Raw genomic sequence first — 72089 nt, forward strand, 5'->3', positions numbered from 1 at the left:
TTGGGCATCCCAGCCTGTGCTCTCTGGCGTTGGCGTTGATGCCGTTATTCTTGTCTTCCCATTATTGCCCAGCATTCTGCTGGTATTGGCGTCATCTGTTCTTGGGCGTGCGGCGCTAGCTCTCGGAATCTTGTCCACTGGAAACGAGATAAGGCATCAGCAATGTTATTATCAGCCCCTGAAATGTGCTTCGCTTTGAGTACAACGTTTCCTTGTAGTGTGACTATTGTGATGGCTTGTATTACTTTTAGTACTAAAGGGCATTTAAATGACCTTTTGTTTATGGAGCCCACTACAGCCATTTTATCACACCAGATCAAAAGTTCCGTGTTCGCTAGTCGCCTGCCCCAGATGTGTAATGTTAGCCAGATGGGGAATATTTCTAGTAGGGTGATGTTTCTTGTCCACCCCGCTGCTTGCCATGAATTAGGCCAGTGTCCTGCCACTCATTCGGAGTCTAGTATGGCTCCAAACCCCTTGCTCCCAGCTGCGTCGGTGTATAGGACCCTGTTTGAACAGGTATTTAATGGCGTTCGCCAAAGTAAAGACCCGTTGAAATCTCTGAGGAATTTTCCCCATGTTTACAGGTCCTCTTTCACCTCTCTGCCTAGCCGGATATGCAAGTGTGGTTTGGTGAGTGATTTGATTTTGAACTCCAGGCTTCTGGAAAATATCCTCCCTTGAGGTATTATTTTGGATGCGAAATTGAGGCTGCCTGCAAAGGATTGTATTTCCTTTACAGTCCCCTTTTCTCTCATTATCAGGTTTTGTATTTTAGCCAGGAGTTCTGCTATTTTTGTTTTGGGTATTCTGCAGAGCCCTTTTGCTGAGTCTATTTCGAAGCCCAGGAAAATTATGTTTGTGTCTGGTTTGGTGGTTTTTTCCCTCGCTAGGGGAATTCCCCACTGTGCGGCCATATGCTCCAGATTTGCTAAAGCCCGGCCGCATTCCTCGGAGTTTGGTGGCCCTATGACCATGAAATCGTCTAGGTAATGTACTATTTTTGTCCCTGGTCTCTGCTTTAGGAAAGCCCATTGAAAAAAGGAACTGAATTGCTCAAATAGAGCACAGGATACTGCGCACCCCATGGGGAGGAATCTATCTACGTAGAATTTGTTGTTAAAAGTGAAACCTAGCCACTGCTGCGACTCTGGGGGGACTGGCAGGAGTCTGAAAGCAGATTCGATGTCCAGCTTAGCCATCAAGGCGTTTCTGCCGCACTCTTGTATGAGCCTTACCGCCTCTTGGAAATGCGTGTAAGATACAGCGGATTCTGTGTGTGGGATGCCGTCGTTTAAAGACTGGCCTTTAGGGTAGGATTTGTGGTGGATTAGTCTCATTTTTCCGGGTTCTTTTTTGGGGACCAGGCCTAGTGGAGATATTAAATAGTTCTTTAGGGGCATGGCGTCCCAGGGACCTGCTACGCTGCCCATTTGCAGTTCTTTCTTGATTTTGGTTTCTACTATCTGGGGGTTGTCCCTTGTTGACTTTAGGTTCATTGGGATGGATTGTGACCCAGTGCCCTTAAATGGGATGAAAAAACCCTTTGGTGAAACCCTGCGATATTATCCTGCTGGTTTCCTTGTCTGGGTAGCTGTTTAGGGCATCCCTAAAATTGCCCAGGTTGATGGGCGTTCGTCCTGGTTCTAAAACTGTGATATCATTCTTTCTTGGCTGGTAGTCTGGTGCAGTTGCTTGCTGCATGGTCGCCGTGCCAGTTTGTGCAGGCGTGTTTGTACCAGCATTCTTTGCCCCATGTACACTGGTTTTTCCCAAAATATCTGCATGGGATGTTGGATTTGACAGCCTGCTGTTTGTTCTGTCTGTGGGCATTATTTTTAGCCGCCCCAGGCTGGTTCCTCCGAAAGGGCTGCTCCCCTTTTTTGGATTTATCATTGTCCTGGAATTTGCTTACTTGCACATTTTTGCTATTTTTGGAAGAAGAATCCATGGTATCTTCTTCCTGGGGAGGTTCGGCGTTGAGGGTGTATAAATCGTTCTGGACTTCATCCCACTCAATGGCCGGCCTTTCTGACATGCTCCTCCTAAATCTGATGTCGTATGCAAGCCATGTCTTCCCCTTCTGTGTTACTTTTACTTCCCTTATTTTATCAACGTATGCCCAGATCTTCCTACCATCCATGGGTAAATTTTCTTCATATATTGTTGCTAAAATGGCAAAGGCCTGTAACCAGTTGTCCCAGTTTTGTTCGACCTGGGCGTTTCTGGCAATAGCTTTTTCTTCTATTTTTTTGGGATCTCTGAAAGCGTCTTTCCCTTTGCGCTGTGCTTCTATTAGGGAAAAGATTTCTATAAATTCTTTGGCCCATATGGCTTCTTTGATTGTGGTATCAATGTTCCATGCCAGTCATCTTTTGTATCTATTTAATATCTCTGTTTGGAAAGATTTCATTTTTTGTTCTAATTGTGCATTACAGATTGTTATAATGTCAGTTGCATTGCTGCCGGGTGTCCCTGACGCGCCCGTGTTGTCTGTGCCTGCCGTTGTCCATGCTTTTAGGGCACCTGTTGGATCAGTTGCTGGAGTTGTGGAGGCTGATGTATTTATAGCTGTGGGCGCTATTGGCAACTGCTGTACATGTTGTGGCGGAATTGCTATCGGTAGTGTTACGGGTGGGTTGACAACCGTTATAGTAGATTCTATTGCGATGGAGGGGTTTGAGGCCCAAGGTTCTCAGTGGGCGGCGTCTGTTTCCCCCTTATTTCTACCATTAGTTGCTGTAATTCCGCTACATTCTCGCATAGTTTTGACAATTTGTTGGTACCTTTTCTGGCGTCTTCGGATATTTTTCTCCTTTTTAATGGTGCAGAAACCTCCTCCTGGCTGGGTAGGCTGGTAATTCCTTCCCTAGGTAGGCCGTACATGTTTTCTCTAACCCAATGCCCATCCGTAGTGCTCTGCCACTTCAATGGCTGCTAGCAACTGTGTTGATTTGGGCTTCTGCGCCGGTGTTGGGGGTGCCCGTGTTTTCCGTTTGGGCCCCATGTTTTTCTATGCCTGCTATAGGAAAAAGAAAAAGGGTTTTATCACAGAGTTAAACCGTTGTTATCGTCGAGTTCTTTGTGCCTGTTCTATTTGTTGCCCGTGCTGGGTAACTGTTGACTGGTGCCTTCTTGCCCGAGTTTCAGAAAATTGGGCGGCCCCCAGGCTTGATTTACTGGATTTAAATAATTGGTTTCGCTGTGAGGTCGCCCTGCAAAATTACAGAAATTATTTTAAATCTACAGTCTTTGGGCCCGCCGAGATTGGAACTGTGTTCGCCAGCTCTGCGTGGCTGTCAAGCAAAGGCGAGCTCCCAAGCTGGCTTGTGACTCTGCCCGAGTTTAAGACTGGCTTGTGTTATCTTGCCCCGTCTGCCTTACAACGCGTGGGTTCCGGTCCACTGTAATAAAATGTATCTCTTCTGGACATAAATGTCTATTTTTCCTCCCTCGTAGCCCCAGCGCGGTGGCTCACCTGTAAAGTGTTGAATCGGAAGCCGTCCGCGCCGTGCTGTTCGAGTGCCGCTTCTCCTTCGTTCGCACTGGTTTTGGGGATGATTCCGCAGCACGCGTCTTTGTTTGTTGTGTTTTGGACACGCTCGCCGCTCGCTTTTCGTTTTATGCCGAAAATGTTGAAGTTGACAGCGTCCGCGCTGGCCGTTCAGTTGCCGCTTCTTCCTTCCTTAAACTTGCATTGCAATTGCTTTGAACAGTACAATATTCAGGAAGGAAAAAGACACTGCGATGTACAGCGAACTTCAAGAATTGCTAAAGAAGCAAGAAGATTTGGAAGACACTGAGTAAACAGTGAACCTCCTGTTTGCTTGGGTCCCCGTTCAGGGTCCACAAACAGATTGTGTTTTCTCTGAGCATGCTGCTCTCATTTATAGGACCCAGGGAGGCCCTGGGTCTTTGTTGTGTATGTGATGGGGGCTGCTGTTGTCGCAGCACCCGGCCGGATAGCCGACTGTCTGACCCCCTGGTGGGGGCAGATCTTTGAACCTGGGCCCTGCCTGATGGTTGTTTTCCTTATGGCGCTTAGCACCTTGCTGTTTGGAGGAAGGGTGCGCTGACTGTTCACACATTACCCTTCCGTGGCTTTTGAGCTGCCGAGACTGCGTGTCTCGGTAGCTGGGGGGAGGAGAGGAGCAGGCGCGGGGAGGCTGGGGCTTCCCCTCTCCCAGCTGCCGATGGTAACAGCAGTTACCCTGCCTCGCTTTTGGGATGCCCATGCAGCATTGCCCAGCATGGTGCTCACAAAGAATGGCGCAGGAGTCAGCACTTGTTCGACTAATGAGCTGGACCTGGCTCATCCCTTTTTTTTACCACCATGTGACCAGGCGCAAGTCCTGGGAGCTACCATGCTCCCAGGAGGGGTGATATGCAACAGTAACCGCAATGGAAATTAGGCCTCACTTCCACATGTGGCCATGTGGTGAATGGCTGCCAGAAGTGAAGGAGTCATACCCATCCACAGGTCCAAACAACATGTTTTACAGTGGTTAGATTGATAAGGTGGCCGACCATTTTGAAGTGAGCAACACTTGCCAATTTTGCAAGATTCATGCTAACACTTAACCAAGCCTGAGCCTCGAGATTTAGATGAGTGGGCACTCTATCCAGAATGTTTTTTGTTTCCTTTTTGGTCACCCTATGCAAACATTTCAGAATATCCTTGGGGCAAAATTAAACTCCTTCCCTGTGGTTCAAGGAGAACAGGGGCAGCTGCCCCCGCTGCCCCCATATACACTGTGCCTATGGTTTGGAGGTTTGCAGTGTTATGACTGATTTTAAACATGCTGATCATCACTCTGCCGCTTAATATCCATCATCCCAGGTGTGGCAGGTATACCTAGACAGTGGGCCAAATCTTGCTGTGTCTAGAGCCCCAATGTGCACCGCACTGATGGTGCTGAAACTTGCTGGTGATTGTGGTCTTTTACAGAAGGTATATGACTTAGCAGTTTGTGTTAGGCCGAAACATTTGGGAAGGGCCAAGCCTGATTTCCATATGAAATTTCTCTTTCTATAATAGCACTGTAGGCTAAAAGGAATAGTGTGGAGGTGTGACCTATGCTACGCAAGTTGTTATGCCTGATTGAAAACCTTCCATTTTCCATACATCACTCTGCACTTTTCCACTGATATGAACAATTGACGCATTTTTACATATTTATGTAATTTATAGTTACTGTCATAGTGGCTTTACTTAGAATCTAACTCCTCCACTGGCAATTGCCTATCAATAAAGCACCTCATGTGTGTCATGATTGCATAATTAATCGAAATGTGAGTAACTGTCTTCTACCTCATGTTTACTCCCCGTTTTGTTCCAACTACTTTCTGCCGCCTCATGTTATGTACGCTGTTCACTGACATTTCTGTCTTGCATGAGCACTGCGCAAGTAACCAATGAATACATCAACGTCTTGCCTATAGCTTGGTGGACGTTCTAACTGTATAGATCGATAGGAACACGACTATTTGTTCACGTTGTAAACTTCTGTTTGTTTTGCTCTTGAAAGATGTTCGAATACTTGAAACATATTTTCGAATGCAAAAACTAAGATCCCGATTAATGGAACAGGAGTGAATGAACAGTTTTCAATAGTAGGGAACCAACATGATTTAACTCCTGAATATTTTAGTGGGGAGATTGTACTGGAAATCCTGCATAAAAAAGCACATCGAGAGCCCCGGGGCTGAATGGTATCTCGAATTACAATTTTAAGGGAGACCCTTCTTTGTGGGAAGAGTTTTCTCTTTATCTTAACATCTTAAAAACAAGAATGTATCCTTTAAATTGGTCAACGGCTTATGTGGTTCCAATTTATAAAAGAGGTGATCGGGCAAGCCCCTTGACCTATCGTCCAATCACCTATTGTAGATGCGTAAAGCTACGTTTTTTCATCTATCCAACTGTCACATCTAGATTCATGGCTGGAGGTGTCAGGGAGAGTGGAAAAATGGCAAACAGGTTTCTGGCAACACATGGGTACTTCCTTGAATGATGCAGTATTGAATTGTTTGCATCGCTTGCCTGGAATGGTAACTATGAAAGTATATTTGTGGCCTCACTTGACCTTACAGCAGCATTCGATGCTGTTGACAGGGGACGATTATGGCAAAAATTGCTATTGTGGGGATCCCCACAGGTTTGTTGAATAATCGCCTTGTACTCAAACACAAACATACAGGTACGATTGAATCTGTTGGGCAATTTATCTCAAAGTATACCAGCTGACAGGGGTGTAAGCAGGGCTGCATGTTTCAAATTATGCTTAGCCGATGTTGATGACCATCTCTCACATGTACCACTTGTCTCCCTGAAAATCTGTGGGTTTGCGTTTTAGATGGCTGGCTTATGCAGATGGCTTCTTTCTGTTGGATGTCACTGCAATCGGCCTACAGAGACTAATCAATGCCTTTGTGAGTTATGTGGAAGATCTGTCCCTGATAAGACCAAGATTATCAAGCTAACTAAATCTAGGAAGAGATGTAAAAAGCACTAGTGTATTGGAAACACAGAAATATCTAAAGTTAGCTCACTGAAGTATTTGGGGTTCCTTTTGAATACAGGTCCTAACTGGTCAAGTTTAAACTGTTGGTTTAACATCCGAGCATCTGATCTGACCAATCAATTAGCCAGAGTTGATACGAAATTTGGTAAATTCACATTCAAACCTGCATTATGCTACTATGAAAAACCAAGATCGCCCCTAAATTGCGATATGGCAGAGAGGTCTATCTGTTTAACATATTAGAGAGACGTGGATAGAGCGGTCGCTGAGGGAGGAACTGTAGGTGCAGGGACAAATCTCCGTGTTGGAGAAGTGTGGTTGTTCTTTGATCCGTGCCGAGGTGTACAGTCATTCAGCTGAGAGGAGAGTATGTCCTTTTGCTCTCCTGCTAAGGAGGTGGCTCCTCATACTAAAACCCTTCTACAGCGCGGTGTGCATCACGTCATGCTTTGTGGATCCATGCCGAGGTGTGCAGTCATTGCAGTCTATATAAGTAGGGCAGTGGGAGCCCAAGGCGACTGCTGAAGAGCTGCTGAAGGGATTGCTCAGATTCATGAACCAACCCGGCAAGAGGTAAGAGCCCTTCCGAGAGACTTGCTGCTCAACTGTTGGTCAACAGTCATGCTACTGGGTGAATAACTGTGGTGGGTTGTCATTCCCCAGGAGCCTTAAGAGTCCCAGTAGCTGGATAAGAGCCTGCTAATGTAACTCTTTGACTGTGGGCATTTTGAACTCTGGCACCAGTGGGTCCACTTAATACAACTTAATACAACACAGCACAATTGACTCACAACTGACCCTTAATTGACATAACAAAGAGGCGTGATACCTCCAACATGACGCGGCCAGGTCCCAAAGGTGGCAGACAAAAGCCAGATAGGAAACGACATCGGGTGTGAAGGGACAAGACTCCCCGCCACCGCAGCCTCCTTTTGAAGCCCAAATCTCAGCCATGGAAGAGCGTTGCAGGAACGGTGCCCTGAAGAGACTAAGCAGGGGAGGACTAACCAGCCGGAAAGGGGGCAAGGTTCTGAAAAACCAATATTTTAGTTTGAGCCGCCGATAGAGGCTCCCCGGCAACAAAGTTTCAAACCTCATCTCTTCATTCCTCACTCTTTTCTGCTTCACCAATGATCCCTCCTGATGGAACGGATGGACCTACTGCTGTGATGAAGCTGAGAACCCTCTCAGCCCCCAGCGAGAACATTATGGATATTATCGTATCCCCTGAGGGAACAACTGTCAATGCACTCAAGGCTATCCTGCCAGAGGAACCAACATGCCCACCGAACAACTCCATTCAGAAGCCTACTGGGGACAGGGGGTCGGTTTCTGAGGAGGTCTCAGTATTTGAGGATGACTACTCCGATCTTGAAGCAGTCTTCAATCAGCCTGACTCGCTAGAACAAGCAATTTTGTCACCATCTGAGATGAGGTGGAACTTGGTGCCCCCAGTTCATGCCTTCTCACCCAGCACACGCCTAGAACGTCAACACTCAGCACTGGAGTCACAGCTGGCTCAGGATATAACGGCCCTAAATTCTACGAGATCCTATCAGCAAAGATTTAGTGACTATACAAGGATTAACACCTCAACACCGGTGATTCCTAGAATAAAGGGCTGTAGATTCCCTGAACCCAGGAGGAACCCCTTTTTCCCACGCCTGGTAACAAGGGAAGAAACCAGAGCGATGACTGGCAGTCCAGAAACAGAAGAAAGTGAAGATGAATGTGTGGTGACTGCTTCTAGATCTCAAGAAGCTCAAACTTCTATTAAATTAACACCACAAGACTCAATGTCAGTATCAGCAGCCTCCACCGACTTGCATCTGAAGAAATAATTGAGGGACATGGGGCATTCTCAGATGCATCAAGCAAGAATGACTGGAGGGATGGACCATGTTAAGTTGCAGAACCTTGTAATGGCAGATCTAACGGTGGTGGCAATGTCACACATGAAGTTGATATTCCTGGTAGCTTTTGCAGGATCGGTGCAAACTAGGCTCGATAAAGAAGCCGAGATGACTGCGCAATGGCAAAAGAGGCTATTTGACTTAACGAGAGGTGAAGTGGCAGAGAAAACAAGACTGATGGCCTCTATCTTCGAACAAATGAAATGGTTGAGGCATCAGAATGGAACAAGCACTTCAAAGCCGATGGAGATTGGGTCCCATGGTGAGAACCTTCACAATCCGCCTTCCCCTAGCTACTCAGGAGAAGCCTTGCAGTCAGAGATCAACACTGGTATAGCCCCACTCCTACCGCATCAAGTGCACAGCACCAGTCAAATGAAGAAAGGAAATCAACCTAAGAATGATCTCAGAAGCAGAGAATACTAGCCTAACCTCAGGACAGGCTCAGGATCCGGGGCTCCCGGTGGAGAACTCAGGGCCTTCCCATGAACCAGACCTTATGGAAGTACCAATACCGAACATTCAAACTACCACCAAGACAGACAAGGACAATTAACTGTATCCCGTCTTTAGAACAAACAATCATTGTGAATTAGGTGGAAAAAAGATGACTTTGACGCAACAACAAAAAGTCGAAAAACCAACAAACCTAAAAAAAAAAATTCAAATGGATCAAGAGCCTTTCTACAGAGCGTTACACTCTCACATCCTCAGACAGATCCGGTGAAGAATCAGAATGGGTCACAGGTTGACTAACATACTCTGATGAAATATCTGCGGAGGATGAAGCAATGGCCAATACAACTTATGACCTGGATGAGAAAGAGGAACTCTGGGTAACTATGTTGCTTGCTAATGGCTTTAAGGAAAACATGGCCCACCCTCCAGTTGATCTAAATATGGGCTTGCACAATCCTACCACCTTTCACACGTTGGAACAAAGAAGAGTCTCATTGCTAGAGAAAATTAATGAGCCTAGCTCTATTCATCCAGATAGGGCCACAGCTCAAAGAGAAACCAAGTTTAACAGAGGAAAGAGCAGCACCTTCATAGCCCAAGAAGCCAGGAACATCCAAGTCTCAATAGAACGTTTGATCCCAGAAAGAGACGGCCTAATTATGAACCTGAAAATGTTTTAAAACTACTCCACTGCTTGCCTATGCTCACATTCATCGGCCCAGATGACATCAAGATTATGGAATTTGTAAAAGAAAGCCGTCTTGACTGGGTGATATTAAACCTCTGTTTGGTGCAAGTGAGAAACTGCCTGGTGGGATTCGAGAGGGAGGTCGACTGGCTACTAAAAAAACTGGAGATTAAACCTCAACCCAGGTCAACCATAGCCGGGAGAAAGTTTGGGTGCCCAACTCTGACCGGGGAGCAACATCTGGATGGTCTCGAACCCCCAGGCAGGATGGAGTAGAGTTCCTGCGGCTAACGACACAAGGGGGTCGAAGAGGCTCCTTGCTGAAAGTGACATTTGGAGGTACAAATGGAGAAGAAAGAAATGTCAAGATGTGCATGGAAACCAAGAGCTCACTAAAGCCCTCGACAGACTGGGGTTGGTTGGCAACGATGCAGGTGCAAGCCGCAGATCTTAACCTCCCTGTTACCTAGGGAGCCCTCTTTCACTTGGCCTCATGGAACATGCAAGGTTTTACACACCTGTTCAAAAAGAGGGGCTGGACGTGGCATCTTATGACATATGTTGTATGCAGGAGACATGGCTGTTACTAAGCCCATGCGCAAAGGTTTTGATATTTGCTTTAATGCTGTTATCCAGAGAGAGAAAGGTGGGAAGGCCCTAGACAGGACTCCTGACATTGGTGAAGAGGGGTGGTCTGTGTACCATTTTGGAGTCGAGGAATCCTAACCCCTTTGTCCAAATAGTGACCTTGTCTTGGGAGAAGGTGGAGGGTCAAGATCCGCTCTTACTAATCATAATGAATTTGTATTGGAACCCTGTCAGGAGGGGGAAGGAAGACTTTGTGGGGGTAGTCACTAATGTGATAGAAGATTTGTGAGTAACAATGAATGACCCTTATATAGTGGTGTGTTGTGATCGTAACATAAAATGCTTGGATAAAGCTGGAATGAAGCTGCCAAAGAGGTTACTGAGTACAAAAGCAGCGCTTTGGGTGTCAGAATTCAAAGAACGAGATGTGGGTATGGTGACCGGTCAAATAAGAGGGAATGTCCCTGGGAAGGGGACATGGTCTCGAGGTAAGCAGATAGCACATCTGGATTACTATTTTATGTCAGGGGGCCTGACTGAATGGCTGAGAAGTTTAGAAATTAAACCGATGCAGACAGCGATCATTACCTCCTTACCTTGACATCCAACGGACGGGATATCATTGGCCCATGCCCAATTACAGATGCAATACATGTCAACCAGGGTAATACTGCGGTATGTCAAAGGTGTTACTATTAAATACAAAATGAGCTTGAAGTCTAACAGTGGGGAGGGAGTAGATTACTCAAGTGTGCTGATGGGCTTCACAGTGAAATCTCACACCGGGGCAAAACAAGAATTTAAGAGGCTGCATTATCTGAGCGAGGAAGTGAGAGAGATGAAGAAAATCCTGAGAGCGGACCTATTGTGCCTAGATCGCTCAAATAAAGGGGACAAAAAGGTTATGAAAAGGAAAAGGAGACAGCAATACAGAAATTACCTACTGGCTACGGAGATGCTACCAAGAAGATGCAGAAGTTATAATGAAGATTTTGTCAAACAAAAACACTAGAGATTTATGGAAGCTGCTTAGTAACAGTGCCACTTTCCAATTGACTACAATGGTCTCCGTTGTACTGGAAAAGGTCTGGATTAACTACTTCACTGATCTCTTGAATAGCTTGGATCATGGGTCCACGCTTAACCTAAGAAAGTGCTCCTACTCATGGTCCATAGAATTTGACAGGGAAGATATACGGATCCTAATAAAAAAGTTGAATCCCTCAAGAGCCGCGGGCCCTGATGGCCTGAATAATAACACTCTAAAAGACAGAATTCTGCTGCACCCTTTTTAATCAGATTCAAGTGGCCAGAAAAATCATCATGGAGAAAGGCATTGATCGTCCCAATATACAAAAGGGGTGATTCGGGTGACCCAAAAATTATAGACCCATTGCCCTCCTAGAGAAGATCTTTGCCTTTTGAAACATCTAAACAAATGGGTGCATGACTCGGGGATCTCTGATACAAGACAAGCAGGTTTTGTTACAGGGGTAGGGACAAGTCTAAATATGTTCATGTTAAATATACTCAATCCAAGTAAGAATGTCAGCCAAAGGACTTCTAACCAAGTCAATCTATACCTTTAGGGGACTAAAGCAAGGTTGCCCTTTGGCACCTGCAATTTTCAATCTGTACTTGTCGGATATGACATCCTGCCAAGAAGGGGTAAAAGCATTCCCCCTAAGTTGTATAACCAACCTATCCTGTGGATGATGTATGGCGATGATTTGGTGGTTATCGATCTAACGCTGACAGGACTACAAAGGAGACTGACTCAGCTAGAGAGCTACTTTCATCAAACGAACTAAGAATGAATGTACCCAAAACTAAAATTCTGGTGCTCTCTGGTGCCCGTGGGAAATGAAAACCGAAATTCACCTGGGTAATCGGCTCTGATAAGATAGACTGTGTAGACTCAAAAACATACTGAGACCACTGTGAGAAAGAAATATATGAGTGAGGTGATGTTGCAATGCAAGATGCTAACTGTGGATGAGTGGTGGGAAATCTTAATAATTGAGGAAAATAATGCAATGATTTTGGCAGCTATGAGGTTTCTGGAGGAAATATTGAATTTGTAATCTATAAGATGAAATTACGTGGGTATTGTTTTTAAGGGGAATTGTGGAGGGGACGAAGAAAGATGTTGTGATTATTTTAAGATGATTTTTTATTCGGGGTGGGATTTCATGAAATGTTATTGTGAAAGGTTTGTAATAAACCAAACATTGAAATAAAAAAAAAAGAGCTTCTCCCCCCTTTTGGAGGGGAACATTTGGAAAAGAGTGTAGGAAGTTCCAAAGTCACTTCCAATAGATGCGATAAGATATGAGCTGAACATAGTCTCACTGGCAGCGAGAGCACATTGGAAGATTCTATCACTAGTGAGAAATATCTTTTGTCCAACGGCAAACTCGCTATTTGTTCACTTGAACAAAATCTATTTAATGCAAGGTTGGGCCCATTTAAAAACTATTTAACAATTAAGTGCTTGCATTTTGAAAAGAATTGTGAGTTCACCAGAGGAAGGTATTCAACATCCTATGAACGTAAAACGCAATCTTTTTCATTATGATTGGATCAACACGTAAGACTATTTGCATTACTTCCCTGCAACATCTACATGGTTGAGCATAAAAAAATTATAAATACTAGCCCCATTTCTGAGCATTTATCCTGACAGAGTTACCCTGTTGAACTTTTTTCGATTTTGTTGGAACATTGTTATGTCAAAACAAATGCTTGTTCGATATGGGGTACTGCCTATGGATCAAGTGTTCCGTTGCTTCTGTAAAAGGGGTTATGAGACAGTAAATCATTGGTTAATAGAGTGCATGGCACTATCACACATCTGCTCTATACACTTAAGGACATTTTTTTAATTGAAATTAGGTGATGAAAAAACATTGATTTGGACTCTGTTTGGCTGGGAAAACAACAGCAACCGTAGTGGCAGTAACAGGATTTATCAGTGCACTGAAATTGGAAAGTTGCCCTTGTGACAATTTAGTCTAAATTTCTATTTTTCGATGAATCTTTTAGGAATCTAAGGATTTTGTATAAGCATGGTGTTTTATTTGAATGTAAAATATTGTATTTGTTTAAAATGCTTATTTTGCTTCCTATTGAATATCTGCTTTTAAAAAGGTTTTAAGAATGTTTAAATGTCTATTGAATTGCAAATTTGCATGTTGTATGTAATTTATTCAAGGTTGAATTTAATCAATCAAAGAATGCATGAAAAATAAATAAAAATAAAAAAGATTCATGGAATAGTGATATGATATGATTTTATATGGTATGGCATTTATAACACGCTTATGCACAAGCGTTTCAAGGTGCAATGAGGCAAGGGAGGGGGAACAGAAGGAAGTCAGAGAAACCGATCTTACTAGGCCAGATGACATTGAGATCACAAAAGTGCAGGGGAGGGGGGAAGGGAAAAGTGCGAGGGGAAGGGGGGGAGTGCAGTGCATGGGATCAACAGCAAACATAAACAAAAACCAATAAAAATAAGGTGCATCCAGCTGGTGGTAAGTGCAAGGGTAAGTGGAGACATCAAGTGTCAAGTGCTGGTAGAGGACTGTATGGCTAGAGAAATAGCCGCCGAGTGCAAGGGTAGCCAGAGGGGCGGTGCAGGTGTGCAACTGGTGGGGAGGGGACCTGGGCCCGAGAACAGAGGGTATCCAGGTGACCAGTGTAGTTTTAGTTTCAGCCAGGAGTTCAGCAGGAGAGAGGAAGAGAGAAAGCAGAAGCAAAGAGGAAAAGGTCTTGAGGTGCTTCCGGAACTGTAGATGGTTCTCCTCAATTTTCAGAGAGGCAGCGAGGCTGTCCCAGAGGGAGGCCCCAGCCGAAGAAAACAATTAGTTGGAATGGATATTTTGATGCCGATGAAAATGAGATTGAAGATCTCATTTGTCATATAGAGAGTACTATGTTACCCAGCCTTCCAAGAGGATCAATGCCTTTAGGGGACACAAGTCAAGACACATGCTGTCCTGACAATACTGAGGGATTTGGGGGATCGTCTAAGGGCTCACTGCCTATGGGTAGGCAGGAGGGTAGAGGCAAGAATGGAAATAAGGTGGAGAGAAAACTGAAGGAACTACTCGGTTTGGAGGAGATTTAGCCATAATATACATGTGGGAAGAGGCTAACACTTATAGAAAGTCAGATGCTGAACTTACATCAATTATTGATGTTAGATAATATAGTGGACACCATCTTGAGTAAATTGGACACTTAAAGAAGGCAACGACCACTTGTCACTTGGACAGCGATTGGACCCCTTAAATAGGCTTGCTTTTGTCCAATCACCTAGGAACATTTGCCTATAACAGTTGGGGTCTCCCACCCCTGCTTTGAATCATCTATGGACTTCATCACTTCCAGAAGAATTCATTTGAACCCTTTTGGGAGAGCAGTCCTTTCCCAGTCCTCCAGTTGCGAGGTGAAGACAGATGTTCCAAAGCAAAGACAAGCTCTGATCCCGAATCATCCCCATGGTGCAATGAGGTTGTCCGGCTGCTGTAGAAATACCTGCCTCCCCATCAGCTACACAGGCATCGAGGACCTCAATGGAGTTAAAGGACTCCTGCAGGTGTTTGCCAGTGTCACCAGTGTTTTGGAGAATAAAAAACAAGGACCTCCCAAATCCCTGAGCACCTGGATTGGGACTCACAGCAATCTGAGAGCCAGATCAGTCAGGAATCCTATGTTTTCACTGTTTAACAGCTTTGAGCACTGTTTCAAACACAGTTCCACAAGTTTGAACCGCAAGAACCCTCCAGTGTTGCTTTTGGCACTTGCCAGATCTTCAAACCTCTTGCACAGCATCAAGAAGCTTGGTTTATTGTTGTTGAACCGCCAAGGTCAGTGCATAGATATTGAAGTTTAACAGCTCTCCCTCGTCTAACTGTGTTCTCAAGAGACAGGTTAGGTTACTTTTGATCCCTTTTCCTCACCAAAAAACATATCCTTTTAGAAACAGTGTGGTTCTTGATTGACCCACCCCCAGATGACCTATAGTGCCATAATGAGTTGTGTTTACTCTGTGGTTGCATACAATTATACTTACTGATGTTCAGCTTGTTGTAGATGCAGTTACAGGGCCTGGTGTCAACAGTGAAACCCTGACTATTACTTGTTGATGTCGCTTTTGGAATCCACAGTGGGCTCACCCATTTCCTTCCACCCCCATTCATTTGATAATGATGTGCCTGCCTTCTGACTTTGTACTTGTTGGGGCCAGTGCATTTCCTTGGGTGCTTGCTGTCACTTCACCAGGCCATGGTCCATCATCTGCGCATCCCAAGGTATATTTACAGAGGTTTACAGTTGTTCTTTGTGCACTTTTGTGTGGTTGGATGTTTGCTTTGCTTACTGCATGGGGGCAATTTGAGACTCCTGGTATGACTGAACGCAGTATCCTGTCCAACATTAGTTGAATATGTGTGCATGTGATGTCATTGTGGGTGAGGTTCCAGTCATGCACAGTGACACATATCCATGCAGTATGGTGATGCGTTTTCCCCATGTGTGCTCTCTGATGTGCCCTAGTGTACCTCTGCCCCTTCTGTGCAAGTGCCTTGTGAGTGAGTGTTGTGCAGTACTTTCATGTTCTTGCCTGCTTCCGGACGATGGGTGGTTGGCGGATGTTCTGCTGGGGGATGGAGCATTCTCTGCTGTATGCACTGCATGGTCAAGTCAGCCAATGTGTTAATGTTTGTCCTTCAGTGTGACATATTAGTCATGAAGCTGGAGAGTGTTTGGACTGTATTTGTGTCATGATATGAATTGCGCTATTGGTCATTGTTGTGGGTACAGCATGCAGACATTTGGTCCTGTGTGACATGTCATGTATGCCATATGTTTGTTGGTGTGGGTGTATGTGTAGACTCTGATGCTGGATCTGGTTGTGCGGATGTGTAAATGGTGGTTTGAGTGCTGCTGTGTGCAATGGAGTTGTTGTTGATCCCTGCTTACTCCATGATCATAACCTAAGGCTTTTTGGGCTGTGCAGTCCCTTTGTGGTGGAATGGATGTATGTATATGTGATGTCCGGTCAAAGGATTGAAAAAAAAGGATCGAATGACATTTTTTTCTAAACCAAAAGGACCGAAAAAAAAGATTGAAATGCTTTCATATTTATTTATTTATATATATATTTAGTTTTTTTTACAAAGGAAAACGGGGGGGGGAGGTTGGGGGGGACGCCTCCCAAAAAAAAGCATTCAAAACTTTTTTTCCGGCACTTTTGGTGTCGAAAAAAAGGCATTCAATCCTTTTATTTTAGATACTTTCACCAATAACCTGTATCTGTCCATTCCTTAGTTGTGCAGTGCAGGGCTGTATGTTTGGGGGTGATCATGTTTGCTATGTGCTGGCATGGGCAGTTGTATTTTTCTATAGGTGTCTCATGCAGGTGAGTGTGTGCAGGTGGGCCTCACACATGCCATCCTTACATCATAGACACTGTCTCATGTGCTGTCACTGTACCTTTCTGGCAGCATGGGTGCTCATGTGAAGAAGGTGTTGACCAGCCGCTCTCTGACTCGCACTGCTGTCATACTGGGCTCCCCCAGATTGGTTGCCGGGCACCTGGCTCTGGCCTGAGGTCAGGTATGAGGGATCCACACTGCGACATTATGCAGAATGCAACCGGCATGTATGATGTCACACACAATATGTGCCTGAATAGGAGGAAACTCAGCAAGTGATCTAGGCATCAGAATTGTGACTTCAGGAGACCTATGGATCATTCAATGATGCCCCTGGTGGCCCTTTGTGCCACATTGTACATTTTCTGTTACGTACTGGCAGACCACCTTTAGGGCGGCATGAGGTAAAGGCACAATGGTTAACCCATATCACCTGCGTGAGGAAGGAGATGAATGGAGTTGGTGCACATCGGGTGTCCCTTCGTGTGTTGTGTTGGATGTGTGATAGTTGGCTTTTTGTGGGCATGCATGCATTGCGATGGTCATGTGGCTGAGCGCATGTGTGTGGATGTGTATGTATTCTGGTACATGGTGGAAGTTCATATACTTACCTATCAGCCATGTGTTCCTGTAGTGTCTGGCTTCCAACTGCACACACAAGCTGGAGTCTCGGAATGTGTGCTGTCATGGACAGAGCTTGGAAAGTTGGCCTACACACCCATGAACAGCTCACTGGCATCCCAGGCCAGTTGTGTACTGACGAAGTACTCGCTGTGCTGGTTCTGGTAGATGGTAGATGTGCGCATTAGCCTGGGAGGCATAGTGCGACATGGGTGCAGCCAATGGCACTGATGACACTGGGGAATTGGTGTACCTTGCAAAAACCATGCACCACCTGACTTTGTTCATCCTGGGTTGACGTCATGTGGACATGGCCTTGGCTGCTCTATATGTTGCATGCCACGACCTGGTGCAGGGCACGTGACTGTGTGGCCTTGAAGATGCTTGAAGGTTTGCCACTGGTCCTCTGGAATGAGCTAGTGGTGAAGAAATTCAGGATAGACAGGAGCTTTACATGTGTCTTGATGACATGTGAATGCATTGTGGTGGGGTGCAAATCACCCTCCCACTCCTTCAACATGTACATGATGACGTGAGGAGGGAACCGATACCTTCGGTAGACCTCTTTGTCGGCCTTGCCGAATAGTCCAACCCAGATGTGGAAGACCAGCTCCCTCCGTCTCCTTCTCAGAGGTATGCCTTCATATATGGGACCTGTGGCGTCCTAATATGTGGGTTTATGTGCATCATCCCTGTATGGGTTGGTTTGTCCTTGTTTGTGTGAGATGTTCTGCAGCTGTGTGTGGGGGGGGGGTTCAGGTGTGTCTTGTTTGCTGATGGTGTGTGTATCCTTAGCAAGGGGGTATTGTTCCTTTACGTGATTGTTGTATTGTTCAACGTATGATGTGGCAGTATGTGTGCTTCATGTTTTCCATGGTGTGTTACATGACATGCATTGGGTTTTGTGTGCATATTTTCCTCGGGTGGCTTCATGGTGATTGTGGGTCTTGTGTATTTTCTGGTAATTATTTGGCAGCAATATTGATTTTTATGTCTTCTTGTGGCTATTTATGTGTTTTCATCTTTGTGCAACTTCTATCTTTGATGAAGTTCCACTTTTTTCTTTACTTCCACTTTTCTATGTTTTTGTCATAAGTACATTTTGTAAATCAGTGTAAGTTACCTCCACGGATGTTATGACTCAACGTGGGCAAACATTGGACTTATGACACATATCCTCCTTAGGGCAGATGTATTATTCTTTTGCGCTAGCGAAAGGCATAGTTCAGGTAAAGTCAAGGCCTCTATGGTGTTTCAGAAAATGACTTTTCCTAATAATTTCTGAATGCTTGCATGAAGAAATCTAAATGTAATCCAGAGTATTCATGCCAGCAGCCAGTGCATCCAAAATTACATATTTCTACATGAAGGCCTCGTTGCATTTTGAACAGCTTTTAACGTGGTGTTTAACCGTAGGAATACAAAATAATTTTTTCAGGCGAAATCTCAAATGTGTCTGCTTTGATTTACTTAATGTTTTGCCGGCTCCTAGCTTTTAGCTTAAATTGGTGCACTGAAAAAAAATTAAAACCGACATGGCCAATTTTAAGATATTAAGGATTGATAATGTATCTATATGTTATGCATGCCCACTAACAACCAAGTTTTCCAGCAAATAAAATATGAAAAATTTGAAAAACACACACCACTAGAGGCTCAGCAACCATGCGCCAAAAATGCACAGCAGCTATAGCAACATCTACGGCAGGTATAGGTTTCCACCCCATATCATCCTAGACCTGGTCAGGGAGTGGGAAGATGACCTTACATCCCCCACCCTTTGCTTCCAAGCATTGAGCCCCTTGGAGAAGGGCTCAATGTCCTGCATTTCTTGGCCACTGGGCTCATTTCAGCGGACTACTGCCATAGTGGGGGGAGTCTCACAGGCCACGCAGTCACGCTGCCTACACCAGGTACTGGCAATCATGACAGCGTGCCCCTCAGTCCGCAAGCACATATACATGCCCAGAACACCCGCAGAAAGGCAGGCCGTTGTCCTGGATTTTTACAGGGTGGCACACTTCCCCAAAGTGCTCGGTGCCATAGATTGCACCCATGTGGCCCTACGTCCACCTACGTCCACCTAGGGCCACTGAGCACATCTACCAAAACGGCAAGCACTGGCATTCCATCAATGTACAGGTGGTATGCGATGCAAAGGGAATCATAACCTCTGTCTATGCAAACTCCCCTGGCTCCACCCATGACAGTTTCATATACAGAATGTCCGCCCTGAGCCAGGCCCTTGAAGCTGGGCAGCATTGCGACACCTGGCTCCTAGGTGAGTACAAATGCCCTTGCACATGCATGCATGTCACACACACACACACACAAATACACAAACCCCAATAATCACAACCATTTACACCTCCCCAGGGGACAGTGTCTACCCTCTGAGCAACCACATGACGCCAATCCGGAACCCCACCACACCACCCCAGGTAAGATACAACGCTGCCCATATTGCAACCAGGGCCATAGTGGAGCGCACATTCAGAGTGCTCAAGTCACGTTTCCGCTCCCTTGACCGCTCTGGCGGGCAGCTACTCTATGCACCCCCAGTAGTGTGCAGGATCATTGCGGCAGCATGTGTCCTGCACAATGTTGCAACACGGCAGGGCGTACTGGTGGACATGGTGGTGCCCTCACATCCCCAACCACATGCACAGGCGCTGCCCATGGGAGGAGACAGGGCACGTGGCGAGGAAGCCCGGACCCAGCTTGTGGCCACATTTTTCACCTAAACTCCCACCCCTGCGGAGTGCACACAGGCCTGGCACATACCAGGTGACAATCGATGATGACAAAGAGACAGTCAACTGTCACAACCTTACCACCTTGAGATAGTTGCCATGGAAGTGCCACATTGTCTGCATCCTAGCTACTTAAACACAAGCTATCCTGTGTGACCAAAAGGCACACATATGACATGACATGATATGGCATTTGTAACGTGCCTATACACAAGTGTTTCAAGGTGCGACGAGACAGGGAGGGGGGGAACAAGGGAAGACAGACAACGATACTACTAGGCCAGGTGTCATTTAGATTGCGCAAGTGCAGGGGTAGGGGGAAGGGAAAAGTGCAAGGGGAAGGGGAGAGGGGGAGTGCAGTACAGGGTAAGTAGAATAAAAAACAAATAAATAGGCCAGCTGGTGGCAACTGCAAAGGTAAGTGCAGACAAGTGCTGGGAAGGGGGGGCTGTAGGGATAGAGAGACAGTCCCGCAGGTAGGGGTTGCCAGGGAGGCAGTGCAAGTGGAGAGTGGGTGGGCCAGGGACCGAGGTCGGTGAGAGTGGCCCAGTTGCAGATCCAGTGCAATTTCAGTGAAGAATCTAGCAAGGGAGAGGGATAGAGAAAGCAGAAGCAAAAAGGAAGGTCTTGAGGTGCTTCCGGAACCGGAGATGGTTCTCTTCAAGTTCCAGGGAGGCAGGAAGGCTGTTCCAGAGGGAGGCCCCTGCCGCGGAGAGAGATCTACCCCCAGCTAGTTGCTTCGAGAAGCAGCTGACCCTGACATGCAAGGTGTGAATCACACACACCTGCAAAACAGGCCATGACCATCACTGTTATGTCACTCAAATCCTCCCAAACCACAACATGACATGGCAAGCAATAGCCATACACCAACACAGTACCAATAAGGTACACATTGCCATGTCAAAAATGTACAGTGGCATCAGACAATGATGCCTGACATGGAATCAGATAAAATGACTGACCAACAACCTCCCACCCAAAATAAGTAATTCCCAAATGCATTACAAAAGTTGTAGACGTAACATAACAATGAATGCCTGTCTACATGCACATTGTGCATTGCAAAATGAACACTGCAGCTTCTGTGTGCTGTTTCCAACTCCTGCAACACACTGCTCAGCGCACAGCGCAGTGAACAGCTATTGTGTGTGATGCACACCCTGAGCATCACATCTAAGTGACAAACCACATCAAAAAGCAAATTAGGCATGTACAGGATCCATAATTGGTCACAGAACATGTGCTGCAGGGACACAGTGGGCACCAGAAGGCAAACAGAGTGTACACGTGGATATCCAAGGGTGGTTGTACATGTAGTGCATCATAGTGCAAGTGTGTGGGTCAGTAAGGACATGCACTCAACATATGCATGTGCAATCAAGTGACCATCAGTGTCCTCTACACATCACATGTGAACATTCACCATGTGTACACCCCAGCATGTCAAACCACAACTATCCCCTCACACCTGAAAGGTAAACACAACACATGAACAGGCATTGATCAGCAGAACCCAACATTTACATAGGATACCACAATTACAATGTCAGGGTTCCCATCACACTTCAGGGCAAGGCAACTATCAACAACAAAACACCGCCCCTCCCTCACAAATGACCATGACCCACTGAACAATTGCACCTGGGTCATGGAGCCTTCAACCCTCAATTTCACCTGGCCACAGGATCACCCTTCCACTTCGCCACCATCTCCCACCTTGTGTGTAAAAAGGTGCCTGCACCCTCAGAGTCCATCCTCATTTGCAAAATCACAAAATCCAAGCCAGAAAAATGAACCAGAACACCCTCCAGTAGATGACTTGACGTAGCAGTACCTCACAAAGGCCAAGTACTACCACAATGATGTAACAACCAAGGTAGCACAGTAAAACAATGTCACAACAGGATGTGAACCATGTGTGGTACATAACATAGAATGATGCACCATGAACGGATGTGTACTGTCACAGGTCCCGTGTACAGGCGCAGGAGTGGCACGAACCAACCACCCACACCGTGGCCCGGGTGCCTGCAAGGTCAAACTCACACAGGCCTCTGAGACCCTGGTGGGGAAGGAGGGTCAGGGATATGCAGTCGGGACAGGTGTTGGCACACTGGATAACTGGAATGAGTGGCAGGAGAGGGGAGGGGGAATGACACATGAAAGTAGGGAATGCACGGAAATGTACTACCTGCATAAACACATACACAATCCGAACAAACTTGGACATCATTGACATGGCCTTCTGTAGTCCAGGCTTAGGAGTGGCACAAACCAACCACCCCCTCTAGGGTTTTGGCGCCTGCAAGTTTGGGGCTTACACAGGCATCCGCAACCCCAGCGGGGAAGAGGGTTAGGGAACGTTGGTTGGATAGGTACGGGAAGCAGGAACACCGGGTAGAGGGTACAGGGTTTAAAATTGGATAGGACTCCGGGTGATTAGGGGAAAAAAAACATACCAAATTGAATTACACATTCATCCATGCATTAGTGCACCCCCAGCAAGCCTATGCAGAGCAGTTTGAAAGAAAAACAACAAGACACTTAGCTCTGGTTTTGAGTGCTGGCCTCCTGCCTGCGCACTCTCAGGTCCGGTTACAGGAGCACTTAAATGCTGCAAAGAGAGCCACAGTTAATAATCTGTGCGTGCCCATAACACAAAAACACACCACCAAATATGCCCCATAGCAACAAACTACTCTACAAACAGACAATCTGGTGTAGATGCTTCGTACCCATATATAACATTACCCCTGTGATGGGTCATACACAGTCAATGCAGTAAGTCAGCTGCCGGTGGGTGCGTGGCAAATGGAACACCAATGTGTCACAATTCACACAACATGCAATGTTCCCTGGGTAAGCAGACAGACCCATATAGCAAGGCATGACTTCAGAACAAGCCGTGTTCCACCATGACCAAAACAAAGTAGGCAGTGCATGTTTCAAAATGTACATGGAAATGAAATGCACTGCACCCGAGTATGTCCCTTGCTGTATGTCCCTGTGAGCTGGCCCTTTCCATGTCTCGGAAGGCTACATGGTTGATACAAGTGCCTCAATGGACCTTGGTGTAGCGGAGGGTATGTGCCACTGCCCCTGCAGGTGCCCCAGACAACCTTACAATCAACAGCTATCAGTCCACCAACACATCTGAGCTGTATTGTGTGCTTCAACACCAATATTCGTCCAAGCTCACCCTCAGTGCTGTTACTAAGCCTGCATGTGCAACTGGCCTGGTGCAAGCTTTGCTGTGTTGTGGCCCCCCTGTGCTGCTCACCTTGGCTGGAGTTCCTTGGAACACGTCAGCAGTTCTAGGATGTAGGTCTGCAATCCCTGTGCCTCTGCTGTGCACACATGTGCATGTGGGCACCAACAAACGTGTCCAGAATTCAGACGTCCAATGGGCCATGTCTGCTGGCAAAGGTGGTCTGGAGGCTCATCCCCCTGCAGAAAGGGCATGAAACACATGATTAATGCTTTAAAATCATCTGTGTGTGTCTCTTCAGGCATCTCATTACTGGACCATGTCAGAGACTTACATCAGAAATCACACCATCAGTCCGTCTTTCACATCCAAAGTGTGGAACACACTATCTACGGCATGAATTGCAACAAGCATGTGTACAGTAAAGATAAGAAACATACTACACAATGCATAGCAAACTCGCTGGTATCGGCTAATTGTCTGGAGACTCGCCTAGATGGTCCAGGTTGACTGCTAAATTCCTGGACGTTGCCCTTAGAAGAGCTAACACTCCTGCCGCAAGTGATCACCCGGCGAGCTTGGAGCAGTAGTGCCTTTGAGTTCACCATAGGCCCAGCACGCTCGACCAAAGTGGTGTCCCAAGTAGGAAGACTGATTTTTGTAAAAACCAAGTGGTTAACACAAATAAAAAAAAAAATGTTTTAAAAACATGCATAGCAATGAATGTACACATTAATCATGAAACACCCCATCTAGCAAAAGCTGAACAGTGGTCAATAACACCGCAATCATCCCCACTAGGGGTGTCAACACAAGTTACACAGCACCAGACATGCCACAGATATGACAGCCAAAGCCCTTGTGTAATAGGCTGTCACACCGAACCATCCTTGCGAGCCCATGGATAAGGGAGGCAGGAGTGGCATATGTGAGTCAAGGACCCCAAGCAGCAAACACATACACAAGACAAGCCTGAAGGGCCCAGCTGGAACAGACAGTGGATGCCTTCAAAAGCCACAAAGCACCGCACCGTCACATGAAAGCACAATAGACAAGCATTTTTAAACTATATTAACTAATTACACTAACTATGAAAAACCTACATTACCTAATTAAACTAACTATCAAACAGAAACTTAACTAACTAAACTAAAAGAACAATCAAAAATGGCCCCGGGGGGGAGGCACCCAGGAGGGGGGAGGTACAGGGTGCTGCTCAACACCCACATGCGATGATGCTGAGCCAAAAAAAAAAAACCTCCATGGGCTCAACGCCTGCACAGCCCGACCTATGTGGGAGATAGATGGTTGTCCGAGTCTGGCTCATCCTGGAAAGGAGGACGTGGCACAGTAGCCTGGCCACGCCTAGCCACAGCTTGCCCCTCGTCGGCAGCAAGTCCGCCGGTCGGGTGAGCCTGGTTCTGTGTGGCGATGTGACGTAGGTCTGCATGCAGAACCTCACGGGATACACGTGCTTCCTCTTGCAAGGTAGCACGTGTAACACAGAGTTCCTCCTGCAAGGCCTGGCTGGACAACCGCTGCACCTCCTGGCAAGCCTGTAGCTCAGCTGAGATGGTACGCTCAATCTGTGCAAACCTCTCCTCTGCCCGCTGCCTCTGGGACATCATAAGGACACCCAGAGTGGATTCGAGGGAAGCATACTCCTCCCTCAGGGCATCCATGTGCGCCTCTGCGTGAGCAGCAATTGCTTGACGCAGAGACGACATTTTCCCCCTGGCGTGCCCTGTCTGAGGCCGCCATGCCCAGCCTGAGCGAGCGGGCCGTGGACCATACCGCCTGCTGCTGGAGAAGCACCTACTTAGCAGGGGGGAGCACAGATCGGGCCACACGCTCCATCCTCTCAGCGATGTTCTCCATTGCTGCCCCCTGCCGTTCTGAATTGGCAGTCATGTCTTGCTCCCACTCAGTATACTGCGGTTGCGCGCGGCGACCGCGTTGCTGGGCTTGACCCCTGCAGGACCCAATGACAGGGTGTCCTCACTGTGTTGGCACCGCCCGCGGCTGCATGACTACATGCCCCCGTCGATGTGATGTCCCAGGCACATCAGTGACTGGTGTGGAGGGTGACCCTGCGCCCTGATCCACCACGGGCGGAGGAACCAAGACTGTCTGATCCCTCAGTGCAGGTGTCGCGGACAGAGGAGTGTCCACATCAGAATCACTCACCCCTGACACATGGACTTGATGCTCATCCAACTCGACATGGACGTCATCAAGGCTGGACTCATGGGCAGCCAGAGACAAGATGGACTGTAGCACTTGGGGGTTTTCGTGGCCTACCATCCCACGACCCCCACTTGTGCCGGGTTGATGTAGTGGTAACAACCCTGTGTCTGGCATGACAACACCATCCTCCGCATCCATTGCATCATCACCTGAAAAATAGAGAGAAAAGAGGTCACTACACATGTCAGAAGCACACAACACACACACACACCGACAACAAACACATCAGGCAGACATGTGACACACAACATATAACCTGGTATGCATGCTGGGTCAACTTTGAATTTCTTCTGTGATAAGACCTGTTGAAAGGTGGCAGTTTCCATGTAAGTGGGTCTAGGCAGTGCAGAAAATGTGCACGCCACTCACTACCGACATGTACAAGGACTCCATGGTGTGTGTCAGGAAATGTGAAGGCAGTGCAAGGTCAAATTCAGGCATCACGTGCACTGTGCATTCAATGTGTAGCATATCTACAAGCCAAGCACCCCTCCACCAAAGTACAAAAGCAGGGATGCCTAGCATGGTATCAAAAGGCTGACCATACACCTGTGTATTGACAGGCAGTGTTGAGTGGCATCAACAGCTTAATGTGATTTAAAGTGAAAACACTGAAAATGAGGATGGGACAGTAAGCAGGACACATGATGAAAACTCTGGAGGCCGCCCACGTGTGAAGAATACACTACAACAGTTGGACAGAGTCATTGGCCATTAAACAGGCTGAGGCCTGTGAGCCACACAGATTGTCAGACCCTAAACATGTGTGCAACGCAGTACTGAGCCACAGTTGACATGGGAAGGCTGATGAGATGCCATGCAATGTATGTCACCCAGGACTTGTATTACAGTGATCATCCAGTCAAGGACACATAGGGGCATGCGTGCAATGCACATGGAGCATGAATGGGCACTCATGTCCCTGCGGGACATCTGACCTATGCACAGTACAAGTGAGATACCCTGCATCAAGTACTAAGGCTGTACCACACGGCATATATCTGGCAGATTGTACGCTGGAAGTTAGCATCTACACAGGACGCATGAACAGGAAAGTACACATTGGCAAGATTGAAGCAGACCAGTGCAAAGGTGGAACTGGGGTGCAGAGTGGCGGAGGAGGGGCAAGGGAGCATGCCTACATGGAGTCCCCGCATGCAGGCAGAGGAGACATGCACGTCAGTCATGCAATGACATTGTGCCTGGGCTGAGAGGAAGGTCACCCCACGCCACATGCAGAAGGGCCAGTGAGCTCGAAGATGGACCGGAGGGGCACACTTGTAACCAGCATGTCAGTAGGGTGCAATAGTGGTGATGCGGACAGTCCCCGTCTGCTCCACATGTCCACCATCCAGCAGAGCAGACATGCATCACGGAAGCATTGCATTACTTACACATCAGAACCATGTACACGTCACATGTAGTGGCAATCATGCACAACACATCCCACAAGTGAAACACACACGTCCTCAACAAACACGCATCAACACTCATTGGACTGGGCATCAAAGTCCAGCATCTCTCACACTCCTTTGACCAATTCAGGTGGTATGAACTCCGCAACGAGTGCCTCATGCGGAGTGAGCTCTTCCTCCTCTGGTGCAGGCCCACCGCCAGTCACCAGAGTCAAGTTGTAATTAGAGGCACGCTTAGCCTTAGTGCTGCGTTTGAGGTCATTCCAACGCTTTTTGCACTCTTGCGCCGTGCGCACCTCATGGCCGAATGAACTGACATGTTCCGTAACATGCTTCCAGTGGGTGTCACGGTGGGCAGCCGTAGTCTGACTATTGGCACCCACTAGCATGTCACGGCTGTGGCCCTGCACGTAGTCCACAAGGAAGTCCAGTTCCTGCTTGCAGAAAGGCTTCTTCCTCAACGTGCAGGAGGTCCTGGCTGTGTGTGGGGTCCCTGTCTGTGCTGCAGGTGCAACCTTCCTCCTCTTGGACTGTGGCGCAGACCCTGGCTGGCTAATGCCGCCCTGACCAGTATGGCCAGTGGGTTCGGTGGATTGAGCCAAGGGAGTGGCATGTGGAGGGACGACCAAAGGCCTGACTTGTGTCAGTGGCATCTGGGTGCCCTCTAATGGACCCTGCGCAGCAACATCCGCTGTGGCAGGGTCATTGACCGCAACGGTCCTGGTTGGCAGACTCACAACCGGGGAGTTGTTGGTTGCATCTGCCCCTGCACTTGCCAACACCCGGCTGTTCGGGGCAGCAGATGACATAACTGCCCCAGGGACACGTGTCTTGGTCTGAGCAGCCCTGCCTGCCCCTATGGTTTTCCTGCTGGCCTGTTGGAAATCTACCAAGGGCTCCTCAAGTGCCAACGCAGCCTGTGCTGGCAGACCCTGAGCCTGGGTGGCGGTGTCCACAGCTGCACCTGCAGCTACTACTACCCTTGGGCCCGTGGCAGTCGATGGAACGGACTGCCAGGTCACACGGGCGCCAGTGCCAGATGCAGAAGCTGCATCCCCCGGAACCACAGGGGGTGGTGGCATGACTGCACCGACACATGGCACAACATTGTGCTCAAGTGGCGCACCCCTGCCTCTTCCCCCTCTGTGGCCACCCTGGACACCCTGGAGTCCCCCTACTCCCTGGTCACCACGGCCATGTCCCCGACCACGCCCGCCACGAGGAGTGCGCCCAGCTGAGGCGCCCCTCACCTTTGGTGTCCTCCCAACCATGGCACAGATGTAGTAGTGCCGGCACAGATGGAGTAGTGCCAATGGGAGGTGTACACCACAATTGACCTGGGCAATTGAGGTGAAGGGGGTGGGAAGCAAGATGTTAACAGCCCCCCTGCACCTGCATGGCTGTATGTGACCCCGGTGATGTAGTGACGGGTCACATAACGCTCAGGCACCCCAAAACTGCAGTAAAACCGTGCACGCAACCCTGCAGCCTACGTGCGTGGAATCAACCTCCCGCAGCACGCGGTGGCACCCAGTAACACGAATAACACGTATGCGTGGGACACGCAGGCTACTATGACCTCGAAAATGGGTGCGATACACATGGGCACCCGCAGTGGGAAAAATAGCGTGTGCGACTCACCGTATGACTAGCGCGATGCAGAAAAACACGCGTAGCCAATACCACCGCCAAAAGAAGAGATACGTCCTTGATAGCTGTGAAGTTGTGATGGCGCGCGAAACAACCGGAAGCAGCAACACATGTCGGTCTCCACGAAAGGCACGTACAGCGAACTGCTGCCCCCGCTCACCTTTAACCCGTGCTGAGGGAAACGCCCGCGCGCATCACGTCACTTACGCGCATAGGCCCTTTCCTCGGATTACACGCATTCCCACGCGGATGTGTAGTTTTTCACAGGCGGTGAAACGCCTTTGCACACCTGCGCGCGTCACGTCACAGAGGCGCTTGCGCTTGAAGGGCCTTCTGTCCAATGAAATCGCGTATGTGTGCAGACGCGCTTACGCGCTAAGGGCCTTTCCTCGAATTACACGTTGACGTGCAAAATTTTCACGTGCCAAATCACTCCGTATCAAGCTGGCCATGCGTAAGCACACGGAAGACCACGCTCCTGCCCAAAAGGCCGAATTACTGTCCCCCACAGCCCCGAGCAGCCTCCCACGAGCCATCTGCTGCTGCCTGCCTGCCTGCCTGCCTGCCTGCCTGCCTGCTGCCACCGTGCCCTGCCATTTGGTGCCTGCACATCAGCAATCTGCAGCGGTCCAGTTGCTGTGTCCACCCCTGCTGGAACAGAAGACTCCCGACTGGGATACCATCGCTCCACAGCCCAGCCCCAGGACCCAGTTGCCCACCCACGCCTGCCTCAGGGGTCGCCATGTCGGGGCAAACACCATCCGAGACCACTGGCGACACCCAGCCAGAGGGGCAGAGGGCCATCAGCTTCAGTCAGAAGGAAGTTGGTGTCCTGGTGGAGCATGTCCTGGGGCATTATGATGCCCTCTTCGGATCATAACGCGCCGACAAGGATGGACGGGACAGGATCTGGACGGACATCGTGACTGCCATCAACGCGGAGGGGGTGGCAGTCCGACTATTACATCATGTCAAGAAGCGCTGGGAGGACTTCAGGTCCAGGACCCTCAACAAGGCCCGGCACCTCTTGAAGGCAGCGGATGCTAAGGGGCGCCGGAGCCACTTGTCGGAAGATCAGATGAGGGTCCTGGAACGCATATCCCCAGCGCTCCACATCCAGGTCCTTGAGAGGCAGACCCGTCTGGAGTCGAGCGGTAAGTGGCCAGGCATTGCTGTGTGAGACAGGGCATGTTGCAGTGTGCTGGTGGTCTGATACTTGCCTGTATGTGTGACATAGGCCATGTACGCGTGTGTGTGTGCAGGGACATCATGGTAATGCATGTGAGACCAGTAATGTGTGGAGCACACGGTTGGTGTATGTGTTTAAATGCTACATGGGGAGCCCTATGCGGAATGGACACATGAGAGCATGCCAGTCTCTGTTCCTGGACATGGGTGGGGGTGAGGGATGGGTGATGATGCCATGTACATGTATGGTGTCCATGTCTGTGTGTCTGACCTGCGTGTCTGTGACTTGTGAAAGCCATGGATGCATGACACATGTCTGTGTCAATGTTCAGACCCACTGATGCAGCCTAGCTATCCTTGCATCCACTGTGTCTGGGGTGTACGAGTCCAGATGGATGAAAGTACGGTGAAATGTGTGGTGAATGTGATAGGCATGACCCATGATGCATGTGAGTTCAAAAACTGTATGTCCCCTGGCACCCCACCCCCCAGCATTGCGAGGCACCTGCCTTGTATGTTTCAAGAGTCCCTTGGACATGTTTGCTTATGTCCATAGCATGCGCCATGCATGTTACTGCATGTGTTTTGCCTGCACTGACCCATGTGTTGTGGAGGGACATGATGGAAGTGATCTTTGACAGTGCCACTCATCTGCTATTGCTTCCTGTCTAGGGGACCATTGTACAGTACCCTGATGCTTGTGTTCTATGTCTCCCTCTACACAGCACAAAGTGAAGAAGAGGGCGGAGACGGCGCTGTGGAGCAAAGCGGCGGGGATGCCCCCACGGCTGCAGCGGAAGGGGTGGGTGAGCCCCCACAGGGGCTTGCAACGGCAGAAGACGGTGTGGAGCCATCCAGGTTGGTGGTTTCCACAGAGGAGGAGGAGGCCGCTACTGAGCCGCACATGTGGCCTGGCGGGGGCATCCCTGCTGGTGCAAGTGGTGCAGTCCAGGGGCAGGAGGCAGCACAGGTCGCCGTGGAGGTGCCTGTGCATGTCACTGTCCCTGACACTGTGACTGCACCACCATGCACCAGCAGGGATGCCCCATCCCAGGCCCGTCCGCAGGTAGGGGGGATGTCCACGTCATCTGACTCCCCTCCTGGCTGTATGGAGAAGGTCCTGATTGGTGTCGTGTTGCGCAGGTGTGTCATTCGTGATGAGGTGCGTGCTTCCCGGGGGGAGCACGCACGTCATCACGAAGAGCACCGTGCCAACGTGGCCCAGTTGGGAGCGGTCGGGGGTCTCGTACATGTGCCGGGCACTTTGGCGACCCTCTCCTCCTCTGTGGAGGCTATGCGCCAGTCGTTCTCCATGCCGTCTTCCATCCCAGATGCCACCAGGGCCCCCTGTGGACCTGCCCCGACCAATGCAGCCAACTCGGTGGGGATCCCATCCCAGCCACAGTCGGGAGTCGGAGGTCCAGCAGGGGTGGACACACCAGCAACTGGACCCCAGCAGATGGAGGATGTGACGGCATCATCGGGCAGGGCACGTGCACGACGGCGTCGGTGGATTCCATCAGCCTGGATGCCGTTGTGCTGGCACAGGCAGTTGCGTCGGAGGCAGCGGCAGGCTCGACGTGGGAGGCATCATGGCTCGGGGCCATCAACATCAGGGGTGCAGGCATCGGCCGGAGGGCAGGAGAACCCTGGAATGGGAGTGGCTTCCATGTGGGAGCGGTTGGGCCAGCAGATAGGTGCGGAGCGGCAGCGGGCAGAGGAGGAACGGCTCACAATGGTCATGGCGGATTACTCCATGCGGAGAGTGCTGAGGCGGGCTGTGTGCCTCGAGGGTCTTCGCAGGGAGTTGGAGCTGGACACTGCATTATCCCTGCGAGACCTCAGGGCCAGGGAACATGCCCGCCTCCAAGCCATTGAACAGGAGTTCGATGATGCCCTGGCCCATGACAACATCCAGTGAGCCGTTGGACTAGCCCGCTGACCTTGTAAATAGTTATATAGTTAGTGTTAGGTTTCCTTTGCTTTTTTCTTGATTTTGGACCTTTTGGACAATGGACCACATTTTTGTACATAGTTTTTTTATTAGGTAGTATTTTTAGATAGGTTTAATTTCTTCAGTTGGGATCATGGACCCTGGATTTTTTATCTGTATATAGTTGACTGTTGGATTATGTTGTTTTTTTTTTATTTAGCCATGGAGCAATGGTTTTTGGTTTTGTTTTTCCCTTGGATGTACTTTTTTGAACTGTGACTTTGGACACCTTTCCTTTGGATTATGATTTGTGGTTTTTCATTATTTTACGGACATGCTGCTTTTTGTTTTTAATTCCCATTGACTTTTGTTTATTTTTAATCCCATTTATGTTGCTTTTAATACATTTTTTTCATCAAACTTCAATGTGTAGTATCATATCATTGGTTTCATGCATATCATGATATGGGTTTTGACATTCACTTACACCCATTGTGTGTATGTGAGGGACATGTGTTCATTTACATACTTGCCATTGGGGATGTATCATGTAATTGGCAATTCTGAGTGGCTGGATGCAATACTTGGGTGGGTGTTTGGCATGTGGAGGCTGCCCATAAGGGCCAGGGATCTAGATTGTGATGACGTGTTGGCTGGGGGACATGTGTGAGGGCCTGCTGGCAGGTGCCCCGCAATGCTGGGGGGTGGGGGTGCAGGGGGACTTGAGTGGGACATGAGTGGGGGCCTGCTGGCAGGTACCTCGCAATGCTGGTGGGTGGGGGTGCAGGGGGACATGAGTGGGGCATGTGTGGGGGCCTGCTGGCAGGTGCCTCGCAATGCTGGGGGGTGGGGGTGCAGGGGGACATGAGTGGGACATGAGTGGGGGCCTGCTGGCAGGTGCCTCGCAATGCTGGGGTGTGGGGGTGCAGGGGGACATGAGTGGGACATGAGTGGGGGCCTGCTGGCAGGTGCCTCGCAATGCTGGGGGGTGGGAGTGCAGGGGAACATGAGTGGGACATGAGTGGGGGCCTGCTGACAGGTGCCTCGCAATGCTGGGGCGTGGGGGTGCAGGGGGACATGAGTGGGACATGAGTGGGGGCCTGCTGGAAAGTGCCTCGCAATGCTGGGGGGTGGGGGTGCAGGGGGACATGAGTGGGACATGAGTGGGGGCCTGCTGGCAGGTGCCTCACAATGCTGGGGGTTGGGGGTGCAGGGGGACATGAGTGGGACATGAGTGGGGGCCGGCTGGCAGGTGCCTCGCAATGCTGGGGGTGGGAGTGCAGGGGGACATGAGTGGGACATGAGTGGGGGCCTGCTGGCAGGTGCCTCGCAATGCTGGGGCGTGGGAGTGCAGGGGGACATGAGTGGGACATGAGTGGGGGCCTGCTGGCAGGTGCCTCGCAATGCTGGGGGGTGGGGGTGCAGCGGGACATGAGTGGGACATGAGTGGGGGCCTGCTGGCAGGTGCCTCGCAATGCTGGGAGGTGGGGGTGCAGGGGGACATGAGTGGGACATGAGTGGGGGCCTGCTGGCAGGTGCCTCACAATGCTGGGGGGTGGGAGTGCAGGGGGACATGAGTGGGACATGAATGGGGGCCTGCTGGCAGTTGCCTCACAATGCTGGGGGTGGGGGTGCAGGGGGACATGAGTGGGACATGAGTGGGGGCCTGCTGGCAGGTGCCTCGCAATGCTGGGAGGTGGGAGTGCAGGGGGACATGAGTGGGACATGAATGGGGGCCTGCTGGCAGGTGCCTCGCAATGCTGAGGGTGCAGGGGGAAATGAGTGGGACATGAGTGGGGGCCTGCTGGCAGGTGCCTCGCAATGCTGGGGGCTGGGGGTGCAGGGGGACATGAGTGGGACATGAGTGAGCACCTGCTGGCAGGTGCCTCGCAATGCTGGGGGGTGGGGTGCAAGGGGACAAGGAGTTGGTGTTCAGTAGTGCAAGGAGACATGTGCCTTTGCTGGGGGGCATGGCCATGTTGGGTGGGCTGCCTGCGGGACATGACCAGGGATGCAGGGTAGTCCCCTGTGGTGTGGGCTGCCTGCAGGGGCCGTGGAGGGTGTACAGGGAACACCTGGGAGGACCCACACTGCCAAATCACGTGTGGGACTCCCCGGCACCCCAGTAATACATGTACCCTGCTGAAATCGCGTGTGAAACTTCCCACACACCCCAGTAATACACGTACCCCGCTCGCACAGGTCCAATCGCGTGTGAAACTTCCCGCGCACCCCAGTAATACACGTACCCTGCTGAAATTGCGTGTGGAACTTCCCGCTCACCCCAGTAATACACGTACCCAGCTGAAATCACGTGTGAAACTTCCCGCGCACCTCAGTAATATACATACCCCGCTCGCACAGGGCCAATCGCATGTGGAACTTCCCGCTCACCCCAGTAATACACATACCCAGCTGAAATCGCGTGTGAAATTTCCCGCGCACCTCAGTAATACACATACCCCGCTCGCACAGGGCCAATCGCATGTGGAACTTCCCGCGCATCCCAGTAATACACATACCCAGCTGAAATCGTGTGTGAAACTTCCTGCGCACCCCAGTAATACATGTACCCCGCTTGCACAGGGCCAATCGCGTTTGAAACTTCCCACACACCCCAGTAATACACGTACCCTGCTGAAATCGCGTGTAGAACTTCCCGCTCACCCCAGTAATACACGTACCCAGCTGAAATCACGTGTGAAACCTCCTGCGCACCTCAGTAATACACATACCCCGCTCGCACAGGGCCAATCGCATGTGGAACTTCCCGCTCACCCCACTAATACACATACCCAGCTGAAATCGCGTGTGAAACTTCCCGCGCACCTCATTAATACACATACCCCGCTCGCACAGGGCCAATCGCATGTGGTACTTCCTGCGCACCCCAGTAATACATGTACCCAGCTGAAATCGTGTGTGAAACTTCCTGTGCACCCCAGTAATACACGTACCCCGCTTGCACAGGGCCAATCGCGTTTGAAACTTACCGCGCACCCCAGTAATACACGTACCCAGCTGAAATCGCGTGTGAAACTTCCTGCGCACCCGAGTAATACACGTACCCCGCTCGCACAGGGCCAATCGCGTGTGGAACTTCCCGCCCACCCCAGTAATACACGTACCCAGCTGAAATCGCGTGTGAAACTTCCCGCGCACCCCAGTAATACACATACCCCGCTTGCACAGGGCCAATCGCGTGTGGAACTTCCCGCGCACCCCAGTAATACACGTACCCAGCTGAAATCGCGTGTGAAACTTCCCGCGCAACCCAGTAATACACGTACCCCGCTCGCACAGGGCCAATCACGTGTGGAACTTCCCGCGCACCCCAGTAATACACGTACCCAGCTGAAATTGCGTGTGAAACTTCCCGCGCACCCCAGTAATACACGTACCCTGCTGAAATCGTATGTGAAACTTCCTGCGCACCCCAGTAATACACGTACCCCGCTCGCACAGGGCCAATCGCGTGTGAAACTTCCCGCGATCCCCAGTGATACGTGTTCCCCGCTTGCCGTGCTGGTACAGGGTTAGCGCAGCCCTTTGCGCTGGATTGGGGATTTTGATGGCTTTTCCCTGCGCAAGGGACTTTCTTGGGGGCGTAACTGGCACTGCTGCAGGGTCGCTGCGCCACTGAGCGCCATGGCTGGTTTTGGTGGCTGGAATCCATGAATACGCTGTGCGCGGAAATGTATTTTAGCGCACGCAGCTGGCGCAGGGATTCGCACGCGCATACTGTGCGCCAGCCGCGTGCGCCACTTGTGCGCTGAATTCTATGAATTACCCCCATTATATTGACAAATACAAATAATACATGCACAACACATTTGCTTACATATTTACCTGGTGATCCATTTTCAATAAAATGCAATGTGAAATATTTCAATACAACCACAACTTCTTCTTTCACAAACAGCACACGCAAATAATTACCTACTGCACATGCGTAATGCACATCATACAACATGCAGAAACACTGTCGTACTCATGTTACAATGTATGCATGTGTCATGTTTGCTTTATGCAACGCCCAATCTCACAACTTGTTTGACCATGCCTATTGATAATATAAATCATTTCAATTAAAAACAGTGACTAGTGTGGATGCAAAGGAAGTACCGATTACAACCATACTTTTTTAAAATAATAATAATAATGTCATTTATTCTTTAAAATAAACAATGCATAACTATTTCATTGCAGCACATTTACAAATGTCAACAGCCACTGCTTTTTTGCCTTCATGGGAGCTAGGTTAGTAATTTTTTTTTAAATTAAATTGTCTTTTACTACTGAATGCAAGTATTGTTCAAATGTCAAAATTGAACATAATAAAACATACCCTTTTAGTTACTAATTTCATGATAAAATATAACAATAAGGCTCTAGCATACAATTAGGATTACCATAGACAAAATGTTCCAAAACAAATATTGACACTACCATACTATAATTAATACTAGATCAAAAATGTTAAACAGATGGAAGCAGTAGCATCAAATGTCCTCAATGTGAATGTAGCCACTGGTGTCACACTCTGAGTCCTCGGACTCTTGGCTCACCTGTTTGTTTCTTGACGTTTTCTTTCATGGGTTTGCAGATTTCCCCTTCTTTCTAGTTTGGGATTTGTAGAAGAAGGTGCGTGTCTCTTCCATCACCAATATGCAGGAAGGTAACTTGCAGATGTAAATTTGGGCTCCTGCCAAGGAAGGATACAATGGTCCGGAGCATTCAGTGTTCCAGGAAGGATTCCAGGAAAGACCGGATAACAATCCCTGAGGGAAGGCAACAATCTAGGAAGTTATGAAAGATACTCGCACAGCTCCGAGAAGCAGAGATAGCGAGGAGCGGAACTGAACAACACACCGTGAAGGAAGTGAAGGCTAACCACAAGGAAGACAAAGGATTAGGATAGCGGACAATGGGTGGAATTAGAGTAGCAACTTGCCGGTACTAACAGCATGAACAAGCTTAGCGTTGAGATGCGCCGAGCCACAGGGTGTGTCTGTTTTCAAGGAAGCAACAGGCATCACTGGGAGACTAGACTGTGTGTTTCCCCGCGGCATCGGCCATGTTGGGTGTACAATTATTGCATTACGACGATGTTTGAGGTACCTTGCTGTCCAGAAGGGGCAGAATCGGTGATCCATGACAGCTGGTGTACTGTTCATAACACCCTATACAACATGTCAATGCAAATGGAGGCCCTAGCCTAGCATTAATAGCACTTTAGGCATATTGTTAACATGAATGTATGCACTAATGTACTATAAATATTATTACATCAAAACTATGAATACAAATGTAAGCAGTAGCATGTAATGTCCTTACACTTTTAACATACAGATGTGTACAAAAAACAGTTGGACAAGTCAATGTGCTTCAAATGCGGCACAGCTTCAGCAAAATTGTTACTTTCAACTCCTGAATGAAAAGAATATACACAGGTAGCTGCTAGTGTAACATTAATGGCAATATACTGTACATGCAAATATCACTTTATAGACTAGTGTACTAAATAAAGCAATAGATAAAACATGTTAACGTGAATGTAAGCAGTAGTATTACATGTCCTCACAATTAAAACATATAGGTGCATATGTAAACAGTACAGCATTTTATATTGTAAAATGTCATCCTTTCTATAGGTGAAACATCAACATTAAAAGAAGATGGCAAAGGTAAATGTGATGTTTTTAATAATAGATAAAAGGTAATACTAATGTAGCCACTACTCTACTGTTAATAGCGCTATATACAAAATAATAATACAAATGTACACACTATCATACTAGTAAGAGCAATACATACAAAATTAAATATGAAGTCATGTGCTAGAGGGCTATTAGTAGTACTAGGTAGAAATGATTAAAGCAAATAGAAGTGGTAGAATGTAATATCCTTACAATTGTAACATACAGGTGTACTCACATATTTGTCATACTAAATAAAAAATACCAGTATATATACCCATCACCATACTGTTAATAGCATTATATACAACATTGTAATACAAATTCAGGCACTAGCATATGATGAATATCACTATATACAAAATGTCAATACTAATGTAGGCAGTAGTGTGCTATAAATAGCACTAGATAGAACATGTTAATACAAATTTAAGCAGTAGCATCTAATGTCCTCAGTAGGAATGTAGCCACATGCGTACTGTTTATAGCACCATATGCAAAATGTCAATACAAATGTAGGCACTTGTCACGATGCCCGCTCCCGGGGAGCCGGCTCAGGCCCTGCGTCCCCAAAAGCGGACATCAAGTCCCCGGGGAAGGTCCCAGCAACCCCTTATAGGGGCCCTTTGGACAGCGTCCTGGCGCCTATGGCGCCAGGCTCATAGAAAACGTCAGTCCTGGCACCATAGGCGCCAGGCTCATTATGAAAGTGTTTGGGTGCACTTACCTGATGCAGACCATGCTGCAGAACCCCGGCCTCCTTGAGGCCTGAAAGGAACTACTTTACCTGTGGGACTCATTTACCACCCGGACGTGGTCAGGGAAGGATACATACCTGATTGGAGGAAGGACACATTCTAGGAACTTCTTCCAAGGCTATTTAAACCACACCCGATCAGCCACACGTGCTTCGCGTTGTTCTGCATCTAGCAGCTGGACGCTCACCATGTCTGCTCCTGCATCCTGACTTCTGCCACACCTGCCAGCATCCTGAATCGCCTGCAAAGGAAGGGAACAAGAGAACAGAAGAAGGAAAAGGCCTCACCTGCTAAATCTGCATCCCAGAGACATTTCGCCGACAATCCTGAAAAGGAAGACATTTATTTTTAAAAGCACATCGCATCGTTCGCTGGAGCGCCGCATTCTACTCACCTTTACAGGGCGCCTCCATGTTCAGCAGCGACCATCCGGATTCGCAGTCGCGCCCCCGCGCCTAGGGAGAAAAAGACAAGAACAAAGGTGAGAGAAAGAAGGGAAAAGGGAAGCTAAAACTCCATGTCAAGACTTACCTGTTGGGTCATTCCCTTTTCATTTCGGGTCCGCGCCGCATCCAGGCATTTTCGGACCCCGGCCCCTAAGGGGAAAAAGACATCAGCGTTAATGAGTGAATGAAAAGACATTACCAAAACACTCATTAAAGACTTACCTGATTTCCAAAAGGATTTCACCGCTCACCTCGGGTCGGTGCCTTTTCCCCGGCATTCCGTACCCCGGCCCCTATGGGGAAAAAGACACTAGCATTAGAACATTAATGCATGGACACAAGGGGAACCACTTATAGAAAAACTTACCTGGAAGCCAAGCAAGTTTGGTTCTCACCCATCCGAAAATCCAGTGACGTAACTGAATACCAACGCGCCCCTGCATCAGAAGCAGGATGGAGAGCTCGTCCTTCCAGACCCTAAGGTGAGACACTACGGGGAAGCACAGCAGGGTTTTGAAGAGGGTGAGAGGGGTAAATGGGAGGCCGATTGCATTACCCCGCAGACAGTTAATCCCCTATTCTCACCTACAGAAGGATACTTCTGTGAGTCAGACAAGCCAGATCTGGGGCCCGGTCCAGTCCGTCTTCCGAACCCTGTGCATCACCTTAGACGAGGTCACAGCAGCGCGAACCAGGCCAGCGCCCCCGTGGGAGTCAGGTGAGCGTTACAGAACGTGAAGCCTTCCTACAAATTCCCACCCAGGCGCTATGGAAACTTCTGAGACTGATCAGTTGGCCCAATTACTGCGGGCATTACGGGCCGAAGTACATGCCGCTCGTCAAGAGACTAATGCCCTCAAGAGGGAATTAATAATATCAAAGGAAAGAACTGATGACCTGGCCAGACAGCTTTTGCAAGGTCAAGCTGGACAAACTCCTCTACCCTGTTCCGGAGGGAACCCCGCTCCTGTGGTTCCCAGTAACCCTGTGCAGATTAATCTACCTGGAAACATGCCGCTGGCCCCACCTGAACGCTTTGCTGGGGACCCCAAATGATTCGCCGTATTCATGAATCAGTGTCGTTTGCACTTCCTATGCAGACCTGGGGCCTTCCCTAATGATCAGACCAAAGTAGCCTTTGTATTGTCATATCTCAGCGGCTGCGCTGCCCGATTGGTCAGTTCCACTGGTTACTCAAGATGACCCGATTCTCCGTGATTTTCTTAGGGATTTCAAGCAAGCATGGAAAGGTTATTTGCTCCACACTCTCAGGGACAGGCTCTGGATGACAAACTTCTATCCCTGCGACAGGGCAATCAGGACCTCCTATCCTATATTGCAACCTTTAATAGACTAATTGTGGAAACGGGATGGCCAGAGGATAAAAGAGTCACGTTATTTTATCGAGGTCTACGCGGAGAACTTAAAGATGTCTTGGCCCAAGTTGTAAATCCGCCCCAAGAATGCACAGAATATATAGACTTAGTGGTCCAATTGGATCACAGACTTAAAAACAGAAAAACAGATCGGTCCAGGTTTGAGACCCGGGTGTTGGTCAAGACCCACGCTAACCCCAAGGGAGTTGATGTCTCTGAGCCTATGCAAATTGGAGAGGTTAAAGAACCCTTAACTCAAAAGGAACGTGAAAGGAGGCGGCAGTTAAAATTATGTCTTTATTGTCGGAACTCTGGACACTTTCTACGAGATTGCCCGGCAAAACCGCCCCAAAAAGCGGTAGGAGCCGCTGATAAAAACCATGAAGACTCTGTTTCGGGAAACGACTCAGCCCGACAAGCGTAGGGGTCCGCTTGCCGAGCTTGAAAACTAACTTTCAGACCTCGCATTTCATTGTGCCAATGGTTCTCGTAGATCCAGAAAAGCCTAAGAGGTTGCATGCAATAAAGGCATACATCGATAGTGGGGCTATTGGAAACTATGTGGATCGTGAATTGGCCTCTAGGATTAACCTCCCTCTCCGTCCTAAAACCAGCAAAGATGTCATCACCACAGTCGATGGAACTGAAATTGCCTCTGGACCGGTAACCCATTCCACTACTGGGGTGACTCTTATTGGTCCTGACGGCCATCGGGAGGCAGTTGTGTTTTGATGTAATCAAGGCTCCACAGTTTCAGGTTATTCTTGGAATTCCTTGGTTAGAGACACATAATCCTCGAATTGATTGGCGAGCTAAGAGAATAACCTTCCCGGATTGTGCACAAATATGCTACCCAGAAAACCTGAAGATTAATCTAGCGTCTGTAACCTCTGCCTCCATGCAATTACCTCCGGAATACCAGGACTTTCAGGACGTCTTCCAAAAGGAACAGGCCAACACGTTACCTCCTCACCGATCGTACGATTGCCAAATCGATCTGGTGCCCGGTGCACAACCCCCTTGTAGCAGGATTTGTGCCCTTACCGAACCTGAGAACCTGCATTTGAGACAATATTTGGATCAATACCTCGCCAATGGTTTTATTCGCCCGTCAAAGTCCCCGGCATCCTCGGCTTTGTTCTTCGTGCCTAAAAAAGAAGGCGACCTTAGAACTTGTATCGATTACCGCGCATTGAACCAGATAACGGTTACAAACCGTTATCCTCTGCCTCTGATTCCTGAACTCCTTGACCAGGTGAAGGACGCTTGCATATACACCAAGTTAGATCTCCGGGGGGCATATCATCTGGTGGGAGTAAAAGAAGGCGACGAATGGAAAACAGCCTTCCGTACAAAATATGGATTATTCGAATCCCCGGCATCCTCGGCTTTGTTCTTCGTGCCTAAAAAAGAAGGCGACCTTAGAACTTGTATCGATTACCGCGCATTGAACCAGATAACGGTTACAAACCGTTATCCTCTGCCTCTGATTCCTGAACTCCTTGACCAGGTGAAGTACGCTTGCATATACACCAAGTTAGATCTCCGGGGGGCATATCATCTGGTGGGAGTAAAAGAAGGCGACAAATGGAAAACAGCCTTCCGTACAAAATATGGATTATTCGAATACCAGGTAATGCCTTTCGGGTTGTGCAATGCGCCTGCTGCCTTCCAATTCTTCCAATCCCCCCTCAAGCACTCCCTTGTGCACCCCCTCCTCAAGAAACCCTCTTCCGACCCCTCCTGCCCGGCCAACTATCGCCCAATCTCCATTACTCCCTTCCTGGGCAAGCTCCTGGAGAAACTGGCCATCTCCCAGCTTAACCTCCATGCTGAATATGTTGGTAATCTTCATGACCATCAATCCGGCTTCAGAGCGGCCAGAAGCACGGAAACTGCTCTCCTGAACATCCGTGAGGACCTGCTCCTGAACCTCGATTCCAACATTCCATGTGTTCTCATTCTGCTCGATCTCTCCTCTGCCTTTGACACTGTCAACCATGCCATCCTGCTCAACCGTCTCCGTGATAACCTGGGTATCACTGGTCAGGCTCTGGCATGGCTGACCTCTTTCCTTTCCGGTCGACCCTCCCAGGTCCAAATGGGCTCCTTCCTCTCTGACATCTTTTTCTCCACCTGTGGTGTCCCCCAGGGATCCAACCTCTCTCCCTGGCTTTTCAACCAGTATCTGGCACTCCTTGCCCACCGCATCGCCGCTCTCTGCCCCCACTTCCAGTGCTATGCGGACGATACCCAGCTCATTTTCAGGCTACCCTCGGCCTCCTCCTCTCCTTCCCTCATCTCCGACTGTCTGTCTGCTATCCAGGAATGGTGTGCCGCCAATGACCTCTGCCTTAACGCCAGTAAGACTGAGATTCTACTCATCGGCACACCCACTCCCTCCTTCCCTGCAGCTCTCTGGCCGGCCTCCCTTGGCCCCCTTCCTGCCCCTACCTGCAAGGCTAAAAACCTCGGGGTCATCTTCGACTCCACACTCTCCTTCTCTCCTCATATATCTGACGTCTCTAAGAAGTCACACTACCAGTTGCACCTCCTCAGAGGTATTCTTCCCTTCCTCTCCTTCCCCCAGAAGCTCACTGTCTCCCGAGCCCTGGTTCTCTCAAGGCTGGACTACTGTAACAGCCTCTATCTTAATCTGCCTGCCTCCACTCTCCGCCCTCTGCAACTTATCCAGAACAGAACTGCGAGACTTGTCCTTGGCCTCAAGCCCAGGGACCGTATCTCTCCAGGACTGAAATCTCTTCACTGGCTCCCAGTGGCTGCGAGGATTAAGTTCAAAACCCTCTGCATTGTCCACAAGGCCTTCTGGGGCTTGGGGCCTAAATACCTTCAACTCTCTCTTCCTAAATATCTTCCTTCACGAGCCCTTCGCTCATCCGTCTCCAACTCCCTCATGGTCAGCCGCTTCTCTAAGCAACAAGCTGGGGGTAGATCTCTCTCCGCAGCAGGGTCCTCCCTCTGGAACAGCCTTCCTGCCTCCCTGAAACTCGAGGAGAACCATCTCCGGTTCCGGAAGCACCTCAAAACCTTCCTCTTCGCTTCTGCCTTCTCTCTCCCTCTCCCCTGCTAAACCTGCTTAACTCCCCACTGAATTCTGCACTAAACCTGCATCTGGGCCACTCTCAGTGACCTCGGTCCAGGGCCCAGCCACTCTCCACTTGCACTGCCTCCCTGGCTCCCCCTGCACTGTGGGACTGTCACTGTATCCCTACAGCCCCCTTCCCAGCACTTGCTCTGCACTTACCTCGCACTTGCCACCAGCTGGCCCTTTTATTTATTATTTATTATTTTATTACGCTACTTACCTTGTACTGCACTTCCCCCCCACCTCCTCCCCCTGCACTTTCTCCTTTTCCCCTTACCTCTGCACTTGCGCGATCTGAATGACACCTGGCCTAGTAGGATCGTTTGTCTGTCTTCCCCTTGTTTCCCTCCCTCCCTGCCTCGTCGCGCCTTGAAACACTTGTGTATAGGCGCGTTACAAATACCATATCATATCATATCATATCATGAATGATGTCCTTCGGGAACTCATCGATGTTTGTGTTGTCGTCTATATCGATGACATTCTAGTGTACTCCTCTTCGGAATCTGATCACAGAAAACACGCTAGGGCAGTTCTGGAAAAATTGCGCCAACACAAACTATTTGCTAAACTGGAGAAATGTGTTTTCCATACCACAGAAGTTGAGTTTCTCGGTTTCATCCTGACACCCAAAGGAGTCCGAATGGACTCAAGAAAAGTGGATGCCATCCTCAAATGGCCATCACCTAGCTCTGTAAAAGGGGTTCAAAGCATGCTCGGCTTTGCCAATTTCTATCGCAGGTTTATCCCGGAATTTTCACGCATAGTACAACCCATTACTGCACTCTTGAGGAAAAATAAACGTTTTGAATGGTCTGAAGAAGCCGAGCAGGCCTACCAGGATTTAAAAGCTAAGTTTAACTCCGCACCTATATTGAAACACCCACGTCCAGATCTCCCGTATGTCGTCGAAACTGACGCATCCAGCCTAGCCATGGGAGCAGTTCTGTCTCAAAGAGATCCTGAAACCAACCAACTGCATCCCGTAGCATTTTGGTCCAGAAAATTCTCGGCACCAGAGATTATCTACGCAATCACTGACAAAGAACTGTTAGCCATAAAGTCCGCTTTTAAAGCCTGGCGGCATTACCTGCTTGGCGCTCGACATACCATCACGGTGATCACTGATCACCGGAATTTACAGTATTTGAAAACCGCCAAGGCTCAGTCATCACGGCAGCTCCGATGGGCTTTGTTTTTCGCTGAATTTGATTTCGTGATTACCTATCGACCTGGCTGCAAGAACGGCAAAGCAGACGCCTTATCCCGAATTGGAATGGGAGAATCTGATACAAACTCAGAACCAGTACCAATAATTACCGAACAGAGAATTCTAGGCATGACTTTGTTACAGACGCTTGAAGACATTCAAGTCAGAGTGAAACAACTCCTGGACCCTACAGACCTACAGGATTGGATACAAAAGGGATCAGACTTAACCATAGATAATGGTTTACCTTATTACCAAGGACGCTTATTCCTGCCGCACAAGGATTTACACGAACTAGTTATTTCAGGTTATCATGATACATTAATAGAGGGACACCCCGGTATTGCCAAGACAATGGAAAAGGTGAAACTACAATTCTGGTGGCCCTCTTGGCGAAAAGATGTTAAATCTTTTGTGATGTCCTGTGGTGTTTGCGCCCAAAATAAAGGTCAAAAGAAAAGACCAGCCGGTCTCCTTCAACCTCTAGACATACCGCCAGCACCCTGGCACACCCTATCAATGGATTTTATTCCGGACTTGCCTCCTTGTTCGGGATACAATACCATTCTGGTAATTGTGGATTTGTTTTCCAAAATGGCCAACTTCATTCCTTTGAAAGGTTTACCTTCAGCTTCTGTCCTAGCCAAAGAATTCCTCGAAAATATTGTTCGGCTACATGGATTCCCATCTATACTAATCTCTGACCGGGGAAGCCAATTCATTTCCCACTTCTGGCGCAAATGTTGTCAAATGGCACAAATCGACTTAAGATTATCGACCAGTCACCACCCTCAGACCGATGGTCAGACCGAGAGGACAAATCAGACCCTTGAGCAGTACTTAGGGTGTATGTTACAGCAATCTGAAAGCAACTGGAAAGACATTCTTTGGATAGCCGAATACGCATATAATAATTCGGTACACTCTGGAACTGGCCATAGTCCTTTTTATACCTTGTTTGGACATCACCCTCGAACCTCAAACCTCGACTCACCTCAGAACCTCGGAGTGCCCGCAGTAGAACATCTGCATTCTACCATTACCCGAGCCTTCAAAGAGGCAACCACGCATTTACAACAAGCCAAGAGAAAATACAAGGAAAATGCTGACCTACATCGGAGTGAAGCACCTCCGTATCAGATTGGGGATCAAGTGTGGTTAGCTACCAGACATTTACCGCTCAAAGGGCCTCGAACTTTTAACCCAAAATATCTGGGACCTTATTCTATTACGGCAATAATTAACCCAGTAGCGGTTAAACTTGATTTACCAGCTAATATGCGAATTCACCCTGTTTTTCATGTGTCACTTCTGAAACCAGTGGTCCCCGGAACCCGACTACTCAAACCTCCAGAACCTATTCAAATAGATGGGAACCCAAATTCGAAGTAAAGAACATTTTAGATTCAAAAATGTTTAGGTCAAAGCTTTTCTACCTAATTGATTGGAAGGGGTACGGACCTCAGGAGAGGTCGTGGGAACCCAGTGACCATGTGCATGCACCTCGATTAGTCAGGAAATTCCACCGACTCTTCCCAAACAAACCAAAACCCCCGAAGGGAACAACCTTGGGAGGGGCCTTGGGGGGGAGTGCTGTCACGATGCCCGCTCCCGGGGAGCCGGCTCAGGCCCTGCGTCCCCGAAAGCGGACATCAAGTCCCCGGGGAAGGTCCCAGCAACCCCTTATAAGGGCCCTTTGGACAGCGTCCTGGCGCCTATGGCGCCAGTCTCATAGAAAAATCCAGGCTCATTATGAAAGTGTTTGGGTGCACTTACCTGATGCAGACCATGCTGCAGAACCCCGGCCTCCTTGAGGCCTGAAAGGAACTACTTTACCTGTGGGACTCATTTACCACCCGGGCGTGGTCGGGGAAGGATACCTACCTGATTGGAGGAAGGACACATTCTAGGAACTTCTTCCAAGGCTATTTAAACCACACCCGATCAGCCACACTTGCTTTGCGTTGTTCTGCATCTAGCAGCTGGACGCTCACCGTGTCTGCTCCTGCATCCTGACTTCTGCCACACCTGCCAGCATCCTGAATCGCCTGCAAAGGAAGGGAACAAGAGAACAGAAGAAGGAAAAGGCCTCACCTGCTAAATCTGCATCCCAGAGACATTTCACCGACAATCCTGAAAAGGAAGACATTTATTTTTAAAAGCACATTGCATCGTTCGCTGCAGCGCCGCATTCTACTCACCTTTACAGGGCGCCTCCATGTTCAGCAGCGACCATCAGGATTCGCAGTCGCGCCCCCGTGCCTAGGGAGAAAAAGACAAAAACAAAGGTGAGAGAAAGAAGGGAAAAGGGAAGCTAAAACTCCATGTCAAGACTTACCTGTTGGGTCATTCCCTTTTCATTTCGGGTCCGCGCCGCATCCAGGCATTTTCGGACCCCGGCCCCTAAGGGGAAAAAGACATCAGCGTTACTGAGTGAATGAAAAGACATTACCAAAACACTCATTAAAGACTAACCTGATTTCCAAAAGGATTTCACCGCTCACCTCGGGTCGGTGCCTGTTCCCCGGCATTCCGTACCCTGGCCCCTATGGGGAAAAAGACACTAGCATTAGAACATTAATGCATGGACACAAGGGGAACCACTTATAGAAAAACTTACCTGGAAGCCAAGCAAGTTTGGTTCTCACCCATCCGAAAATCCAGTGACGTAACTGGATACCAACGCGCCCCTGCATCAGAAGCAGGATGGAGAGCTCGTTCTTCCAGACCCTAAGGTGAGACGCTACGGGGAAGCACAGCACGGTTTTGAAGAGGGTGAGAGGGGTAAATGGGAGGCCGATTGCATTACCCCGCAGACAGTTAACCCCCTATTCTCACCTACAGAAGGATACTTCTGCGAGTCAGACAAGCCAGATCTGGGGCCCGGTCCAGTCCGTCTTCCGAACCCTGCGCATCACCTTAGACGAGGTCACAGCAGCGCGAACCAGGCCAGCGCCCCCGTGGGAGTCAGGTGAGCGTTACAGCACTAACGCAATATTAATAGCTCTATATACAACATGTCAATACAAATGTATGGAGTAGCATCTAATGCATTTACAATTATAACATAAAGGTGTGTACAGTAAACAGTTGCACAAGTCAATACACTTTTTATGCTACGTAGCTTCAAAAAAATTGTTATCATTCGACTGCTAAATAAAGAATAATATGCAGGTGGCTACTAGCATATGATTAATAGCACTATACCAAATATGTTAAAACCACTCTAGGCTCTAGCATGTTATAAATACCAATATATCCAAAATGTTAATATAAATGTAAGCAATAGCATTAAATGTCCTCACAATCAAAATGTACATGTGTATAGAGTAAAGAGTACAATATTTTATATTGTAACAACATGCTTTCTTTTCTATAGGTGAAACATCAATATTAAGAGAAGATGGCGGAGGTAAACAATAATGTAGGCACAAGCGTACCCTTAACATGACTATACAAAATATATTAATACCTATGTAAGTAGTCACATCTAATGTCCTTACAATTATAACGTACACCTGTATACAGTAAACATTTGGACATGTTCATACACTTCATATGCTGCATAGCTTCAATAACTGTGTGCCCATCATTTACATGTTTCTAATGATAAATAAATATTAATATGCATAAAGCGACTATCGTACTTTTAATAGCACAATGTACAAAATGTCAATATGACCGTTGGTACAAGTATACTATACATTCCACTAGCACATTTAAAATCTTAACAACATGTTGTCATTGTATCGGTAAAACATCAACATTAAAAAAAGGTAACTAGACAAAAAAGAACACAGACATTATAATCATTTTTGTCATGTGTTGTATTAACCATCACTCCCGGCCTGTAAGGACTCTCTCCTTTGGGCCCGAGCTCAGCTCAGGAAAATGTCAAGCACCCTTCCAATGTGATGGAGGAAGCTATCAGAAACTGGCCTGATCGCAGAGGATGTCTCCCCCAGACCAGTGGAGAGCTGATATAGTTGATATCGAGCTGATATGGAGCTCTTGCTGCAATGATGCAATAATCCAATGATTATGTTTAGAGTATGCAGGCCTCAACATTTGGAATTATATTACTCTCTCCAACTCACTGTCCCAGTACTTGTACTTACAACCCTTTACTCATGACTCTGCAACCTTTCCATGTCATCTCTGGTATTCCTTCCTAATGCATACATATTTGAATAGAGAGGGAGAAAAAAGAGAAAGGTTTCGAAGAGAGGCAAATCATAACACTTGCTGCAATGCCGTTGATAAGCTTTTAACTTTACCAACATTTTGCAAAAGTATTACAGTTTGGTGCAGAGGTAAGGCTCAGACACATTGGTGGCATGTTTCTGGATGTAAACTAAATTAAATAAGAAAAGTTTGGAAACATGCCTCTGTTCCTAAACCTAAGAGGGGTTTCCCTACCTCAAAGACAACTAGTGAAATCGTCAGGAAGTCTGAAAATAAAGAACCTGACAACTGTCATGCCCAAAAACCTGCTTCTGTCCCTTACACTAATGATCTATAGTAACTGTGCATGGATGTTCTTTTCTTAAAGTAACACATTGGGGGGTCACTATGAGTGCGGCGGTAAGGGGTTAACAGCACCGATAAGTATGCCGGTGCCGTTAACCCCTTACCGCCACATTACGAGGTTCCCTCGTGGGACCTGCTCAGAACGTCTGGTCTGCTAATCGCACCATGGCTACCCCCAAACTCGTAATGACCCCCATTGTCTTTGTGTTTTTAATCAACAGTAAAGGTCTCAGTCTGTCTGGTAATAAAGAGTGGTGAAATAAACAATGTTCAAAAGTGAAATATTCCCAGGATAGGGTTGTGTTCCTTTCTCCTGTAGTTCTTCTCAGTTTCCCCTTCAACTTCTTAGGCAAATATCAGTAGACAACACACAAGCATATGTTGTTTATCTTTACAATCCTTTTTCTTGTCAGCTTGATACAGTGTGTTATAGGATGTAGGGTTCTGTTTTCCTAAAATCGGGGTCCTTGACTCTTTCATTCTGTCACATGGGTGCGAGCCCCAGATTCGCAATATAGCTTGGTTCACTTTCTTGCCAAGCTAGTGTCCTCTCGTAGGCTGTCTCTCTTTCACGTGGGACCCTCTTTTTTTCCCTTTCATTAGGGACTTGTGTTTCACCTGGGTGTGGGTCCCATACTCTCATTTTGTTATGATATACATTTGGTATACTCTCTTTCCAAACATATGACTTCTCTGTTTTACTTATCTTTGTGGTATTGTAAGTGTTTGTTTCACTCTCGTGCCAAACAACTGATCCTCTTCTCTTGTTTGCTCACGGTGTGTTATATGGGTATGGGTACCAGACTCACAATTTGTTATCATATCTGTTCGATTTACTCTCCTGCCAAAATTCTCTTCTCTTGGGATTTCGCAGGGTTCCCAGCCCTCTTATAACATATGATTCTCTTCTCTTGGGGTTTCTCATGGTCCCCCAACCCTCTTAAACTTTCATGTACTTGTGGGAGCGGGACCCAGACCTGCAAAGTCCCTTCAGGGTCCCAGACCCACTTTTACCAATGTTTATAATCACTCTCTAGCTCCGCCGGACCACGAACGCCTCCTGGAAAATCTGCTTACCTGGTTCCTCTAGCTTCACAGGTACTGGTGTTCTCCCACCCTCTGTGTTGATCTTTGAGGCTCCAGCTACTCCTTGGTGAATGGCTGTGTCTGCAGAGGTTCTTCAGGCGTCTCTCTGCCCAGTTGCACATACTGCCTTGTATGTGGTTCACCAGAGACTCTAGTGCCCTGAGATATGTATCTGCAGCACCACGAACGGTCCCTCGAGCTTGGACCGCCTTTAGGTATGCCTTCTCCGTGGCTTCTTCCCCTTTGGCATCTCCCTGTTCCAACTTTTAGGATCGTTCACCCTCTGCCTCACAGCTGAGTTCCTTTTGAATTTGTTCAGGCAAATTACATCTCGAGAAAAAGCTAAACCGCTCACTCTGCTTCTTCTGATTGATCCTCAGCCTCTGCATGATCTTCTTCACATTACTCATTTTCAACTCAGATGTAAGATATGTAGTACTCTCTTGTACTTTAGGTTTGTCAAGTATATTAAAGTGATTGACCTTGTAACTGACTACATTTGCTGTACCCATAGAGGGAGGAGAATCTGTTCCTTCTTAAAATTTTGGACCGTGTTACCTACATTCAGGTAGCACAGCATCTGAACCATTTCCCCATACTGAACCCCCTTCAATCGGGATTCAGACAGGGTTTTGGCACAGAAACTTCCTTATTGGAGCTGAAATCTAGGCTTATGGGCCAAATTGATAAAGGCCTTACTTCCCTCCTCATTTCCCTGGACCAATCTGCAGTGTTCGACTTGGTTACTCACACCATCCTTGTAGATAGACTGGAGGAAGTTGCTAACTTCTCCCCGGCAGCGGTGCGCTGGATTGGATCCTTCCTTTCGAACAGGATCAGTAGGGTTAGTGCTGATGAAGCAATGGCCCTCCCTATGCAATATGGGGTACCACAGGGAGCTAGCACCTCCCCATGCATTTACAATATTTTTATGGCCCCCTTTTTTGCACATTTGGGCCAGGAAGGGGTACTATTCTCCAACTATGCCGATGATAGGCAGTGTGTTATCCCTCTTACTGGATCTCACCACCAGGACAAACTTGAACTTAATAGAACATTCACCATTTTAGAGAATTGGATGCTGTGTAACAACTTAGCATTAAATACAGGGCCCCAGATGATGAAGCAGTGAGTATCCCACTAGACACATCACAGAGGGGCCAAAGGTGACAAGGTGGAGAATATACACAAGTGTGGTCAAGCGCCCATAAGACAAACAGGCCCTTAGAAACTCGGTGGAGGAGGATTTTTCATTTAATGAGGGTTCAGTCAGTGAAGTGGCGAGTTTATGGGTGGCAGGGAAGGCATACATCAGGGGAATTATGATGCAAAGAAGTGCAAGGGAAAAGAATGAAGATGCAGGCAGACTGATGGTGCTTGATGCAGAAATAACCCGACTAAGAATCCTCCATGACAAAATGATCTCACAGGAAAATTTAAGGGAGGTCCGGAATGTGAAATATGAATTAAATGCAATTTTCACTAAGAAAGCAGAGTATGCGGTCTTTCGGCTGAAAGGCACAACTTATTAGCAAGGTGCAAAAGCAGGACATTTACTGGCAGCTCAATTGAAACAAAGAGAGGAGCAAACAGAAATAGCTTTGATTAAGAATGGGGACACTGTAGAATGTGTTACTGAACCGAGGGGTATAGGCACAGCATTCTATACGATTGATGAAACCCAATTTACAACAGAAGCAGCCTTAGACCAGAAAAGGCAGGGAGATTTAATAAGCGTCCTATCCCTCCCTACTTTGAGCGGAAAAGACAGGCTTGAGATAGGAGGAACATTCTTATTGGAGGAAGTAAGGAAAGCCATCAAAACGATGCACTCAAATAGCCAGTGGAAGACGGACTCCCCATAGAATTCTATAAAGCTGGGGGAACAAGATTGCAGAAACGCTAGCCAGGCTTTATAATGAGGCTGTGAGGGTTGGGACCCTGGCTCTGGAATTCAATAGGGCACTAATCACTGTATAACATAAGCCAGGGAGAGATTTCACCAGCTGTGGCAGTTACGGGGCCAAGGTTCTAATAAACGTAGACATCAACTCCTGGCAAAAATACTGGCGATAAGGTTGCAGAAAGTGATAACGAAGTTAGTGCATAGCACAGAAGTGGGGTACATGCCTGGATGCACTGCATGTGATAACATGAGGATATCGCTGCACATATTGTGGCAGGAGAGGGAAGGTAAACCGGAAGCATCACTTTCAGTTATTAAAGCAGTGCTAAAACTAGTAACAGGCACAGAAGGTTACAGTTGCATTTCTGTAGGCAATGCCTGTACTGTTGAAATACATTTTAATTCAATTAGAGTGGTTTTAGTCATTTTCATTTGTTAAATTTAGATGTTTCTCATGGTCAATTGAATTCATGAGGTGTGCTATGGGTAGCCTCAGTGGTCACATTGGGAGTATGTAAATATGCATTACATATTTCTGTGGTTTCTTGTGCTCATTCTCCACCTTGTCACCCGTAGCCTCCTCAGTGATGTGTCTAGCAGAATGCTCACTGCTTCATGATCTGAGATCCCCCTGGCAAGATTTCACATTCTACTACATTATGTATTAGACACATTGGGCTTCATTATGACAATGGCGGTAATGGGGAGTAATAATTACCAGCACCCGGCAATGCATACTTACCGGGGCATTCCATCCCTGGCGGACCCGGTAAATCCCCATTGCCGGGTGCCGGTAATTATTACTCCCCATTCCCATCTGAGTCCCTTTGGACTCAATGGGAATGGGGAGGCCGGATGCACCGGCACCATTCGTGAATGGTGCCGGTGCATCCGTCGAGGTCTGCTCGCGGGTGCCGGTCCCCCTGCCAGGTCAGACCTGGCAGGCCGAAAGGCACCTCTCACAGAGAAAGCCTTTGATAGAGTGGAGTGGGTGTTGTTTCGAACATTGAACAGATTTGGCCTGTGTGAAAACTACATGCAGAAAGTCAAAATGTAGTACTCTCACCCCATTGCTAGGGTGAGTACAGGGGGCTACATTTCAGAGCCATTTCTGATCACAAGAGGGACTAGGCAAGGCTGCCCACTATCACTTCTGCATTTACATTTGCGCTAGAACCCCTATCTATAGCAATCAGGGAAAATGGTGGTATAGCAGGGATACTGTCACCAATAGAGGAAGTGAAAGCCTAGCTGTATGGTGATGACAACACAGTAACTCTCACCAACCCTGGCTCATCCATAGCTTCTCTAGTACAAGCTGTGCAAAACCCCTCCATCTTTTCATGATATAAGATCAATTGGGTCAAGTACGAGGTAATGCCACTGAATGAGAGTACTACCAGAACTACTGTTTCAAATGTGTAGACGCAGGTATTAAATCCTTGGGGATAAACCTAAATTAAGTTCTGGCAGATATGGTTAAGGACAACACAGGGAAAATCTGGGATAAAACATGTACAGAAATGACCAGTTGGAAGAGTGCAAATTGTGAACATGGTGATTATAGCAAGGCTAAGTTATGCATTCACTATGTTACACTAAAACGTCCGCCCTCTTTTGATGTGAAAGATGCTAAAGGGGATCAAAGATTTTGTGTGGGAAAGCATGAGACCAAGACTCAAACTGGAGAAGCTACACCCTCTAGAAACAGCCGGAGGCCTTAACCTACCTAATTCAAAGCTCTACTACCTGGCACAGCAACTCTTACAAACAGCAGCATTTTACAATGCGGCTGACACAAATCCGCCTTGGATACAACTAGAGCAACTTATACGGCAGACCAAAGGGGAGGCAATGGTATATGACGAGAAGCAAGAGTATAGGAAGAACCCAATTATCAGGGCCACAACACAGGCATGGAGACAAGCACACAAGTTACTGAAAGTAGATGGTCGCTGGCCGAAAGAAGCTCCTCTTTGGAACAACAAGGCCATCCAAATATGGGGGAGAAGTGTAATAGAGGGGGAATGGGACACATATGCATATGATATATTAGAGATTTATGGGCTGGAGGAAAACTGATTAGCTTTCTAGACTTGGCTGTTAAATATCGCCTGGGGTCAGCAGAGAACTGGAGATATATTCAGCTTCCATACTGTATCACGCAGGTGCTCAGAGATGGCATCAGGTAATATTATCCCCATATATATTGTCGCCGTAAATAATATCGCCGGGAAAAGGTTGTGGCGATATTATATGGGTGACCATTTATATGGCGACAGGGGTAAAAAAAAAAAAAATTGGGGGTTGCTGGGGTGTCCCCCGCATGTTCCATGCAATAATGTCGCGACATTATTACATGGAACCTCAGAGATCAGAGGAAAGGGCTAGAAAGCTTGCCTCTAGCAAAGCTGCTGACAAATTGGAAGAAGGGAAAGGCCTGGATAGGACTTTTATATGCTGCACTTAGAGACTTGCTGTATGCGGAGAACGCAATGGATGGGATTGTGATGAGATGGCAAGATACATTAAATATTCAATTCGGTGAAGACTCTATTAACAGCATTATGGAGCACTATGCTAAAGGATGTCAAGAAGTAAGGCTCAAGTTAACACAATACAAAATCCTGCACGGGTGGTACTGGACTCCTAAGAAACTGCAGAAGGCAGGTCTTAAGCAGCAAGATACATGCTGGAGATGTGACATTCCAGGGCCAGACATACTGCATATTTTATGGTTCTGTGCACAGCTTAACGTACACTGGGCTGCCGTACAAGAACTGGTACAAAATACACTTGGAAAAAGGGTATCATTGACTCTGTTGCTATGTATAGTAAGTGATTTTTCACAAAATTATAGTCTCACATCCCAGGAAGCAAAGTGGCTTTAGCACAGCTTTGCTGGTGGCCAAACCAGGTATAGTGTGGCTCTGGGGCACACAGACAAAACCCTCAGCAACAGCCTGGGAAACAGAGATGCTAAAGATGCTGGCGTTCGAAAGACTGATATTCAGAATGCAGGACAGGGAAGAGGGGTTTATACGCACATGGGGTAAATACCTACTGCCGGATACACAGTGGGCATGTAGAGTACCATATGGACCATTAGCTGCTGTCCTGTGAGATTAAAGACCTCTCCAGGTTGGTTTGGGATGGAAAGAAAACTAGACATACACCCACCACAAAAGATAGTTCCTAAAAGAATCAATATCTAAGTTTTCCAAAGGGTACATCAGCAAACAGAGGTCCCAAGGAAAACCAACTGCATTCTCTTTCGGCCACTGAAAGTAGCAGAACATGCTATGGGCCTGACATGTATAGTGTGAGCTGGCATGGATATGTAATGGCAGAGTCTACTGACACATAGTTAGACAGATGGTTAAGATGTCAATGAACTTTGTAAGGCAGACTATGGATATGTAATATGCATACCTGTTGCAGATTAACTGTATTATAGCTGGTTGGAAGTGTTCTGTAGGGAAAATGTAAAGAAAAAGCAATAACAATTATGATTCTAAAGTATTGATCCAGAATATGCCTATTCTTGTTAGGGCTTTAGGAGAAACAATTGTAGCTACTTAACTAGAAACATTTAAATATTATCAATGAAGGCATGTTTTTAAAAAGTAAATATGTATTGAAGCCAAAGACATTTTACAAAATAGTGTACATTTTATACACATTTAAAAGATTCAAATAATATTAAAAACACATACAACACATAATATAGTTTTTAAATTTGCTTTATGCTGTACAAAACATATTAACACTACAAACAGTGTTTACTAATTAAAACATATAAAGTACCAACATAAATAAAACAAAATAAAGGTCAAACACATATATTTTCTTAATATTAATAACATGTATGTCTACTTTTACATACTTGTTCAATTTCTGCTGATTTTCTTAGTGATACCCAGAACAAATTGACAAGTACTTATAAGTATTCATATTATAACAGGAAGAACCTTTAATTGACATTTTTCTAAAAGCTATTATACATAAAGTGTCATTAGGATATTTAAAATTTGAAATGTGGTATTTTCTATTGGACTCTTTTTCAAAGGTGTGTTTTAAAATTGGAGGTAGAGACGGCTTTAAGGGCTGATATGGAGGCCGTCACAAAAATCATATTTCCATTTTTACAAATATAACTAATTTCTATTTTACACAACTACACCAAGAAGACTAAATTACAACAAAACATTATATATTTCAACTAAATACAGTTTAACATATCATTTAAAAAATGCAATCACACTTGAGAACATTTCAGAAACAAGTTCACAATATATACTATTTTAATATTATTAACATATGAGTTAACTTTTACATACTTCCTCAAATTTCGGTCAGTTTTTGTTTTGATATCCAAAAAAAATGTAACACGTGCATACAAGTATTTTTATTATAAGCAGAAGAACATTTAATTGGTATTTTTCTAAAAGCTGTTATACATAAATAAATAAATAAATAGTAATTTTTAACATTTCAAATATGGGATTTTGAATTGGACGCTTTTTCAAGGGTGTTCATTGAAATTCGAGGTAAGGCACCATGTTAAGGGGTGATGTGGAGGCTGTAAAAAAATATATTTCCATTTTCGCAAATATAAATAATTTCACTGTTACACCTCTCCATCAAAATAACACAATTACAACATATATGCACATTCATACATATTAATTAAATATATAGAAATACAAATAAATATTTTTTAAACATGTTTTACAAACAATTACATAAACTTAATAAAACTGGAAATTATTTGAAAATGAAATTACAAAAGAGTTAAGTTTATTAAAAAAAAATCTAATGTCTACAAACAAAAGAAATCAACTTAAGGTCACAACACAAAAATATATTATGAAAACATTAAAAAATATATTATATTTAAATTAAATATTTAAATTAGGACTTCTAATGGGACTAATAACTTTAAGACACCTTGTAAATACCCAGCAAGGGTGTAGAAGCTGTGGCGTTTTTGTTTTGTATCTGGTAATAAAATAATGTAGGTAATTCGGTTTCAGGAAGGGAAATCTGCTGATTATGATCTGCTGCTGATCATATTTCCCTTTTTAAGCTCCATCTCAAAAGCATAGTGTATACCTGTGCCCAGCTGCATCAATAGCCTTACCTGCAGCACCTGCTCTCGAATGGCACATAGTGGATTCATATGTCATAGGAGCTGCATTTAAGATGTGCACCACTGTTGCAAAACCTATATGACTGTGTCATTGCTGTCCTGGTGGCAAGATACACTGTAAATCTAAGCCATACCTGGGTTTAGGTTATGGTTGACAGCATCTCTCATAGTTATCCGAGCCACAGCAATTTGATATTAAAACATGTGTAAGCCCTGTGAGGCCTTTGATTCTTTCGATAAGGAAAGTTGAGGGGTTTGTGTAGACACACAGACCTCTTTACAACTGGGGGAAGGTCCCACCATCTTGTTTCTATATGCCTCAATCTTTTCTTCCTGCCTCCCACTTCCTGTAGCACAAAGCTCTTTGAGTAGGATGACAGACGGCAAAGTCCACTCGTTCCAAGAAACAGGATTGGACCCCTAAAGTAGACTAACTTGTTCAATCACCTGAGGGATTTTGCCTTTAAAGAAGGTGTCTACCACCAATTATTTGATTCACCATTGGGCAAAGACTTAAGGAAGAATTAATTGGACATCTGTTGCGAGATTTTACCTTTTCCAAAGTCCTTCACCGGTGAGGTTAAAACTGAGTAGCCAAGACAGAGGGAAGCTCTGTCCTTTAACCATCACCAAGGACCAGTGAGGATGAACTGCTGTTGGGAGAAGACCTGGCTCTCTGTCAGCTACAACAGTACCCAGGACCTCATGTGTTGAAGGATCCTGCAGTTGTGTGCCAGCCTCCCCATTCTTGTGAGCCTGTGTACTAGGACCTATCATACACTGAATCCTGGAATATGGATTCACTGCATCATGAGGGCCAAGATAGCCTGGACTACTGCTTTCAAACCTGGTTTTCTGAACCTTGAGCCACAGGACTCGACAGTGCTGTTTGTTAGGGAGAATTATCAATGTGTGCTAATTTCCCTTACCTTTTGAGACCACCAGCAATTTTGCTGGATTTCTAGGATTTGATTTTTTCACCTGGGAAGAGCATGAACCTTTTTTCCCCACTCTTCCATGTATTTTGATGTGTGTTTTACTTTTGTGTTCTTTGGTTATGGAATTTTAACACAACTCAATAGGCATCACCTTTTTCTGTGTGTCACACAGCACCTTCAGTGCAGTGGCACAGGGATGTCTTTCAGACTTCCAAAGGTTTAAATACCTTCTCTGGGACTGACTACTGTCTCCCAGAGCATGTAAAGTTAAATTGACTTTACAAGTCTTTTTAAATTTACTGACCCAGCACACACTATCTTCCTATAGAGTGCTGGAAGGGTTGCTTAGCTTCTCCTGTGTCAAAACACTCATGTAGCAGTCAAATGTTACTCTTTCCTACTTTAAATGGCTGGTGGCAGTGGTTTAGATCAAACTAAGATGATGTTTCCCGACCGCGAAGAGCGGTAGCTAAAAATCAGGTCAGCCATATTTTTCAATATGGCGCCCAAGACCTATCTGTAAAAACAGACTCCGGTCGACTTTTTTTGCCATTTCTTTTAGGAGAGGTCCTTCTTGTGATTGTCTCTGTGCGCCAAACCTTTGTTCATTGGCCTTTGGTGGGTTTCAGTTCTGAAGCCCTCCTCTGTCGCCTGAGTGTCTGGGGTGGACAGGATGTGAGGGAGGTGCCCGAAACCCCCTTTGCTTAGTCTCCTAGGAGACCTGAATGCACTCTGGTGTGATTGGCCGGCTGGCTATCCAGCAAGGACCTTCACCCTGCTGTGTGAGTGACAGCCAGGCTAGAATGAATGGGGAAAAACTGTTTAAAAGCAGGTCTCTAGGACTTATAAAGCAGAGTCTACCACTGGATCGAAAGAACCGAACACGAGCTGAAAGAAGAGGACTGCTGCAACTGCTGGACAACCGGTGAAGCCCTGCCTGGAACTCAATCGACAGAGAAGCCCTTCAAGGTTAACTTCATCCTTGAGTTTGGTGGGACCAACCAACTCAGAAGCCACCTGGACACCGTCCCCATCTGGTCGAATTTTCATCAGAGTGCTGTTGAAAACTGGATAGCCAGAGGGAAGTAAACCAGCTTGTGGACTTTAAGGCACTCACACCTTAAACTGATGTTTGAGCCAAGCTTGTGGCCTCTTCCCTGGGCAGTGGAGGAATATCCCGACGTCCTCCCTCTTGTCCCCACAACTGAACTCAGGAACAGTGAGGTCTGCTCGAACTGCCAGGAACAACTGCCTCAGGGACAGCTCTTCTTCATTGATAAGGTACTGTGCTAACGTGGTCCGGAAATCTTTTTGGCCATCGAGAAAGTTCGTGGAACTTGTCTCTTCTTTGAAGGCTTGTCCTTCCCTAAACATTTGTCAAACATTTCGCCTAGCCAAATACTTTTAAAATCTGTGGCAAAGACTTAACCATTATTTACCAGAACTGTGCGATCCTTTACAAAGACTCTGAACCATTGACTTTGGCCCAGGCCTATTGAGAAGAATTGCTGGTTTTAGTTAACTGAAACGCTTTGCCCTGCCTATGAATGTATTTGGGCTCCCTTTCGTATAACCTTGTCTTTTTATCCCCTTTACAAGTAACTGAAGTGCCATTTTGCTCCCACTTCAGGGGAGCTGAACTTTTTCAGTAACATATTGGTGGTGTATTGTAGTTTATTAGTGTGTGATATTGAGCTGCTCTTGCTAGTGGGATGTTTTCTAACTGACTGTGTGAATAAATGTATATTCTTTTACCAAGAAACCTTGAATCTGTGTATATTCACTAAACTCTTGAGATAAGTCTGGATGCTCAGCCACTGCTACCACATCACTGTGTAGTATGGGCTTGTACCAAAGGTGAAATTGTACTGACACTTGTAGTCTTAATTGCATGTAATGTTCTGCCTATTACTGTCTTTGGCACTTGATCAAACTCTTTGAACCAGCATGTTTGAATCCCGAACCAGCTGAATGGGGCATTGTACCTCACAAAACATGTCACCTGCTCAGCTCCAAGCAAAGGCTTAATGACTGACTCTTACTCACAAAGCTGGAGTGTCACTTACAGACTCAAACTTGCTGCTGCAAAAAGGACTCAAACTGCCGCTTTATCGCATCACACACCACAGCATCCGGATCACCGCTTCAAACTGTTGCCAACCCCCAATTAGAGCCATGGGACTGTCACTTACTGATTCTACTCAGAGGTTACAACACCAACTCGAACCAGCTCAACCCCACATTTTTCCATGTGAACACTCCTACCTGCTTCACTCGAATGCCACCATCGGTCCGCTTTAAGCATCATATTCACCTGAGATCACTGCTTGTATCAGCACAACTTGCTGCACCTGAACTTGGCTGAAACCTCTCCACAACAGCTTTACCCGTAGTTATATGCTGTTAAACCACCAAGAACTGCAAATAGATGCTATTGATTGGTAACTGCCCCTTCATTCAGTTTAGTTCACTAGAGATAGTAAGGGCACTGTTTAGCCCCTTTGCACCCAAGAAAAATCCTTTTAAAGAACATTGAGGTTATTACTTGCCTTTAACCTTCCGATTCATTACTCAGAGTGCTGCATCTTGCTATCTTTGATGAGTCTGTGTTATTTCCTCTGGGGTGGGTTTTGTGTTTAGTTATTATTGCATATGGTGCGTTTAATTAAAGTATAGATTTTTATAGAAACTGTATTTGACTTTCCGTTATTTTGGACTGATATACTTCACTGTTTAGGTCACTATTGAATCATAGTCACACTACTCTTGGGAGTATAGCCTTACTTTGGCCCACAATACCACACATGGTGAAGGATGTATAACTCTTAACTGTACCTGGTTTACCTTTATAATTATGTTGGCTCTTGGCCTGGAGAAGTATGAGAACTGCTAGGCGATTTAGCATGTAATCATTATTTTGCTCCAGGACAAAAATCACTCTGTCACACTCCTCCCCATTCTAACCATTTGTTTACTCTGGTTCTCTCATTGACCACCACATTGAACTCTCTAACCCACCTAGGATATTGTCTAGCACCTTAAAGTTACCTCGAAACTTCACAAATGACCTCACAAAATGGTGGCTAAAACATGCTTAACAGGTCCTCTCTTGCAGCCAGCCCAGAGAATTCGGTAGTGCAGAAGTAGCATTATATCAGAACTGTCTATAAAACAAACAAACTACTCTCCTTCACCCACCAACCAGATTGACGTCTTTCAGTCATCCATTTCTTCAGCTCCGCCTCATCAAAGACGCTAATCAATGAAGCTGCAGACTATGCATTCCCTTGAAATTCCACTGGAGCAGGTAAACTCACCATTAATGTTAACATATATAGGACTCTTGTTAGGCAAGCAAATACCAAAAACATCCACAGCTTTAGAGTCCAGTCCTACACTGCCTTCAGAATCTAAAGACCTGATCCCCACGGATGTCTTTCCACGCAGAATCCAATTCCTTGAGTTTTGCACCAGCAGTAGTCAACCTCAAATACATATGACCTTTTAGAAAATACTTGTGAAGTTCAAAAAAGCTTCTCTTTGTGCAGTGCCCCCATGTTACTGTACTCAATTCCCTCAGGCCTTGTAAATGCAGCCACACTTCTACTGTGTAACAAGCTGATAGTGGCATGGTGCCCTAATCTCTGGATTGATGAACCCGCAAACAAACTGACCCACAAATGGCTGGAACACAGAATGGAGTTCAGTCTGCCTGTTTTAGTCAAGGGCCCCATTGACATTCTCTGGCAAGGATACAATGATGTCCACTGACTATGTCCTAACAGTTTTGAACAGAACACTGCCTCCTCCTCAGCAAGCTAATTATCCCTTTAAAACTATGCTCCAGAGCAAACAGCAATTCCTTGGCAGATATCCATTTCTCTGACAGGTCTTCTTACAAGATTTCTCAGCCATTTTATTCTGACTCCTTCAAGCCCTCACTGAGAAGAAATGACTACTGCCCAGCAAAATTACAAGAATGTATGAATACATCTCATACTCATCCCCAAAAATGATACTAAACCAGTCATGATCGCACTCATAAGGATGAAGCAAGCACAACCCGGCAGGACATTTTCCTTTGCCTCTTATGGTAAAGGGGGCCAAGGATTGTGTGAGACAGGCATGGTATCAAGAGAGACACAGACTCAAACGTGTTCATTACAAAACCTTTATTTACTAAGGTTCCTGGGTTGGTCTAATGCCTGACTGGCCCTAACTCTAAAGGGATAGTCCAAAGTAAAGATCCATCTGTGCCTAAAACTATGCTTGCCCTCACTCTTTACAAAAATGTTCTCGGAAGTCTTTAAAAAGGAAAAGAAATAGTGGTTCAACAGAAAATCGGAAACCAAAGTTGGTTTCAGGTGGTCTTCTAACCAGTTGTAGTTTGGTCAATGTAACAAACATGAGTTCAATAATAAAGGGCTGTTCGTAAGACTTTCTCCACAGAGCCCTTGCAGTATTCTTAAATGCCTTCAGTGTCTGTGGGTTCCTTGGGGTTCCCTTCCCAAGCTTCAACTTGTTCAAGTTCCAAACACTGCAAAAGAAATATAATACAGCTTGAATCCTTTCAATACTACAAGACAATAAGTCTCCAGCTTGGTTAGGCCCCTCGGGGTTCCCTTCCCCAAGCTCAGGCCTCTTTCAGCATCCAACACAAAGTCAGTGTTGTCAGGATGTACTTTGTTTTATTTGTTAGGCCTCTGAGGGTCTCGTCACCAAGCTTAGGCCACTTTTTGGTTTCAACTTGTCAGGATTTACCTTTCTATTAAACACAGTTTTTGCATACACACTTCACTTTCTGGGTACAATCACAGACTTTTAAAATCACCTGGTCCTTTGCTCATCCTAGGAGTGACCACTCTGATCTGTAACCGCTCTCTTTATTCCTTGTTCTTCTTTTTAAACCTTTCACTTTCAAGTGCTTCCCACACCCCTTCTTGGTTTCCTTGGCTTCTTGCTTGTGCACACTTGCACCTTCCCTTTGATGTCCCTTTTACTTCACTGCACTCTTGCACTTTCCTTTATTTCTTATTGTGCCTTTTGTGCACCTCACTTCCTTTTGTTTCACTGTACACTCTTGCATGTGTCTGTTTCTTTCTCATGCTTCGTGCACGCTTAACACACTGTCCTCTCTTTATCGTACATCTTTTGCACTTCTCTTCATCATGCATGCTTTGCACTCTTTAAACTCTTCACGTGCCTTTCTTTCACCTTTTCTTTTATTACACACCGCTAGCGCAACTTCCTTCCTTCTATTTCTCTTATTCTTGTTTTTCTTATACTTTCTGTCCTTTGCACACTTTCAAACCGTACTGCTCCGTGCAGCTTTAAAAATGTGTCTTTCTCCTGCACTGCTTCAATCAAACGCATGCTCCCGACTTTCTTTCTCTCTAACTGGGTAGTGTCGTGTTGACAAGCGGTTCTTCTGGATACACAGGTTTGAGGCCGGGGTCTCACCACCTGCCCATCAGCCACCCTTGGGACCAGCACACGTCCCAAGGGAGCAAGCATTTTCCCAAACACCACCAGCAGGATACAGGCTGCCTTACTCAGGCTCCTTGGAGGCATGGCTTCCTAGCCACACTGCAGCCCTTCACAAACTCCTTGCCAGCATCTTGGCATGCCATTCTCCTCTAGGCATTTACTCCTGCTGCTCTTTGCTCCTTGGCTTCTCGGGTCCTGACAGCATTCCCAGCTCGCTCTCTCCCTTGTGAAAAACCACACGTTTTATACTAGAAAAAACAGTCAAGTCAGGTGTGAGTGATCATTATTAAATGCATGACCCTGCCTGACTCTGTTAGTGGGACAACTTGATTCATTTCTAAATTAGGTTTCTTTTACTTTCCCCATGTTGTTTCTTTGGGTAATCTTTAGTGCTCGTAGTTGCCTCCTCCACGTCCCAGTATTTGTTGGAAATGGGGAGGGGGAGATGGGGTGAGATTGAAAATACCCCATGAAGGCTGAGGAGGAGTAGGTTGGATGTTGGGTATTATTGGGACTGGGGGAATACCATGTCTCGCTTTTGGGTATCCTCCTCACAATCCTTTGTGACCCTCCACTCAGGTGATCCTTGCTCGCTTGTCCTCACCCAGGGTCAGGATCCAAAATGGATGGCCCTTCCCTGGTCACCTGAATGGAAGATCCCGAGAGATTAGGTGGGAGAATACCATCAGGTTTCTCACAATAGGGTGTACTTGTCAGGAGTGGTCTGTGCTTGCAAAGAAGCATCCAAACAACAATAGCACTTTCATTCCGAAATAAAAGACAAGTCCAATCAATGTTCAATATAAATGAAAGACTTTACTAAACTAAAAATATGAACTCACTAAAAAAACACTAATATCCTACCCCTGTAAAGGGGGACATAGTATATTTAGATTTTATTAATAAAAAGGACACTCTGGGGCTGAAGACAGGATAGGCAGGCAATAGTCTCTGCAGCAATGTTCAAGTTTAATGTATATGAATTTTAGAAGGGTAAACAATTGTGTCTTAAATATCACTACGATCCTGAAAACTATGCGAGGTGGACATAAGTACTACGCATATATTCCAGACTTTTCATTAAGCTTCACAGCATTTATTCAGGATTGTGAGGTGGAAATTCAGCATCAGGCTGGTGAGCAGGGTGACAGGGTCATACAGATGGTGCAGTTTAACAATTAGTAATGGCAGTTGATTGGAGACAATTGAGATAGGCAGTCAATGTTCGATCAGTGTAACTGGCAAGCAGTTTGAGGCAGGATCCAGAGTCTAGAGTTGTTCCTTTGTCCCTAAATTGCTGTGAGAGCTAGTTCACAGTCTCAAATGAAAATGTGTGTCCATACTCTGCCCTTCTTAGACATGAAGATAGCCAAAGAGAACATGCCAGCATTTTCAACTTCAGTGAGCAGAGTCCTGGTTATCAATGTTCAGACTGCATGTAGGCCTCGTCCAAACAATAGGTCACCACAAATAGTCTTAGGGCATGGGTGAAGGCAACGTCTTGCTCCTTCCCTGGGGTGTTTATTTGACCTCTATGGCAGAGGATGTTAGACAGACAGACAATCCAATAAAGATCCAGGTAATACCTTCTTCTAATATGCAAAGATGATTCAATTAATGGCAGTTCACCCCCTTATTGTGTGTATTTGCCAAACCGGATTGGACAATTTCTAGCACTCTGTATGGGTCCAACCCAGGCTGCTGTGTAAAGATTCTTTGCATGATGATGATGTAAGAGTCAGAGAGTGTGATATCTGCAAAAGTGGGGAGAGGGGAACAGGAAATGTAAGTGACCTAAGAAATCCCAGGATGTTAGAACACTTCCCTTTGCTGCACATCCTTCTCCAGGCTTCTCTAGTACCTCTGCTTTCCTCTCTAACCAGCATTAAAGAGATTCCAGTAATTACCACACTGGTCAGAGCTCTTCATTGTCCAGGCAGGGCTTGCCTTTGAAGCACTGAATCCCAGCTTGCCCCAATGGGATGTTTCCTGTCATCTTATAGGAAGGTGACACGTCTTAACAAAGAGAAAAATGGGAGTTTCTAGGGCAGCAACAACACACTTTGTTTCAGATGAAATCCATTCCCATTTAGCTGATACACAAAAAACCCTGGCAGTTGAATGAGTCACTAGAAACCAGGCTGACAATTAAAATGATAAAAATGGGTTTTGACCATTATAATTGTGTATGAACATAGGCCGCCATATCCAATTAGATATACTTTATATGTATGTATTAATCAAACTGGCCTAGGGAATGTACAATCATATTGAAATTTGCTTTTATACTTTCAAAGAAATTATAATTTGTGTTCCAAAAAGGTAATGTAAAATGTATAATACTTTTGGTTCTATACATGACAATAATACATCTTTTATAGAATGCCTTTCTGATGAAGCCATGAATGTTTTCCACAATCTGTAGACTGATATTTATTTTGTAGTAGATTTGGCAACCAAAAACAGGTTTACATTTTTTAGTGAACAGATCGGTTTGGGCTTTGGTACTTCAAAAAGCCCCATTTTAGCTAACGTGCTGCTGGCATGGCAACTACTAATGACCAGCAGCAAAGAAAAAGAAAAAAATAAGTTTGTAATGCAGGTGCCTGTCATTTAGTAAATAAGTAAATAAATAAATATATGGGAAGACTTAATAGGGGGTTCTTTGTTAGAAAAAAAACTTGGGTAAAACATATATGAACTGTGATAACATCCGCCCACCCCTATGATATCATTTCACCCATATGCCCCTAGATGTGCCTGTTCCTAGTGGAAATTATTAGGCAACCCCCATGATGGCTGAAGTCAGTGGCTGTTCATCTACACACTACAAGGGCACATGCATATATGGACTAAAGACTGGAGGCACCATCCCCTCTGCGGTTAACAGATCGAGGCCAAAGGCTTGAGCTGAGCAAAACAATCCAGCATGAACTGGATAGAATAATGGGTTTTTGATGAAAAGGGATGTATTCTTGGTGGTGGAGGACATACATCTCTTGGCTGAGGCGGCGTGGCCGCAATCACTCTTGTGGGATCAGGTACCCACCTTTTGTCACACCATGTTTGACCAAAACCACATCACTATGTGTCACTTCCATCTATGAACATTAGGAATGGACATACAGGGCTTATAAATGGCATTATTGTTCTGATGGGAGTAGAGATAAGTGTGCCAGAAAGCCCAGTAGTATGGTTGTTTAATATTCCTTGTTCAGGTGACCAGTGATCTATAAAGGTTACAGGTGTGGAGGGTGGAAGGCTTTTCAGTTAAGTGGGTTTCAGTCAAAGGCAAGTGTTTACTTGACCTGCAAGCCAATTAATATATCCCTTCAGTTCACCATCACCCAAATTGGTGTGTGAGCTTGGTTTCTCCAATGACAAGATGAATTTCTAACCAATATCCACCAGGCATATTTAGGTACAAACCACCAACACCAGTTTGTAATTTTTTTTTTTTTATTGTATTTGGTTCATCAGATAACCTTTACAATGTTAAGACACAAAGTAGAAACATATAATAAAAACATACAGTTTACATACATAATTTTGTTGTAAATAAAACAGAGAAAAGCATATACAACTTTTCTTAAAAAACAGATTATTCAAAAACAAAAGAAATGGGTATACATTAAGCTACTAATCAAAACATTTTCCTAAATATAAATAAATATATCTTCAACTCTGGATTACAACATAGAATGGGAAAAATGTTCTTTATTTATATACCGACAATCAGTAACTGTTCTTTAATTACTTCAAGGATTTTAGTTAGTCTGATGACTAAGTTAATACTTATTCCCCACATACATTTATTCCATATTGTTCTCCTGAAAATACCTGATCCTGAATACCAGTAACTCCCAAATTCCTTTATTCTCAGTGACTCAAAATGACACAGAAGATCACCAAATGTTTCAGAGTCTCGACCATGTTTTGGACCCCACAGAACCGACATTCACCACTTCGGATACCAAAATTTTCCTTAAAAGTAGTCCAATTATGCATACGATCATGGGTGTGGAATTGGTTTAATCTAAAACTCAAATATAATCCCCTTGCAGCCAAACCCAGAAATTGGAGAATGTAGCTAGGTAGATCACCCAATTTCCTCCTGAAAAGTGCATATTCTTCAAAGGCTTTATAATTACCAATTCGATCTGCCTGGAGACACCAGCTCAGCAATTGAAATTTTCACTTGTTGGATGGTAAACATGCTATAGGATCTTCCTTTGATACAGTCATTGATTCCAAGATTTCATAATTTTTTTTTACAAATTTAGATGGGGACGGTAACGACCCTGAGGCAATCATGATATTTAAGTCCTCATAAAGCAATTTTTTGAGGGGGGATAACATCTTGCTGTAATTATTTAACAACCTCCATTTCCGTTTGGCTGAAAGTTGTAAAAGTCCTAGTTCGTGTCAGATTATATCATTAGGAATTGCATTTGCCAGCCCTAACACCCTTTTCCACAATTTCCCCTGAGCAATGTCTAACAGGTCATCAATCTCTGCAGTACAGATGTCAAAGTTGTACAGAATACATGGTTCGATTTTTAACAAGTACAATTTAATAATTGGGATCATAGAAAAGGTGCAATATTTTTGATAAATAATACACATCTGAGCAGTTAAAGGCTTTAGTTTTTCAAATAGCAACTCAATCCACCATTTTTTTGAATTCTGATCCGTTAAGGAGTATCCCATATCTAACTCCCTTCACCACTTGGAGGTTCACCATTCCAATAGACCAATTACATTTTTGATTTTTCTTTCCATGAGAAAAATAATAATCTGTGATTTTGCCTGGTTTACCTTCAAGTTTAGGGATTCACCAAATTCATAGAAAAAATTCAGTTTATTCTGCAACCCAAACAGAGTTCTGTCCAACAATAACAAATCATCCGCAAAACTGATGCAATTTAGTTTTAGATGGTCTAAACGTGCGGGATAGATTGTTAGATCCTTCCAATACCAATCAAGGTCTGACAGATACAAATTGAATAATACTGCTGCTAGGGAGCAACCCTGATTTAGCCCAACTTCAGTTTCAATTTGTTCTGTAGGTGTAACAAGTTTATTCAGACAGACCCTATAAATGGTCCTTAAGTGCAAGAGTGCGATTAGTGCTACTAAGTGCACCGGAATTCCAATTCGGATCATTTTATTCCACAGCATTTCTCTTATCACAGTGTCGAATGCTGCACTCAAATCAAGTGCTGCCATATATATTGACCCTACATCCTTGTGTTTTGATTGACAATGCAAATGAGAAACAATTGTAGCACTTAGTGGGCAACCCATAAATTTCCAAAACCCTATTTGAAATTTAGACAGGGTATTCTGCTTATGAAGAAAATCCTGTAGATCGTTTAAGATTAATTGGGAAAAGACCTTAGAGGAGGCATCTGTCAGCGCAATTGGTCTATAGTTCGAAGGATCGTTAATACTGCCTTTTTTATAAATTGGAACAATAATTGCTGAACACCAAGAGCCTTGCATTTGCTTGGAGGTGAATATATTATCAAATTTGTTCTTCAGGATCAATGCCCATAAAACCAGGTCCATTTTTATTAGGCAGGGAGGGATCCCATCAGGGCCAGATGCTTTGGAATCCTTTAATTTAGCTATAGCATCGACAATATCCTCCATAGACCAAGGACAACACTCAAGAATTAGTTCCGAATAGTCACAGAAACGTTTTGTTCAAAACATTTGTGGAAGTTCAAATTTCTTTGTAATATAGTCTACCCAAGTGGAGGCTAGCATAGCTGGTTCATTCTGTTCTTTAATCAGGGCATTTAGGGTTCTGAAAAGAGTCCAGATCTTCCGTGTATCATGCGCAAGGATATTATACATCATGCGTTGGTTGTCTTTGAGAGCAATGTAATGTCTACGTTCTCTGATCTGATTTTTATATGCCAGAGTAATATGATTTTTTTCAACTTTGTACCAGTCAGAGCCTAACTCATATTTAACCAAATGTCTTAGTTTAGCATTTTTAATGATTTTTTGTTGATGAATTTGTAAATTGAATGCATGTCTGTGTTCTGTGGGAGTGCGAGTCAACTTGGTGCTCCGAGCAATATTTGTTAAATGCATATGAATACAGTTATTGATTTGCCGCTCCATCTCCATATCCATACCAGTTATGTACTGCTCATTATATACAAAAAGAGGATCCTCTCTGATATAATTGAGAAGTTTCGTACAAATAGACAGGTTCCATCTAATGGAGATGCCGGGTCTTTCAATCTCAATTAGTTGAAGCGTCGAATCTGAGATATGTAGCCAGTCGGAAATATTCAATTCTATTAGGGATAGCAGAGTGATCTCCAAAACTTAGGTCAGTAATTCGCACTGGCTTGCAACCATTTAGTATGGAAGTTGATATAAACAAATGGTCTATATAAGAACTGAGACCTCCTCGCCTTCAAGTTGAAGGACAAGAGCTCGATAATGGCGGGACCAGCTGAATATCCCATCCTAAAAGGTATCTCACCCATTTCTGTCCATTCTTAGCCGTAAGCGGAGGCTTATTATTACACAGACCCTCAGTGATAGCATTAGTAATAAAACAAGTGGAGTTGAAATCCCCTCCTATTACAATCCCCACATTATTGTTTCTGACAAATATACCTTCAAGTAATACATCTAGCGTGTTCTCCATTTGCTCCCGTGAAGTAGTTAACCTATTCCAGTATGCGCATAGAATAACTATAACTAAATCTGTTTGTACATGTGGGTTCAGTTGTATTGCCAAAACAGCTGCATCCTCATAGAGTAATACTGTATCAAATTTGCATATATTATTCACCAACACAGCTAAGCCCCCAGAAGGTCGCCCCTTTATTCCTTTAGTGGCCGGGTGAGTGTAACAACCATAACCTGCAATATCAAAAGGTGCTGTATGCATGGTCTCTTGAAGAAGGATTACCTCTGGACGGTTTTTTAGATCATTCTTACCAAACCAGCGTAAAAAATTTGCCAGCCCACAACTGTTCCATGACATTATAGTAATTGGTTTCTCGTTACACCATTGTCTCTGAGTTCCCCTTTACAGATGGCTGTGTTCCACTTGCTACAGTCGTGATACCACTAAGCGCAGCCGCTAATGCAAGTATTTGCTTTATTGTGTCCGCATTGATGTTTAGCTGGGGACCATTTAGCATTGTCTCACTATTTACGCTCTCATTTTCAAGGGGTGTTACCAAGAACGTCTCAGCATCCTTTTCATTCTGGAATATAAAAGGAACAAGGCCTATAGCAGGAGAATTCTCTCTCTCTGTTCCCATACCATCCTCATGATGATCATAGATTGGAAACCACATATCATTTGATGTTTGTAGTTTGTAGCCAAGCGAATCCATTCTACATCATCAGAGCGCAGGGTTCTTAGAGGGGGAATCGCTTGGAAGATTTTAAGCATAAATGTTCTGTTCAGACTGGTTCTACCATTAATTCCAACCTTGCTTTCCCATCCCATGATTATTGGCATTCCTGAGGCCAATTTCTCCGCATAGATTGAATTCCCATTTCCCAACTCCAATTTACTCTTTTCTTTTATCACTCCTTGTGGTACATTCTCTTCATTCCCCCTTTGAGATAGAATTTCTATCTGCATTACTACAGGAGGGTTTGTTCTTCGTTTGTCCTGTAGATATAGAATCTATATCCTGGGATCCTTCCTCTTCTCCATCAATACCCTCCATCTCCACTTCCTCTCCTAGTTTAACCCTTCCAACCATTGCAATCAACCAGGACTCACCAATTTGCTCATCCATTGAACACACATAGCTGGTTAGATCCACACTGTTAAGGGGTTTATTGCAATTCTTAGCAATCGTGTTCTTATTCTTCACTGGATAAAATTGTGATAAAGCTGTTTGGGTACCTGACATACCTACTCCTATAGGTGCAATCTTCCCCTTTTTCTGTGGTTGAGAACTTGTCGCATCCAGCACATATACCCCAGCATAACTGGGGGCAACAATCTGATGTTTTTTCACTTCTGTAAACACTTCTTTGGCATTTGTGATCCATTCCCAGTGCCCTCTGAGAATAGATCCAAATGCACCTTGGACTCCTCATCAAGTTGGTGTAGGTCGAAACCCTTATCATCATCCTGTTTTCCTGCCACTTCTTTCTTAGGGTTCACTAACTTGACCTTTGCATCATTTTTCTTTTTGTTTTTATGCGCTATTAGCCTTATTAATTCTAGCATTTATTTTTTTGTGCTATAGCAATTGTTCTCTTTTCTCTCCGTGTAAGTACTATGATCTGATTTTCAGTCTCCCCTTCCGAAGCTGAATCAATCATAGTTTCACATATTTCTTTCATAGCGCCACCAGAAAGATCAATCAAGTCTAGTAACATAGTTGGACTACAACCCCCCCCCCTAACAGAGTAAAGTTTCTGCGTCGGCGATACTAAGATCCCTAAGGTGTCGGCTTTTCCACAGATAATAGCTTCCTTGATTGCCTCTATATCAGACTTAATTTGCTGAATGGCAATACCAACAGCACCTTCAGATTCCAATTCAAAATACTTTGATTTGGAATCTGAATGGTCCTTGTTAGCCACAGGTACAGCTGCCATTTCAGCAAACGATTTTGTTTCCACATCTACCATTCTAGCATCTCCAGGGGTTTGTGTCATGTTATCCATCATAGGTACTCCCTTCTTATGGTCCACTACTAATGCAGTCACAGCTTCACACATGAATAACATTCCCTCCACTTTGTTCATTTTACATAGGA

Source organism: Ambystoma mexicanum, chromosome 1p (assembly GCF_040938575.1).
Source record: "Ambystoma mexicanum isolate Mex_15411 chromosome 1p, UKY_AmexF1_1, whole genome shotgun sequence".
Lineage (NCBI taxonomy): Eukaryota > Metazoa > Chordata > Amphibia > Caudata > Ambystomatidae > Ambystoma > Ambystoma mexicanum.